We start from the raw sequence: 72,089 nt of genomic DNA, 5'->3' as shown, positions 1-72,089 counted from the left end.
ATTTGTGTTCCTTCTTTTCAGCACCCACTAGTTCATGATTACCTGTCCCCCTTTTGTCTTGTATTCTCTCTTCCTCTCTCTTTTTCTGTCAGTCTCCACATCCCCCGCTCCCTCTCTCTCTTTTTCCCTCTCTCCAGGCTCTCACCAGGGCCGTGACGCACAGACCTTTCACGGTCGTCACTAGTTACCAGGGCCACAAAGTCATAATTATGGCTAGACCACGCCTATTTCTACAATTTCTCTTCTTCAAATCTGATTTTAAACCTAACCTTACCCCTAACCATACTGCTAACCTTATGCCTAACCCTAACCTTAAATTAAGACCAAAAAGCTAATATTTGTTTTCATGAATTTTCACATTAGAGCCAATTTTGACTTTGTGGCTGTGGTAACTAGTGACAACCACCTATAAAAAAATGATATCTTTAAATGTATAACATACTACCTAAAAAAACAAAAACATAAACCTATTTATTTCTGCAACAACACAATCATTCATCAAAAATTGTAAGCACGCTAGTTACAGTGCCTCCTAAACATGACTGACATCGGGTAAAGAGGATAGGCTATCAGCTGATCATTGTGTTGATGATTGATGTAAATCTGATAGTTAACTAGCATTTTTTGTGATTCTCTTAAATAAAATAATAACTTCATAATATACTATAATATTCATACTCTTCTAACTCATGCTACGGTATATGGCTGGCTGGCTGGTGGCTTGTGTGGATATTTTAGTATATGGTGGTTAGCTAAAGTCRAGACTACCTGTGTTGCTGCTGCCCTGACACACATGTGCAACACCRGACTGATGAAGGGATGGAGTTGGGTCAGAGGGTCGTAGAGYGTCGTAGAGCCTGAATGCAGCTGCTCCTCTCTATGTCTTCTGCCTCTSTGCTGRYCGAAGGCTATGTAGGCCAAACCAAATATTGATGATGATGTAAATCAAATGTTATGCTGCTGTGGCAGTACTGTTGATATTTAAACTAGGTAGCTTGCTACACAGACTCGACCGGTGACTGCATCTCACGCCATGCATGTTTGGATACCAGGCACACGCAAGCTCTGTACAGGGCAGACCAATGGAAGGGATGGGGGGTGGTGAACTTGACAACTTTACGATGACTTGTGGGTTCAGAACAACAACAAAAAGGTGCTCGGGCACAGGTAGACCCCTATCTGTGCACATGGTTGGCTCAAGCCATGACAGAGAAGTGGGAGGTGTTCTCGCTCTCTGCTGAGCTGAAGGACCCAGTGGTCCTCCGTGCTCTCCTCTGTCCTCCCCATCCCTTCATCCCTGGATAGAACCTCTGTCCCAGCAGCCCCTTACACATTCTGGTCAGCTCCCTCCTAAACTTCACCCCCACAAAGCAGTACAGCAGCGGGTTCAAGGCACAGTGTGACAGCCCCATGCTCTCAGACACCAGGATCCCGATGTCCACCGTGCGGCCGAACTGGCAGCCTCCACTAATCACGCCCAGCTTCTTCAGGCTTTCGGCCAATTGGAAGGAGTTGTAGGGCGCCCAGCAGAGCACAAACATGGACACCAGGCAGACGATGAGGTGAAGGGACTTCCTCTTCTGGCGGCGCGAGGCGTTGCAAAGGGAGCGGAAGATACGGATGTAGCAGTAGAGCATGACCAGCAGGGGCAGCCCAAAACCCAGCACCAAGTTGACTAGCGGCATCCCCACCTCCCACTGCACTGAGGTGTGGGGGAACACCGTCTGGCACACCAGCAGGCCCTGATGATCCCCCGAGCCTCCCACTTCCACCTGTCTAAAGGCGATGTCCACCCCACTCAGGCCCAAGCACACTGTCCAGATCAGGGCGCAGGCAATCTGTGCATGGCAGGTGTTGCGTTTCCAGCCGGTACTGACGGCGTGGACGATGGCTAGGTAGCGGTCGAAGCTGATGCAGGCCAGGAACAGGATGCCGCTGTAGCGGTTCAGAGAGAACAGGGCTCCGGAAATCTTGCAGGCGGCCACGCCGAACACCCACTGGCGGGCCCACTGGACGGCAAACAGGGGCAGCGTGAGGGCCAGCAGGAGGTCGGACACGGCCAGGTGGAGCAGGAAGGTGTCGGTGAGGGAGAAGGAGCAGGTCCCACCTGTCTGAGAGGTGCGGTAGCGCATCAGCACACACAGGACCAGAATGTTACCCGCCAGCGCCAGCACAAACACCAGGCTGTAGACCACAGGGGAGTAGCTCCGGGTGAAGTCCATGATGCCATCATGTTTGCAGGGCACACCACTGGATTGGCTACTGCCTGTTTCAGATGAATAGTTGTAGCTGTCATACATCTGGAGACATAGGAGAGGAAAAGAGAGTGAGAGGAAGGAAAATTACCTAACTACAACAATGTTCTGGGTCCGTATGCATAAAGCATTCCCCCCTGCCCATATAATCTTTTTTATTATGATCTAAAAGGTAAAACTGATCCTGGATCAGCACTGCTACTCCGWGACGCTTTATGGATACAGGCCCTGGATTCTCCTCATAGGACAGAACGCATTTGTATCTCTGACTAAACTCAAGATGATGCAGTTCTAAATTCATCCAGATGTGTGAACCTGTTACAGATCTTAATTTGATCTATATAGTCACAGCAAAATAGTCCTGAAGCGACCTGATATGAACATTTAGTCCATAATGGTGCTTGATTGGTGGTTAGGCTATTAGCTGGACAAAAGTAGTCTACATGAAAAGTAATGTCAATATAACCGTGTGTTAGTGTACTTCAGTGAATTTATGTAAATTCCAAAGCTTATCTGCATTTCCTGTGGTGCAGGAAAATTCTCAGCAACAAAAGCATGATCAAATTAAGATCCTACACTAGTAGCTTCTATGATTTTGAACAATATTTTGAATGGCCTCAGACTCTCTAATCATTGTTTTAAAATTAAAGTATTCATGTACAGATTGTTTTTCATTGTCATATATTTTTTTATTCTGTTAATTTCTTGACTAACCATGTTGTTGTAAAATATAATTTCTTATTTGACTTATTTGGCTAATATTTTTTTTTGTCTGCTACTCCCAATTATTTCTTGCACCATCTATTGCTCTTGTAGTCATAAAGAACTACATTTATCAGTATGTAGCGTAAAAAGACCGTTACTCACATAGTAATCTGTGGTTGTATTGACGTGATCCATTGTTACCAACGAAACAGCGGAACACCTGAAACACCTTCACAGACTCAGGATACTCTTCTCGTAGTCTCACCCGCGTTCCTCTCTTCTTTTGCCACTCCGAACCAAATAAAAAGGAGAAGTTAGCAATTCAGGAACCGAATCCTCTCATATTTTAGGCCAAGCACATCTATTCAAAGACATCCGTGTCCAAAGGGGATTGTGACATATCGAAGGTAAAAAACGAAATGTATGTGGTTGACTCAACAGAGATAGACAGTGCATAACTAGAAAAACATTTCTCTGTCTATCTCTAGCTGTTATTCCTGGCTTATATTGGCGATATGTAGTACATTGCACATGTACAGTACACACAGTGCCTTCGGAAAGTATTCAGACCCCTTCACTTTTTAAACATTTTATTAAGTTACTGTAATGGCAGCCTTCCTTCTCTTCAAGAGAAGAGGAGGTGTAGCAGGGATCGGACCAACACGCAGCGTAGCCAGTGTTCAACATGTTWAATAAAACGAATAAACAGTGAACACTTAACACGATACAAAATAACAAATGTGGCAAACCGATACAGCCCTATCTGGTGCAGAGAAAACACAAAGACAGGAAACAACCACCCACAAACCCCAACACAAAACAAGCCACCTATATATGATTCCCAATCAGAGACAACACAAAACACCTGCCTCTGATTGGGAACCATATTAGGCCAAACACAGAAACAGACAAACTAGACACACAACATAGAATGCCCACCCAGCTCACGTCCTGACCAACACTAAAACAAGCAAAACACACAAGAACTATGGTCAGAACGTGACAGTTACAGCCTTGCTTTAAAATGGATTTTAAAAATCCTCAGCAATCTACACACAATACCCCATAATGACAAAGCAAAAACAGGTTTTTAGAAATGTTTGCAAATGTATACAAAATAACAAATAGAAATACCTTATTTGCATAAGTATTCAGACCCTTTTCTATGAGACTCGAAATTGAGCTCAGGTGCATCCTGTTTCCATTGATCATCCTTGAGATGTTTCTACAACTTGACTGGAGTCTACCTGTAGTAAATTCAATTGATTGGACATGATTTGGAAAGGCACACACCTGTCTATATAAGGTCCCACAGTTGACAGTGCATGTAAGAGCAAAATCCAAGCCATGAAGTCGAAGGAATTGTCCGTAGAGCTCGGAGACAGGATTGTATGTAGGCACAGATCTGGGAAAGGGTACCAAAACATTTCTGCAGCATTGAAGGTCCCCAAGAACACAGTGGCCTCCACCAAACTTCTTCCACCAAGACTCTTCCTAGAGCTGGCCGATCCGGCCAAACTGAGCATTTGGGGGAGAGGGCCTTGGTCAGGGAGGTGACCAAGAACCCGATGGTCACTCTGACAAGCTCCAGAGTTCCTCTGTAGAGATGGGAGAACCTTCCAGAAGGACAACCATCTCTGCAGCACTCCACCAATCAGGCCTTTATGGTAGTGGCCAGACGGAAGCCACTCTTAAGTAAAAGGTACATGACAGCCCGCTTGGAGTTTGCCAAATGGCATCAAAAGGAATAAGACCAAGAGAAAGAAGATTCTCTGGTCTGATGAAACCAAGATTGAACTCTTTGGCCTGAATACTATGTGTCACGTCTGGAGGAAACCTGTCACCATCCCTACGGTGAAGCATGGTGGTGGCAGATTCKTGCTGTGGGGATATTTTTCAGCGGCATGAACTGGGAGACTAGTCAGGATCGAGGGAAAGATGAATGGAGCAAAGTACAAGGAGATCCTTGATGAAAACCTGGTCCAGAGCTCTCAGGACCACAGACTGGGGAGAAGGTTCACCTTCCAACAGGACAACGACCCTAAGCAAATAGCCAAGACAATGCAGGAGTGGCTTCAGGACAAGTCTCTGAATTTCCTTGAGTGGCCCAGCCAGAGCCCAGATGTGAACCCGATCGAACATCTCTGGAGAGACCTGAAAATAGTTGTGCAGCGACGCTCCCCATCCAACCTGACAGAGCTTGAGAAGATCTGCAGATAAGAATGGAAGAAACTCCCCAAATATAGGTGTGCCAAGCTTGTAGCGTCATACCCAAGAAGACTCGAGGCTGTAATCACTGCCAAAGGTGCTTCAACAAAGTACTGAGTAAAGGGTCTGAATCCTTATGTGAAGGCGATATACTGTATATATATATAGTACCGAGATGAGATCCTCAGACCCCTTGTGAGACCATATGCTGACACATGCACATTTGTGGCCTGCTGGAGGTCATTTTGCAGGGCTCTGGCAGTGCTCCTCCTTGCACAAAGGCGGAGGTAGCGGTCCTGCTGCTGGGTTGTTGGCCCTCCACTACGCCTCCTCACCCGTCTCCTATGTACTGGCTGTCTCCTGGTAGCGCCTCCATGCTCTGGACACTACGCTGCACAGACACAGCAAACCTTCTTGCCACAGCTCGCATTGATGTGCCATCTCTGGATGAGCTGCACTACCTGAGCCACTCTGTGGTGGGTTGTAGACTCCTCTCATGCTACCACTAGAGTGAAAGCACCCCAGCATTCAAAGTGACCAAAACATCAGCCAGGAAGCATAGACATGAGAAGAGTGGTCTCGTGGTCACCGACTGCAATGACCACTCCTTTATTGGGGTGTCTTGCTAATTGCATATAATTTCCACCTGTTGTTATTCCATTTGCACACCAGCATGTGAAATGTATTGTCAATCAGTGTGCTTCCTAAGTGGACAGTTTATTTCACAGAAGTGTGATGTGACTTGGAGTTACATTGTGTTGTTTGTTTAAGTGTTCCCCTTTAATTTTTTGAGCAGTGTAATAGTTATATTAATACATTTGCTAAAATTTTAGAATAAGGCTGTAACGTAACAAATGTAGAAAAAGTAAAGGGGTCTGAATATTTTCCGTATCACTATATGTTTTATGTGCAGTGCAGTAGCCTACATTCGAAGAAAAAAACACACACAAACAATTGAGTAAACCCCCCGAAAGAAAGTATATCAAGTGTCTATGAGCGCTAGATGCAGAGACAGATAATACAATCCCTGACTGCTTGCCAGTCTAATTGAGTACAGAGAGACTGAATGTCTGATACACGTTCCCATATACATTGGGAAATGTTTTGAACTTGCCATCTGGGGAAGTCAAATCTGTGTTTTTCAGTAGTTGGGTTTTATACTGTCTGTACTGTGTGTTTCGACCCTGTTATTGTGACTAAACCAGACAAACATTTTGCATTGTTATGGATATGATCTGTTGAGACGGATTACAATCAGACGTGTTTGATGTCTGATATAGTGCTTTCTCTGAATCACTTTGATATTCATCATCCTATTTTATAAACCTTGTGGCCGTGCGATGCCAGTCTCCGTGACACAGTCTCCGAGTACATCATCGATCAGTCCTCTGATGCAGTCTCCGATACAGTCCTCCGATGCAGTCTCCAATACAGTCTCCGATACAGTCTCCGTTAGACAGTCTCCGATACAGTCTCCGATGGCAGTCTCCGTACAGTGTCTCTCCGATACAGTGTCTGCCGATACAGTCTCACGATGCACCATCAGTCTCCGATGCAGTCTGCGCGATGCAGTCTCTAAGCGTTCCTGTCCGATACAGTCTCCGATACAGTCTCCGATACAGTCCCTCGATGCAGTCCCTGATCGCAGTCTCGCGATACAGTCTCCGATGCAGGTCTCCGATACAGTCCTCCGATAGCAGTCTCCGATGCAGTCCTCCGGATTGCAGTCTCCGATGCATGCCTCCCTGATACAGTCTTCCTAGGATGCAGTCTCCGATACAGTCTCTGCGATGCAGGTCCTTGATCGTCTCGATACAGGTCCTCCGATGCAGTCCCGGTACACTCCGATACAGGTCTCCATGCACTCCCGATGCTGTCCGTCCGATACAGTCTTCCGGAATGCAGTCTCCGATGCGTCGGCCGATGACTAGTCTCGGGATGACAGTCTCCGATGCTGATCTTCCGATGTGCAGTTCTCCGGATACAGGTCTCCCGATGCCAGTCCGTCTGATGTCAGTTCTCCGGATACTGTTCTCCGACCTGCAAAGTTCTCCGATAGCAGTTTCGTTCGGGCGAGGATACAGTCTCCGATTGCAGTCTCGATGCTGTCTCCGATACAGTCCTCCGATGCAAGCATCTCCGATGCCCTGGATCCATCTCGGGATACGGTCTCCCGAGCTGCAGTCCTCCGACTACACAGTTCTCCGATACAGATCCTCCGATGCAGGTCTCCGATACAGTCCCGAGACCAGGGGGGGGCGAGAAGGGGGAGGGGGAGGCGCAAAGTTCAATCGTCATAGCAAGATATTCCCCTGGTGGAGAACAAGTTTGCCAAAAACCAGCGGCATACGTGCAACAAATAGCGTGTCCTACGCTAGACCAACACGCTTCACATGTTCTTTACAGCTAACTCTACTCTCGAGCATGCTGTTCGGCGTACGTCATCTACACTCACACTTGATCCGCCATCACGACGCGGCGTATAAGGACCTCTCACTGCTCTCGGTGTCGGAGTGTTGACGTGTTGGGGACCTGGACCCCTGAGGAGATTGAGCAGGTTTGATATCACTTGCAGTTAGGTGAGGAAGAAAATGTACCTCTGTTTCAGGTCACAGAGTTACCTCTGATGTGCTTTCACACTGTGTCACCCATGCAACGCCCCAAGGAACTGGAATAGATCAGCTACTTATACGATTTACTGGTTTACTCACTATTTCCCTTAAACATAGATACTGCATGTAAATATGTTATCTAGAATCTGGCCTTATTCAGATGGTGAGATCGTAAATAGTCATAAAGCAACTATTATCCAGGGGCAAGGAAATGTTAATTTTTTCTGTCCACAACCACACCATGTAGTGACCATCAGTGTGAAGAAAATGTCACACCTTATTTATTTATTTGACCACTGCTGGGGTATCAAAAGAACATGTCACCATGTGTAAGAACAACCTCTAACTGAGGGTAACGATCTCAATCCACATACATACTTTTTGTGCAATTCAGTTTATTCAGATGTGGATAGATGTCATGGGTGTTCAGGTAAATTACGTTAGGTGGTGGAGCTGTCAGGTTTTCTTTATTCACTTGCCTAAAGAATAAAGACGCTACAAGGTTTTTACTCTGGGTTGTGAGGTCAATATTACAAAGGGGGTGGGGTATGTAGAGGCACTAAACAGGAGCACAAATGGAAGAAGCAAATGTCTGAAAATACCTGCAATACCTTTGCTCTTAATCTTAATAAAAACTCATTACATAGCATACACAACATTAGACCTTGTTATTTTTAAAGCAGTGCAGAGACAGGGCTGAATTTGAGAGGGACATTATAGCATGTTGAGGTTGTTACTGTTTGGAGTGGTGGCTTATACTATTATTGTGCAACTTCCTAGCTGCTGTTTCATTCCGCTACACTCTGTGACTCACAGGGCTGTATGAGAGGTGTGATGTTAGTCAATGGAAAAAGGCAACAGATTGTTGGGCATTGAGAGTAAGACAATGTACAAAGTATGTTTTGGTAAACTATTCAAGGTATATGGGGAAATAACTTTCTTATTAAATGAATGGGTAATTAGTTGGTGTTATTAGTCATAAGTAAAGTTTTTAAAGGGGATTATGTAAATGTTGTTTGAAAATCTTTAAAGCTCTCAGACTGGGCGTTTCTTTTCTATCCAATTGAGGGAAACCTTTTTGTTCGATCTAATAGTGTATCAACATAGACTACTATTTGTTTAAGGAAACCAACCGGAAAGCAACTATATTGCACACACAAGAGTGTAAGATTTCACAATTTCATGGAGAAAGACGAAAAAGTCACTGCACACTTCCAGTCAAATGCAAATGTATTTTAATGACAGCTAAGCTTTCAGTCAGTCGACCTTCATCAGAGCATATCTCCACAAACAATAGTGAGACAGATAAGGCCACACAGAGAGCCTTTTAGCAAACATATATTTAGATTGAGTCAGAGGGAGAATGAAAGAGGCCACCGCATGCTCCTGCTCTAATTGTTTTCAGTGACACGCGACAAAAACTCACCTCAGAAAAGCCCTCACAGACGTTGCACAGCTGAGTTCTCATTTATCATCCTATTGAAAGGGTCGCATTAGTACTATGAGCCGTGCACAGGGCCGTGCAAAGACCTTTCAGGGGACAAGTGCTCAAAATGAAAAAAGGGCACCCCCTTATTTAAAASAAAAATCTACTTACATTTTTATTTTTAGAATATCAATCACTAATTGTAAGCAAGCTAGTTACAGTTATGGCAGAGGGAAGATATTTCGGGGTGGGGGTGTAGAATTTTTCTCCCCATGCTGCTGACGACTATTTTTGTCTGCTCATATAGGAGTAATAAAGGCCCAGTGTACTCATTTGGTGCGATTAAAAAAATAAATAATATATATATACAGTATATATATATATATATATTATTCTGATTAATCAAGGGGTGCTGTAGCACCCTCAGCACCCCTACTTCCAGCTGCTATGGTTACAGTGCCTTCTAAAGACATGATTGACATCGGGAAAAGAGGGTAGGCTATAAGCTGGTCATTGATGTTAATGATTGATTTGAATCTGCTAGTTAGATAAATCACAATCAGTAAAAAAATATTGAGCTATCTTCAATGCTCACTAACGTCATAATATAGCCTAATATTCATAATCTTCTAACTCATGGTATATGGCTGGCTGGCTAGTGGCTTGTGTGGATATTTTAGTAAATGGTGGTTAGCTAGAGTCTAGACTACCTTGTTCAGTGCTTAATTTTTTAATCGGGAGGTGCKGGAACAAAAAGTGAAGCGAGATGGGGGTGACCTGGGGTGCTCTGAGGTACCTTTATAATAAAAAATTGCATGCATGTCTTTGCATTTGCGTGTTGGCATGGTGTAACGGTCGTCGGATGAAGAAGGATCGGACCAAAGCGCAGTGTGGTAAGTGTTCATGATTATTTATTTAAACTGAACACTGAGACAAAATAACAAAATGGAACAACACGAAACAGTTCTGTCTGGTGCAGACACAAAATAGAAAACAACTGCCCACAAAWCACAGGTGTGAAAAAGCTTCCTAAGTATGATTCTCAATCAGAGACAACGATAGACAGCTGCCTCTGATTGAGAACCACACCRGGCCAAACACAAAGAAATACAAAACATAGAAAATGAACATAGAATGCCCACCCAAATCACACCCTGATCAAACCAAAATAGAGACATAAAAAGCTCTCTACGGTCAGGGCGTGACAGTAACTGGGTAAAGATGGGGGGCGGAGTCCAGAACCAGAGCCGCCACTGAGGGTAGATGCCCACCTGGACCCTTCCCTATAAGTTCAGGTTTGCGGTCGGGAGTCCGCACCTTTGGGGGGAGGTACTGTCACGCCCTGACCTTAGTTGTATATGTTTTCTGTATTATTTTGGTCAGGTCAGGGTGTGACGTGGGTGGGTATGCGTGTTTTGTGTTGTCTAGGMTTTTTTGTAGATCTATYGGGTTTTTGTAAGTCTAGGTTATTGTAGGTCTATGGCGGCCTGAATTGGTTCCCAATCAGAGGCAGCCGTTTATCGTTGTCTCTGATTMGGGATCCTATTTAGGTTGCCATTTTCCATTTAGGTTTTGTGGGTTATTGTCCATGTATAGTTGCATGTCAGCACTCGGTTGATTAGCTTCACGTTCATTTTGTTTAAGTGTTCTTCGTTTAATTAAAAGAAGAATGTATTCAAATCACGCTGCGCCTTGGTCTCCTCACTACGACGAACGTGACACATGGAGAAGTAGAGTAGAGGCGCTTACAGAAGTTGCACACATGGGGACTATTTTTAMTAGCCTAGGGCCCAGGAAAAATAGCCTTACATAAACGCACTTCATGCAATTCTAATTTAAATGACTGGAAATCTTTCCAAATCTTTTTTCATACCAAACAAATTATTGAAATGACAGGTTACTTTGACACTGACAAATCTGAGCTCAATAAAAACGACCTCACCTTGAATCCATTAATAGCCAGGGTTGGGTAGGTTACTTTCTAAATCTAATCCGTTACAATTACTACTTACCTGTCCAAAATTGTAATCAGTAACGTAACCTTTGACCTACCCCAAACTCAGTAACGTAATCTGATTATTAATCTAGTTACTTTTAGATGACTTTCCCCTTAAAGGAAAATTCCACCCKAAAACTATTATTTTGGTAATTGTTTCATTAGTGCATTGTTAACATAGTCCCAAAATGTTTTGCTTGTCAGCAATCAAGTTTTCAAGACACTTAACTTTCAAAATACAGAAATCATCTCCGTATGATGCATTTTGCATCATATGACTCAAAACGCAGCCACACATGACACAAAATGCAGCATCATATGATGCTAAATGCATCATGCGGGGATGATTTCTTTATTATTATTTAACTCTAAGCAATACTTTTTTATTTATTTAATTTGTTCAGCCTAAATGCAACATTTATAAGCATGTTGTTGAAGTGCTGTTGTTGATGTGTTGTTGAAATGCTGAGCGCTCCTGCCAGCCTGTAGCGTGTCACAAATGATTCTCAATTGATTTCTTAAAGGGCAGCTATAGCCTTGAAATAATAGTAATATAGCCTAAATAGTTCATTTTTMTTCCTTCTTAGACTACCTGGCTTGCTCCTGACTGATTTAGAGTTAGTATGTTGTTTAATATTCTGTTGAAATGTTGAATGTCAATTGAAAGTGACAGAATCACACTACTTCCCAAGCAAAGTAAATTTGTTCTCTCCTTGGCTATAGGCTGTAGCGCAGCCTCTGAATGTCATAGAGACAAACCAAAGATATCCTACATGCATCGGAGTCACGTCTTTCCGCAGCGTTGTACAGCTTGTTTCTAGCATAATTCATTGCAGACTAAAGTTTCATTATAGAATGTTGTAATATAATCAGGTCCATTTAATTTTACTCAAAACTTAAGCTAACAATAACTGTGTCTATGGTTTTAGCCATTTTTTTTTTTTGCCATTTATTTTAGCCATTTTTATTTTTAACAAAGCCATAATACCCTCAACATAGATCCCTTAATTCCATCCCTGGTTTTTAATTTAACACATCCTTGACTCTCTATGCCTAATCCTCCAGGCCGCTCGGTCCTCTCCTCCGCTCCGTGGCTCGACGACTCATTGCGAGCTCAACAGATCAGGCTCCGGGCAGCCGAGCGAAAATGGAGGAAAAACTCGCCTCCCTGCGGACCTGGCATCTTTCACTCCTCCTCTCTACATTTTTCCTCATTCTGTCTTGCTGATAAAAGACAGCTTTCTCTACGACTCTAAATATCCAAGCATCTGCCTCTAACCCTAGGAAGCTCTTTAGCCACCTTTCTTCGAATCCTCTTCCCCCCCCGACCCCCACCCCCCCCCCCGCCGCGCCTCCTCCTGAATCCTCCTCCCCTCCCCCTCCTCCCTCTCTGCAGATGACTTCGTCAACCATTTTGAAAAGAAGGTCGGCGACATCCGATCCTCGTTTGCTAAGTCAAACGACACGTGCTGTGTCCACACTGCCCTACCCTGTGCTCTGACCTCTTTCTCCCCCTCTCTCTCCAGATGAAATCTCGCGTCTTGTGACGGCCGCCGCCCAACAATGCCACCCGCTTGACCCTATCCCCTCCTCTGTTCTCCAGACCATTTCCGGAGACCTTCTCCCTTACCTCACCTCGCTCATCAACTCATCCCTGACCGCTGGCTACGTCCCTTCCGTCTTCAGAGAGCGAGAGTTGCACCCCTTCTGAAAAAAACCTACACTCGATCCCTCAGATGTCAACAACTACAGACCAGTATCCTTCTTTCTTTTCTCTCCAAAACTCTTGAACGTGCCGTCCTTGGCCAGCTCTCCCGCTATCTCTCTCAGAATGACCTTCTTGATCCAAATCAGTCAGGTTTCAAGACTAGTCATTCAACTGAGACATGCTCTTCTCTGTATCACGGAGGCGCTCCGCACTGCTAAAGCTAACTCCTCTCCTCTGCTCTCATCCTTCTAGACCTATCGGCTGCCTTCGATACTGTGAACCATCAGTCCTCCTCTCCACCCTCTCCGAGTTGGGATCTCCGGCGCGGCCCACGCTTGGATTGCGTCCTACCTGACAGGCGCTCCTACCAGGTGGCGTGGCGAGAATCTGTTCCTCACCACGTGCTCTCACACTGGTGTCCCCCAGGGCTCTGTTCTAGGCCTCTCTATTCTCGCTATACACCAAGTCACTTGGCTCTGTCATAGAACCTCACATGGTCTCTCCTATCATTGCTATGCAGACGACACACAATTAATCTTCTCCTTTTCCCCTTCTGATGACCAGGTGGCGAATCGCGATCTTGGCATGTCTGGCAGACATAATTCAGTGTGGATGACGGATCACCACCTCAAGCTGAACCTCGGCAAGACGGAGCTGCTCTTCTCCGGGGAGGCACTGCCCGTTCCATGATCTGCGATCACGGTTGACAACTCCATTGTGTCCTCCTCCAGAGCGCTAAGAACCTTGGCGTGATCCTGGACAACACCCTGGTCGTTCTCAACTAAAATCAAGGCGGTGGCCCGTTCCTGTAGGTTCATGCTCTACAACATCCGCAGATTACGCCCTCCACACAGGAAAGGCGCAGGTCCTAATCCAGGCATTGTCATCACTCCGTCTGGATTACTGCAACTCGCTGCTGCCTGGGCTCTGCCTGTGCCATTAAACCCTACAACTCATTCCAGAACGCCGCACAGCCGTCTGGTGTTCAACCTTCCCAAGTTCTCTCCGCACCCCTCCGCTCTCTCCACTGGCTTCCAGTTGAAGCTCGCATCCGCTACAAGACCATGGTGCTTGCCTACGGAGCTGTGAGGGGAACGGCACCTCAGTACCTCCAGGCTCTGATCAGGCCCTACACCCAAACAAGGGCACTGCGTTCATCCACCTCTGGCCTGCTCGCCTCCCTACCACTGAGGAAGTACAGTTCCCGCTCAGCCCAGTCAAAACTGTTCGCTGCTCTGGTCCCCCAATGGTGGAACAAACTCCCTCACGACGCCAGGACAGCGGAGTCAATCACCACCTTCCGGAGACACCTGAAACCCCACCTCTTTAAGGAATACCTAGGATAGGATAAAGTAATCCTTCTCACCCCCCCCCCTTAAAAGATTTAGATGCACTATTGTAAAGTGGCTGTTCCACTGGATGTCATAAGGTGAATGCACCAATTTGTAAGTCGCTCTGGATAAGAGCGTCTGCTAAATGACTTAAATGTAAATGTAAATGTATAAATCCTTTAAAAATCTGTATTATTAATCAAATCAAATCAAATCAAAATGTATTTGTCACATGCACCGACTAAAACAGGTGCATACCTTACCGTGAAATGCTTACTTACAAACCCTTAATCAACAATGCAGTTTTAAGAAAAATAGAGTTAAGATCATATTTACTAAATAAACTAAAGTAACACAATTAAACAACAATAATGAGGCTACAGTATATACAGGGGGTACAGGTACCGAGTCAATGTGCTACAATATTTTCTTTAGGAATGTAGTGAAGTAAATATAAATAGTGAAGTACAGATAACTAAAAAAACTACTTAAGCAGTACTTTAAAGTATTTTTACTTAAGTACTTTACACCACTGAATATCTCTGATAAAAATGTAAATTATGGGCAATGTTTTTATTCAAATCAATTATAGCAGTAGCAAGCTTACCGCTGGTCCTCCTCATCTTCACCCTCTCTCTCAGTAGGCCTAATCCACACACAGATACAGAATGTTTTGGACAAATACAAAATTATTTTCAGAAGAAGCCTTTGACTCGCCTCCTGAAGTGCCACCGTACACAGCACAGTCATTGGTTAGGCAGCACAAAAGGGTTCACATCAGCAAGAGCAGMGCAGGCCGGGGCTCATGATTGGGAACGCCTATCCATTGCAATGTGTAATGCAGTATAGCCTAGTTTTATATACACTATCCCAGTAGCGCATAAACTCGGGAAGGAAGTASATTTTCTTAGAAATACAACTTTTCCCAGTGCTTCTCCGAGCATCCTCTTCGTATAGTCTAGGCCTAAAGTGTATAGAATAGGCTATGGATCATTTTATTGAGACCACACTAGGCGCACTTGATATTGCTTGCCCAGCAGAGAATCAGGGATGAGGGGAATCATCGGGCAGACATCAAGATACAATAATAAGCAACTCATTCTCAAACCCTGAGCAATATGACATTTAAATGACAAATTACATGACCCTCCCCTGGACTAAATACCAATATACTAAACTCTCACCCATACTGAAATTMAAAAAGTATGACCCTCCCCAATTTTCCTCCGGTAACAATTGTGTCAATTTAGACCGCTCCCTTAGTGCAGAATTGAAACCTTATTTGGTGTTACGAGTTCTGTTTACTGCAGAATTGGAACCCTTTATTTTAGTGTCGTTGTCAAGTGTCAATGTGCAGCGGTTAGGACGGAGTCAGGCGCAGGACACAGAACTGAGTAAAAMACGTACTTTATTCGAAAAGAAACAACACAATTCCCACGCAGGGAAAACACACCAGCTCACAGAAGTCTTGAACACTAAACAAAGAACAAACACGCACAAAACCATGTGGGAACTAGAGGGTTAAATAGGGAATAAATTATAACGTAATGGGAACCAGGTGTGTACAATCAAGACAAAACAAATGGAAAAATAAACATAGATCGGTGGCAGCTAGAAAGCCGGTGACGACGACCGCCGAACGCCGCTCGAACAAGGAGAGGCACCAACTTCGGCGGAAGTCGTGACAGTCGTTTCCTCTTGAAAACCCCTGAACACTATCAGAGTTTGAAGAGTTAGAAAATGTTATTAAAGTGTCACTCCACAAAGATACATCAATTGACTCTACAAAATACACATATTGCGGACCGCTCAAAGAGTTCTGGGACAAACCAGAAGTACAGTACTAACTTCAACATGATAAAAGAGAAATGCCATACAACATTTTATCTGGAATGACAAAAAGTCTCATTAAACTCTATTCACAATATTTCTATACATAAATGAACTGCCTCCAGCCTGCCTAACTTTAATACTCAAAATTATATTTAAAAAAAGTTTCCCTAGACATGTTTTTGAAGTAAAATAAAAAAGGCTGTCATTTTCAGTATCTGCACCTGTATAAATTTGAAAGTGCAGTTACACTTTGGGTACAGTAGCCAAAATATGTCATATGAAAATTATAATGCTGCAATAGCATACACAAAATCACGCAGAGCAAGTACAGCTTTGTTTTCCTCCACCAAGTAGAAACGTGTTGAAGAATGGACTGAGCCAATACTCGCAACATAGGGAGTTAGAGGTCCAGTGGTGACATCAGATGTTATTCAAATGAATAAAATATGTTATAAAATTGAATGAAAAATTATGTAGCATACGCCAATACATTAAATACCGTAAATAGTCACTTAATGAAAACTCCCAAGGAGATAGGGAAGCATCAGGAGTGCAGCTATAAAATTATTTCACAAACAGTGTGCTGTCTTCCCCAAGGACATGGGGAAGCATCAGGAAGCCAGCAATTGTATGGTGGCCTGTTACCATCCAACTTGTGTCGTTATGTCTTCATCCAAGACAATGTTCATTCTCTCCACAATGTCTTTGAGGACTGCTTGCTTTGAATTGTTCCTTAGCTGTTGGTTGCACTCCGTTCTTCCTATTTTGGCTCTACCCATATCCAATAACTTCACCGCCGAAGTGCCAGCATGTCTGTGAAAGTATCTGGGAGTACGTGTTGAGTTAGTGAGTAGCTCAAAGTCTTGAACAAAAAGGGGTGTTCCTCTGGTATTTCATCTTTATTTTCACATGTTAAGTAACTCTCTCCATTGTCTGAATGTTTCCTCAAGAATACTTTCTAGCTTGTTCAAATCCCTCTCAAATCAAATCAAATCAAATTTGATTGGTCACATARACATGGTTAGCAGATGTTAATGCGAGTGTAGCGAAATGCTTGTGCTTTTGGTWSTGACCATGCAGTAATATCTAACAAGTAATCTAACAATTTCACAACAACTACCTATGAATAAGAATATGTACACATAAATATATGGATGAGCGATGGCCAAACGGCATAGGCAAGATGCAGTAGATGGTATAGAGTACAGTATATACATATGAGATGAGTAATGTAGGGTATGTAAACATTATATAAAGTGGCATTGTTTAAAGTGACTAGTGATACATTTATTACATTCAATTTTTTATTATTAAGTGGCTAGAGATTTGAGTCAGTATGTTGGCAGCAGCCACTCAATGTTAGTGATGGCTGTTTAACAGTCTGATGGTCTTGAGATGGAAGCTGTTTTTCAGTCTCTCGGGCCCAGCTTTGATGCACCTGTACTGACCTCGCCTTCTGGATGATAGCGGGGTGAACAGGCAGTGGCTTGGGTGGTTGTTGTCCATGATGATCTTTTTGGCCTTCCTGTGACATTGGGTGGTGTAGGTGTCCTGGAGGGCAGGAAGTTTGGCCCCGGTGATGCGTTGTGCAGACCTCACTACTCTCTGGAGAGCCTTACGGTTGTGGGCGGAGCAGTTGCTGAACCAGGCGGTGATACAGTCCGACAGGATGCTCTCGATTGTGCATCTGTAAAAGTTTGTGAGTGTTTTTGGTGACAATCCAAATTTCTTCAGCCTCCTGAGGTTGAAGAGGCGCTGTTGCGCCTTCTTCACCACACTATCTGTGTGGGTGGACCGTTTCAGTTTGTCAGTGATGTGTACGCCGAGGAACTTAAAACTTTCCACCTCTTCCACTACTGTCCCGTCGATGTGGATAGGGGGGTGCTCCCTCTGCTGTTTCCTGAATCATCTCCTTTGTTTCATCTCCTTTGTTTTGTCCACAATCATCTCCTTTGTTTTGTTGACGTTGAGCGTGAGGTTATTTTCCTGACACCACACTCCGAGGGCCCTCACCTCCTCCCTGTAGGCTGTCTCGTCGTTGTTGGTAATCAAGCCTACCACTGTCGCCTGCAAACTTGATGATTYAGTTGGAGGCGTGCATGGCCACTCAGTCATGGGTGAACAGGGAGTACAGGAGAGGGCTGAGAACGCACCCTTGTGGGGCCCCAGTGTTGAGGATCAGCGGGGTGGAGATGTTGTTTCCTACCCTCACCACCTGGGGGCGTCCCGTCAGAAAGTCCAGGACCCAGTTGCACAGGGTGGGATCGAGACCCAGGGTGTCGAGCTTAATGACGAATTTGGAGGGTACTATGGTGTTAAATGCTGAGCTGTAGTTGATGAACAGCATTTTTACATAAGTATTCCTCTTCTCCAGATGGGTAAGGGCAGTGTGCAGTGTGATTGCGATTGCGTCGTCTGTGGACCTATTGAAGCGGTAAGCAAATTGGAGTGGGTCTAGGGTGTCAGGTAGGGTGGCGATGATATGATCTTTGACTAGTCTCTCAAAGCACTTCATGATGACGGAAGTGAGTGCTTCGGGGCGATAGTCGTTTAGCTCAGTTACCTTAGCGTTCATGGGAACAGGAACAATGGTGGCACTCTTGAAGCATGTGGGAACAGCAGACTGTGATAGGGATTGATTGAATATGTCCGTAAAGACACCAGCCAGCTGGTCTGCGCATGCTCTGAGGACGCGGCTAGGGATGCCGTCTGGGTCGGCAGCCTTGCAAGGGTTAACACGTTTAAATGTTTTACTCACGTTGGCTGCGATGAAGGAGAGCACGCAGGTTTTGGTAGCGGGCCATGTCTGTTGCACTGTATTGTCCTCAAAGCGAGCAAAGAAGCTGTTTAGTTTGTCTGGGAGCAAGATATCAGGGTCCGCAACGGGGCTGGTTTTCTTCGTGTAGTCCGTGATTGACTGTAGACCTTGCCACATACCTCTCGTGTCTGAGCCGTRGAATTGCGACTCTACTTTGTCTCTATACTGACGCTTAGCTTGTTTGATTGCCTTGCGGAGGGAATAGCTACACTGTATTCGGTCATGTTTCTGGTCGCCTTGCCCTGATTAAAAGCAGTGGTTCGCGCTTTCAGTTTTGCACGAATGCTGCCATCAATCCACGGTTTCTGGTTGGGGAAGGTTTTAATAGTTGCCGTGGGTACAACATCACCGATGCACTTGCTAATAAACTCGCTCACCGAATCAGCGTATACATCAATGTTGTTGTTCGACGCTATCCGGAACATATCCCAGTCCACGTGATCGAAGCAATCTTGAAGCATGGAATAAGATTGGTCGGACCAGCGATGAACAGACCTGAGCACAGGCGTTTCCTGTTTTAGTTTCTGTCTATAGGTTGGGAGCAACAAAATGGAGTCGTGATCAGATTTGCAGAAAGAAGGGTGAGGGAGGGCTTTGTATGCGTCGCGGAAGTTGATTGTAAGGAATTCTAGGTCAGGTGAACGAAAGGACTTGAGGTCCTGTATGTTGTTATGATCACARCACGACTCGTTAATCATAAGGCATACACCCCCGCCCTTCTTCTTACCAGAGAGATGTTTGTTTCTGTCGGCGCGATGTGTGAAGAAACCAGGTGGCTGTACCAACTCTGATAACGTATCCCGAGTGAGCCATGTTTCCGTGAAGCAGAGAATGTTGCAATCTCTGATGTCTCTCTGGAAGGCAACCCTTGCTCGGATTTCGTCTACCTTGTTGTCAAGAGACTGGACTTTGGCAAGTAGTATACTCAGGAGCAGTGGGCGATGTGCCCATCTAAGGAGCCTGACCAGAAGACCGCTCTGTCTGCCCCTTCTTCAGCYCCGTTGTTTTGGGTCGCCTGCTGGGATCCGATCCATTGTCCTGGGTGGTGGACCAAACAGAGGATCCGCTTCGGGAAAATTATATTCCTGGTCATAATGTTGGTAAGTTGACGTTGCTCTTATATCCAATAGTTCCTCCCTGCTGTATGTAATAAGACTTAAGATTTCCTGGGGTAACAGTGTAAGAAATAATACATAAAAAAACAAAATACTGCATAGTTTCCTAAGAACGCGAAGCGAGGCGGCCATCTCTGTTGGCGCCCTCTATCTTCCTAATTTCTTCTTTCATTAGTGATACTTCATCTGATGGGACCTGGCATGGCGGTGACTCCAAGTTCACACTGGTTGGAGAGTCAGTCCCCCCTTTGCTTTTGTTGTCTGGGACTCTCCCTCACCCCCTGCTGCTCTTCTCCTAAAATGTGGGACTATGCCTCACCGTCTGTTCAATCCAATTGATTGGACATGATTTGYAAAGACACACACCTGTTTATATAATGTCCCACATTTGACAGTGCATGTAAGAGCAAAAACCAAGCCATGAGGTCGAAGGAGTTGTCTGTTGAGCTCCGAGACAGGATTGTGTCGCGGCACAGATCTGGGGAAGGGTACCAAAACATTTCTTCAGCATTGAAGGTCCCCAAGAACACAGTGGCCTCCACCAAACTTCTTCCATTCTTAAATTAAAGACGTTTGGAACCACCAAGGCTCTTCCTAGAGCTGGCCGCCTGGCCAAACTGAGCAATCAGGGGAGAAGGGCCTTGGTCAGGGAGGTGACCAAGAACCCAATGGTGACTCTGATAGAGCTCTAGAGTTCCTCTGTGGAGATGGGAGAACCTTCTCTGCAGCACTCCACCAATCAGGCGTGAATGTGTGAGTGGCCAGACGGAAGCCATTCCTCAGTAAAAGACAGACCCAAACCCAAACCCAGACCTTGAACCCAAACTCCGCTTGGAGTTTAACAAAAGGCACCTAAAGACTCTCAGACCATGATAAACAAGATTCTCTCGTCTGATGAAACCACGATTGAACTCTTTGGCCTGAATGCCAAGCGTCATGTCTGAAGGAAACCTGGCACCATCCCTACGGTGAAGAATGGTGATGGCAGCATCATGCTGTGGTGTTGTTTGTCAGCGGCAGGGACTGGGAGACTAGTCAGGATCGAGGCAAAGATGAACGGAATAAAGTACAGAGAGATCCTTGTTGAAAACCTGCTCTTGAGCGCTCAGGACCTCAAACTGGGGTGAAGGTTCACCTTCCAACAGGACAACGACCCTAAGCAAACAGCCAAGACAACGCAGGACTGGCTTCGGGACAAGTTTCTGAATGTTCTTGAGTGGCCCAGCCAGAGCCCGGACTTGAACCCGATTGAAAATCTCTGGAGAGACCTGAAAATAGCTGTGCAGCATAGRTCTCCATCTAACCTGACAGAGTTTGAGAGGATCTCAGAAAGGATCTCTCTGCTTCTACATCTGCATTGCTTGCTGTTTGGTGTTTTAGGCTGGGTTTCTGTATAGCACTTTGTGACATCGGCTGATGTAAAAAGGGCTTTATAAATACATTTGATTGATTGATCTACAGAGAAGAATGGGAGAAACTCCCCAAATACAGGTGTGCCAAGCTTGTAGCGTCATACCCAAGAAGACTCGAGTCTGTAATTGCTGCCAAAGGTGCTTCAACAACGTACTGAGTATAGGGTCTGAATATGTAAAAGTAATATTTGTTTTTTAATTTTTAATACATTTGCCAACATTTCTCAAAAACGTTTTTTGCTTTGTCATTATGTCATTGTGTGTAGATTGATGAGGAAAAAAACAATTGAATCAATATTAGAATAAGGCTGTAACAAAATGTGGAAAAAGTAAAGGGATCTGAATACTTTCTGAAGGCATTGCATCTCATGCTGTCTGGTCAAAAATAATATGACATTGTGGCTGCCCGTAGCATTGAATGCGATGGAAGCCACCGAGCATTTGGCCACCCTTGATTTWAAAAAAGTATAAAATAATAGCCAATCAGCATTGAGCTAAACTGAGTGAGCACCAAAAAAAAAAGTGTCAAGAGTAGCCAGTTTGGATTAGGCTTCAAACCAATCATATTAAAAGCAAAACGTCATTGACAGAAAAAACTTGAATTGTTGCATCTCCTTTTGTCGTTGTTCTCTGGTGGCTAGCTAGCTAGCTAAAATGGTCCCTTTTCTAAATTAGACATGGATGGAGATTTGGACTTGTGGTTTTACTCCATTCTCCATACTGGCCAATGATTATAACGCTGATTCTGATCCAACCGTAAATTCATACATTGTGCCCCTGGCCTGAGAGGATGGAAGTTCAACATGTAGGCTAGCTAGATGTACTAGGATAATGTTGACTAGCTGGCTCATTGTTGATCATGAAAGGAAGTTAGGCTAGCGATCAAGCATTTTAGCTAGGTAGCCTAAGACAACAAAAACTAAAAGCGTGTACTGTATGACAAAGTCATAGACCGTTTCGTCAACATGAAAGAGAGGAGGATGGCATTGGCGTGTCTCTACCAGTAGGATAAGTCAACATGTTTTTTCTACTTGCACCCCCCCCATCTTTTAGTTGTCACTGTATTAGACTAAGCATACTGTAGGTGATTTGATGATGTTGAAATGTTGAAGTTAATATGGCGCTGGAATAATGTAGGCAGCTCCTTTGCGACTTGCGGTAACTCTCTGAGGGWTTTAAATCAATAGTTGTTTAGCAGTCTGAAAATGTCAGAAACATTAACTTGCTTGACCATGCTGTAGGTCATGTAACGGTTTGTTAAATGCAATATGCTTTGTGGACTTCACCGACAGATGTTGCTCTCCGGTTTTGTGATGAAACAATGGTGTGGTTTAACTTATTCTGCCACTGTGRCTCCTTATTGTCTCGGCCTTAGGCCTATATATCACAGTGGAAAGGCATATGAACTAGCGGGTTATAGGGCAAACAAACACACAGGTTGTGATATAGATTTTTTTCTAGCTTGGCTTCCCCAGTGGTTTTATCCACACACTGCTTTTGATGGCACTGCTCATGCTAAACTGCCTTTTGGCCACTAGAGGCCTCTATCCTCCTCTTTGGCTTAGCTCATAGACTTCAATAGAACCAGAAATAAKATGAGGGAGTGGCATGTCTCACTTCCTCATCATAATTGCGCCCTTCTCTACACATTTGGGGTGGATAATAGCATTGAAGTTAGAAAGATGGTCCAGTAGCCAAAAGGTGTATGGTTTGCATCCTGGTGCATAAAAATGGTTGTGTCCTTGAGCAAGGCACATAATCCCAATTTCAGTTAATAATGGCTGTGACCCCACTCTGTAGGAGCAGGATATGCAATAAACCACATTTCTAAATTCACATATCACCTATATTTTTGATTGTAACATAGTTTATAATCTCACAATGGGCCTGCCAACTGTAGCCTATATAGTAATTACATTTACATTACATTTAAGTCATTTAGCAGACGCTCTTAGACTACAATTGGAAAATGTTTTAGTTCCCAGTGTCCTTAAAGTGTTAACATATTTGTGAAAACTGTGGGAAAATATAACAGCTCTGTATCTAAATCTTTTTAGATTTTTTTTGTGTAGAATATTTATAAAAAAATCAGTAAACAATCAATAGTTAGCTGTAAACTATTTGTATTTCACCATTTGATTATATGAGTGACACAGTATGCCAAAGCATTCTTTTTGTTTTGATGCTGATTTTTACATACACAGAAACACAAAAAGTGTTGTCACAACTACACTCTTAAAAGCACCAACACTCAGGTRGAAGAACCACTWTGGGTGATTCAGAGTAGTTCAATTCATTTTCTAAAACGCTTTCTCTGTATCCTAACACTTACCATTCAAACAACCTCCAAACACCAGAGCTCAGCTTAGGTAAACTACTTTACGGTGTTTTAAGTATTTCTGTTTTTACAATGTAGGCCTATGACATGTTTTTACATAAAAATAAAAAAATCAGCACAATTTACTCTAGATTAAGCAATAAAAGCCCCACTCGMGGTCTTCTTAAATTAAAGTTATTTTTGACAGTATGGAGCACAACATCAGGAACTTGTTTTCCAAAGGCTGGGATCRGCACTAGGCAGCTGCTGTAAGAGCAGTTGCATTTTTCACTGACTGTCACTGGTCGCAAAAACATTGTTTGAAACAAAACAATTCTTGATAGTCAGCTTAAACTTCTTKAATTCAACCATTATTGTGTTAAAATACACATATAGTCTAAATTTGTGAAAAGCCATCCACAACAACCACAATCTGTAAAGTGCAAAAAGCTAAATGAGAGCAGAAGTGTGATTCACATCAATGCGCTATGTAGATATCAATAAGCAATATCCGTATCGCCCGTGGCTACACCACTGCTGTCGTCTTTACCTCCAAGCGTTTATTCAAGTTGGATCATCTTTGGACACCAACAGCAGTCACACCATTGGAAGACATACAATAGCTTGGACTGTAGCCTGCAAGCCTATTCCTGCTCTTTTCCCGCAATCCATCAAACCCATTTGGTGTGTCATCATAGTGGTCTCCAACTTGTGGTCAGACTCGCTCAGGCTGAACAAATTTAAACTTGTGCCTTTTTCCAATGCTGATTTTAATGTCATTGAGAAAACAGAAAGGTGTCAAAAGAACATTTTGCAAACATCCTTTCTGAATTTAAAAGGCATCCTAGAAGTAGGCCTAATCGATTGACAAAGTCATGAACATTTTGATAATTTGAATAAACCCCCTTTGGGCTGTGATAAAAAATATGCCTCCTGGTCAAAATGACCTCAGTGGGTAGTATGAGATTTAATTGTGAAGATGATTGTTTTCTTGACAGCTACCACACAAATGTCAATAGCCAGGGAGACCCCATATAGTTTTTGTCATTCTCACTCAGATATCATATTAACATGGCATAAGTCATGGCAAAATYTGTAGAATTGAAAGGAAATTCTCTTTAAAACAGCAAATATGTCTCTCCACCCCATGACAAAATGGGTAGAATTGCATGAAATTACCTTTAAAACAGATTTTTTTTCTCTGTTCCATGGGAAAATTGCATGAATTTTGCTACAAAATGTCAAAACAATTATCTTCGCCCCATGGCAAAATGTGTAGAATTGCAGTAAATAAACTTTCAAACTTACATTTGTCTATCAACCATCAAGAGGGGGACCCCTAAAACGTTTTTGCCACGATGTGGGTGGCCCCCCAACCAAATCTCCCTTAAAAGGCCCCCCAAAATGCCCTGTCAGTAGTGATGCTGCCCTGATAATTTGTTCAATTTCTGATTTTGGATGGGGCCGTTTGGGTCTGTTAATGGCAATCGCTCATTAGATGCATTAGATGTACAGAACTGCTGGTCTTGATTATCATCACCCAGTCTATGTATTTTTTAAGAGAGTGTACACAACACAAACCTTGGCTTGTACATGCATCATTAAAACACACAAACACGTTCTGCGTTGTTCGTGTGTTCGTAGTTCGTTCTGCGTTGTGTACTTTTAATTAGGACACTGCCACAACTGGAGGTCTGCTGGTTGGATTATTTTTATTTGCCCTGCACACGAAGAGACAACACACAATATTTTAGCCCTTGGCGCAGCCACAGGTCTCAGGCACCTTGCTAGCCGAAGGTCAGGCAAAAGAGAGCGCCAAAAAGAAATAACAGGTGCTGCGTGCACACATTCAGTGCACAACAGCACACCATACAATACCAGTAAAATGATATAGAACATAATTCAGACAAAATAAAAGACATACCTGCACATGAAGAGACAACACACAATATTTTAGCCCTTGGCGCAGTCACAGCTCTCAGGCACCTGCGCAAGCACATGGACACTCACTCAAACACTGTCCCAAGTACTCACAAGTTACAATAGATACCCTAGTTAGTGAGCTCGGTGAAACTTGTTAACATAAATCTTTATATTGTCCACATTGTAACAAACTTATGGTTGCATAACAGCTTATTGTGTAACATTACCACGGTTTTATATTGAACAGTTTCGGAGCCAAGGACAACATACCTTGCTAGCCCAAGGTCAGGCAAAAGAGAACAATAAGGGGGTACGGAAAAACAGATAACCCGCGATGGGCCAAACCAAAATATACAAAACTTTTACAATCACGTGTATGTACAATATTGATATAAAAAAGTGTTTGTACACCAAAAAATAACATTAGCTATGCAGCTGTAAGGACATTTTTAAAAACACACTGAATTATTATTATTATTATCAAATTGTTGACATCCCCTCTTGACCTGGCCTATTTGAATTGGTCCTTGTGTGCCACCTGTTGCATAATCTAGGGGAACAACATCACACTGCTACACACACCTGAGTGGCAGAAGTAAACTCAGCAAAAAAAGAAACGTCCATTTTTCAGGACCCTGTCTTTCAAAGATAATTCGTAAAAAAATCAAAATAACTTCACAGATCTTCATTGTAAAGGGTTTAAACACTGTTTTCCATGCTTGTTCAATGAACCATAAACAATTAATGAACATGCACCTGTGGAACGGTCGTTAAGAAGCTTACAGACGGTAGGCAATTAAGGTCACAATTATGAAAACTTAAGACACTAAAGAGGCCTTTCTACTGACTCTGAAAAACACCAAAAGAAAGATGCTCAGGGTCCCTGCTCATCTGCGTGAACTGCCTTGGGCATGCAGCAAGGAGGCATGATGACTGCAGATGTGGCCACGGCAATTAATTGCAATGTCCGTACTGTGAGATGCCTAAGACCGCGCAACAGGGAGACAGGACGGACAGCTGATCATCCTCTCAGTGGCAGACCACGTGTAGCAACACCTGCACAGGATCGGTACATCCGAACATCACACCTGCGGGACAGGTACAGGATGGCAACAACAACTGCCCGAGTTACACCAGGAACGCACAATCCCTCCATCAGTACGACTGTCTGCAATAGGCTGAGAGAGGGTGGACTGAGGGCTTGTAGGCCTGTTGTAAGGCAAGTCCTCACCAGACATCACCGGCAACAACGTCGCCTATGGGCACAAACCCACCGTCGCTGGACCAGACAGGACTGGCAAAAAGTGCTCTTTACTGACGAGTCGCGGTTTTGTCTCACCAGGGGTGATGGTCGGATTCGTGTTAATCGTCGAAGGAATGAGCGTTACACCGAGGCCTGTACTCTGGAGCGGGATCGATTTGGAGGTGGAGGGTCCGTCATGGTCTGGGGCGGTGTGTCACAGCATCATCGGACTGAGCTTGTTGTCATTGCAGGCAATCTCAACGCTGTGCGTTACAGGGAAGACATCCTCCTCCTGTGGTACCCTTCCTGCAGGCTCATCCTGACATGACCATCCAGCTTGACAATGCAACCACCCATACTGCTCGTTCTGTGCGTGATTTCCAGCGAAGATCCCGGATCTCAATCCCATTGAGCACGTCTGGGGCCTGTTGGATCGGAGGGTGAGGGCTAGGGCCATTCCCCCAGAAATGTCCAGGAACTTGCAGGTGCCTTGGTGGAAGAGTGGGGTAACATCTCACAGCAAGAACTGTCAAATCTGGTGCTTTCCATGAGGAGGAGATGCACTGCAGTATTTAATGCATTCTGTGGCCACACCAGATACTGACTGTTACTTTTGATTTTGACCGCTCTTTGTACAGGGACACATTATTCCATTTATGTTAGTCACATGTCTGTGGAACTTGTTCAGTTTTTGTCTCAGTTGTTGAATCTTGTTATGTTCATACAAATATTTACACGTTAAGTTTGCTGAAAATAAATGCAATTGACAGTGAGAGGACGTTTCTGTTTTTGCTGAGTTTACAACTCATTTGAAGAAAACAAAATAACACATTTATTTTCCCACTGCAAACACTTCCTGGAATCTAAAGTGATGGCAATGTGCTTTTAAAGGACAAGATTCTCCTTGGATAGAGTTCAGACTAGATGTAGAACATTACTCACCTTTTCCCAGTGGTGGGCCGTCAGGGCCTGCAAGGCCTTCTCTGCTGGCCTAAACATCATCAGAATATAAATTTTTTTTAAATATTATTTTCCCACAAATATGTATTAAATTATTCCCAGAGTAAGAGTTATACTCTTCCTTTCATAGCTTTCCTCTTGGTTGCACTGCTTCCAGCCCCAGGTTGAGATTTGGAGGGCTGGTCTTTATGTTAGATCTTTTATCCAATCATATTCAGCCATCATGTTGTGCCAGGGGTCTAAAATCTGCCCTCAGGCCTTCAGAATCAACAGTGCGGGCGCTTGTAGCTTATAGTGAATGGAAATGAAAATTTAGTGTCAACCAATCAGCTTTAGAGTTGGCTATTGTACGCCTGCTTAGCTGGCTCCAGTGTTACACAGGAGCCAGCTAGCAGGCGTAGTGCGTGCACGTCTTTTGATTGGATTACCAATATTGAGAGGCAGGTCCTATGGGAAGGTCTATGCAGATCTAGGAAACTGAATTTGATAAACGAATTAATTTGCGTACTACTAAGCTGTTTTTTCAACCCACAATGGCGGAAGGAGGGAGAAGATATCGATTTGGTCGAGGATATAATTATAACGCCATTCTCAAGACGAACATTTTCAAGAAAAGTTAGACATTGTAAGGAGAGGTCGGCCGACGCCACAAAGCCTGTCACAGGCGGAAAGCCACTTTCAAAGTTTCAACTACGAGCGCTGTCAATGGCTCACAGGCTCCGAGAAGCACTGCAAACTGTACTGCTGGGAATGCCTATTATTTGCAAGTGATCGATTTGGTGTTTGGAGCCACACTGGCTTTGTAAACTTGAGTTGTCTAACCAAGGCAGCAACGAGACACCAAAGTACGGCTGGGCACTTACAAGCAATTGTGCTTTTGAAAACTTTTTGGGGACACCGGAGTGGATCTACAGTTCAAAGAACAAGCGCGCAGGGCAACGGAGCTGCACAATGAAAAGGTGAAGGGAAATATTGAAAAGACTCATTGATTGTGTCATGTTTTTGGGTAAACACTGTTTACCCAAAAATGTCAATTTGTCAATTTCAAGGTGACGCAAGCCTGGTTATACTGCGTTTCTGTCTAAATGTATAGTGTCTAGAGCCATGGCATCATAATGATGGTAATAAGAGGTGGATTAATTTGGGTGGACTGTGTAGTACCTCACTGAGGCCCAGGCCCCAGGCCCACGGCACGCCACTGCCTTTTCCCTTTCTGCTGTACACCTTCAGAAAACATGGCAGGCTAAAAAATAAAACATTGTATCAGTAGTAATTGTCCTTCACATTGCCCAAATCACAGTTGGCTATAGCTTCAGGAATTGCACTGAGGACCCAACCTCAAACCACACAAAATGTATTTGCATACATCACCAGGCAAATAGGTGACCTGCCACCCTATGCCACAACACATTATAATATCCATAAGCCTGATAAAGCCTTTGTTCACCTTCCTAAACCTCAGGACACTTCAGACTGACAATAACCAGCTGGAGACCATAGACAACCAGGCATTCCAAAATCTGAGCCAACTGAAGAGCCTAAACATGTCACTAAATAATAACTCACTGATTTGCTCCCTCCACTTATTTCTCCCCGCACTACAATCATATTACGGCAGAACTACCTGAACAACTTCTCTGTGGTGGCAGAATCTGTGACTCACTTACAGAAGCTGACAAAACTAGACCTGTGCAATAACTATCTAACATCTCTCCATCATTCTAACCATACAGACCTACCAGAGTCCCTCACCACCCTCTATCTCTGTAAAAACAAACTGTCATTTTATTATGTGAATGGGGCTTCCTCAGCCTATAATATCAAATCAAATGTATTTATATAGCCCTTCTTACATCAGCTGATATCTCAAAGTGCTGTACAGAAACCCAGCCTAAAACCCCAAACAATGCAGGTGTAGAAGCACGGATCTCTCCTACAATGACCAGCTCCCTTCAAGGGCTTTCCAAGGTGTGGACTTGCGGAAGCTAAACTACATGTGTTTGCGTTCAACCAATGTCACAGTGCCAGAACTTTTGAATGTCAGAAATGTTAGAGCTGGAAACATAAGACTTCTCTGGTATGAGGTTGAAGACTGACAATCTGCTCATGGAGTTATGCAGCCTTTTGAGTAAAAAGGTCACATTTTTAAAAAGCTGCGTCTGGAAACCAATGGGATATCGTCATTGCGGAAGAACACACTTTCCAACTGTCCACCAATCCGAGGTTTATTGGACCTTTTCTTCAACAAGTTGAGGAAGGTAAGATGCCTCCAGGATCAAATCAAGAACTTCACAGCAGAGAAAAAGCACCTCACCTCCCTAATGTCCTGCAACAGACAGAACCTCTTTCCCAAATCAAACAGATCTGAGCTACCGTTACAATCGCATACTCAATGTCAAATCTTTTGCTTTCCACCACACACCAAATGCGAAGACCCTACAACTCGCAGCAGACACTTTTGACAATCTGACCGACTCTCCTCTCCTCGGACAACTCCTGTGCCGGGGTGATGCAGCTGCAGCCGGGCGTCTTCAAAAACCTGCGGAAGTTGAACAAGCTCAGTGCAAGGAACATGGGCATCCAGTCCTTCTCAAAGGAGGTTTTCGGGAATCTGGCAGAGCTGCAGATCTTGCTTCTCAACCAAAACGTAATGCAATCCTTAGATGTGAATGTGCTGGAGGCTCTCCCTAAACTGRGCTACCTGGACCTGCGCAACATTCCTCTTAGTTGCACCTGCATCAACAGTGACCTGCAGAACTGGACGTTGACTAACCAGAGAGTCCAGTTAGTCTTACTATACAGTTTACAGTGCCAAGATAAAAAACTCAAAAAAAGCTTCTACAACTTTGACACCAATGTTTGGTACCTGGACCTGGGAGAGTACCTTTTTGCCACCACAACCACTGTGTTTTTACTGCTGACTATAATCCCACTTCTCTACACCAAGCTGTATTGGAAACTGAAGTATAGCTATTATGTGTTCCGCTCCTGGTTCGGCCAACACTGCCACAGGCTGAGGGAGAAAGAGGAGCACTGCAAATACGATGCTTTCATCTCCTATAACTCGGCGGACGAGCCCTGGGTACTTGACCAGCTACTTCCCAACTTGCAGGGCAAAGGAGCCTCTTTCAGGCTGTGCCTGCACCACRGTGACTTTGAGCTGGGCCACAACATCGTGGACAACATAGTCTCCGCCGTGTACAGCAGCCGCAAGGCCATCTGCGTGGTTAGTAGGCACTTCCTGTGCAGCGAGTGGTGCTCCCTGGAGATCCAGCTGGCCAGCTACAGGCTCTTCCATGAGCTCCGGGATGTGCTCCTGCTCATCTTCCTGGAACCCATCCCTGAAAGGCAGCTGTCGGCTTACCGCRGTATGAGAAAGGTCATGTTGAAGAAGACCTACCTGCAGTGGCCGGGGTCAGACTGCACAGACCCGGTCAAGGCTCAGGAACTGTTTTGGAACCATCTGAGGAGGGCACTGAGGAGCGGGAGCAGCAGGTTTGAAGAGGAGGATGAGGGGAGGGAGGAATACTTCAATCAGCCACCGACGGATGATGATAACTATTACTTAATGCCTTAAGGAAAGGGTTATAGGACACATTTTGGCCCTAAGCAGCAGTCTGATTGCTGGATATTAAACAAAGGGCAATGTAGTAAAAGTACAGAAATTATGCACACACACAGACACATACAAAGACAGAGAGAGGAACTGAATCCCTTGTAAATGTGCCCTCCGTGCCATGATTTCTACTTGCTTGAAATCCAGCATCGTCTATGCTTTGATTGAGTGCTATAATAAGCTTCATTCATTTGGGGGGGGGGGGCTTTTGTAACTTGCTCATGAAAAAAAAAAACGAATTTAATCTTGTTCTGTACTAATAAATATTGTAATATTGTTTGTACATTTAAAAGATGCAAAGGAAAATGGAAATAAGATGATCAGACATACCCTGACAAATCATGTAGCAAAGTTAATTTTAATATTCTTTAAGTATACATCTTGTTCGTAAATATCACTGTCTCAAATCAGCAATACACCGACAGARGAAACCTATTACTTAATGATAGGGTTAGAAGACACGCTTTGCCTGTTTCCAGGATATTAAACAAAGTTCAATGTAGTAAAAGAACACATAGAAACAGAGAGAGGAACTGAATCTCTTATAAAAGTGCCCTCCGTGCGATGACTCTGTCCGGTACCCTCTGTATATAGCCTTGCTATTGTTATTTTACTGCTGCTCTTTAATTATTTTTTACTTTTATTTTAAATGTTTTTTTCTTCTTAAAACTGCATTGTTGGGTAAGGGCTTGTAAATAAACATTTCACTGTAAGGTTAGAGGACACGCTTTGCCCTGGCAGCAGCCTGTTTCCAGGATATTAAACAAAGTTCAATGTAGTAAAAGTACTGAAATTATGCACACCTGTTGTATTCGGCGCATGTGACAAATAAAATTGTATTTGATGTTCTACTTTCTTGAAATCCAGCATTGTTTATGCTTTGATTGACTACTATAAGCTAAAGCCATCATTTGTTTGCTTTCGTAATTTGCTCTCATGGAAAAAACGAATTTAATCCTGTTGTGATCAGTACTTAATAATATTGTAATGCTGTATGTACATTTAAAAGATGCAAAATGGAAATGGTAAATAAGATGATCAGACGTACCTTGACAAATCATGTTGCAAAGTGAATTTAAATATTCTATAAGTATACTTCCTGTTGTAAAATATCACTGTCTCAATCAGTAGTACACAAACTAAAACAAGTAAATTAATGATCTATTATTAGATTTTAATATAAGATACAGTGAGTGACTATGTACAGTATTTTACTCACAGGTTCATTTTATTCAGTCCATCTTACAGGGGAGCTTCATCAGCGTGTCTTCTAACCCTATCATTAAGTAATAGGTTTCATCTGTCGGTGTATTGCTGATTTGAGACAGTGATATTTACGAACAAGATGTATACTTAAAGAATATTAAAATTAACTTTGCTACATGATTTGTCAGGGTATGTCTGATCATCTTATTTCCATTTTCCTTTGCATCTTTTAAATGTACAAACAATAATACAATATTATTTAGTACAGAACAAGATTAAATTCGTTTTTTTTTCTTCCCATGAGCAAGTTACAAAAGCCCCCCCCCCCCAAATGAATGAAGCTTATTATAGCACTCAATCAAAGCACTCAATTGTATACTCCTCGTGTCCTCGCTCCTTCTCAAAACCAATTGGAGAAAAAGGTCAGAGGGAAGGGACCTCTGGCTTTCTCATCCAATGGGTTTTGAGAAGGAGACAAGGCGAGGAATATGCAATTGGGATCTACCCATGGACAGCAGACAATCCTCTGCATAATGCATTCATGCTGATTCATGTCTTTGATAATCTGTGCTAAAGCATTCTGCTTGTCAAAAATAATAAAGTATACTTTATGTAGGCCCACTGGCCACAAAAAAAACATGGATATTTTGTACTGCCATAGTTGACTTGTCCACTGTAGCTGTCTGTAAACAACATACTGCATAAGTTCTGTAATGCATTTTCTCTTACAGTGGTTCTGTATGTTTTTGCATGCACATGTTTCAATTAGAAGTATTCATGCAATAAAAAATACATTCTGCTGCTGTTACCTTTCTACAGCAAATTGTGTTTTTACTGTCCAGGCTGTAAGTAGTTTTAGAGTACGTGAAATGTATGAAAGAACATATTTTAAAAATAGTAATGTTTTCTCACACATTTAACTTATATCTGTAATAATACAAACAACATTTCCTGGATGGCACTTTGTCGTTTTGCCCATCATATGATGGTATTCAATAACAATAAATAAATCAAGTCAGTTGTAATTGTAAACAATTAGACCTGATGGTATGCATTTGGAAAATACTCAACAACATAGCATTGTGCATGTCTACTACACAGAGGATCAGTACAGTCTCATCCGGGGGAAAGACCAGCATTCAGGGCTGGGGAAAGCAGGTAGGGACACAGGGGGCAGAGGAGGGGACAGGCCACTCTCCAGCATGTGGGAGGGGGGATAGTAGGCCATGTCAGGAAGGTGGGACCTGGAGATTACAGGGCTGGTTGGGGGGCGGCGGTTGAAGCGATAGAAAGGGTGGAGCTGATGACTTTCTAGTGGATAGTGGGTAGGAGCAGAAAAGGATGAGGAAGAACCACCAAAATGGCTTCTTTCAATGTCGTATGGATCTTGCTGCTGTGGCAAGTGTCTGTCTCTGTGTCCCTCTGGTGGCCCTGTGGGATACTGCAGGAAACACTGCATACTCCTCTCATGATAGAAAGGCCCACTGCTCCTCTCTCTCACTGTTTCTGTCTGGTTTAGAAAACTCAAATCTGGGTCATACCTCCAGTTCTCAAAGTGATCCACCCTGGTTGACTCTCTCATGCTTCCCCTGTCGAATACGTCATCCCAGGGCTGAGGCAGACCGGATTGAGCTGCCCAAGGTGAGGCAGCAGGGGGGTCAAAGACGTGGTGGCGAGAGGGGGAACCAGAGGGCTGGAGGTCCATGAGGAAGTGCGAGGAGGAAGCGGGCCTAAGTAGTTCTCCGATCAGTTCCCCAACCTGCTCCACACTGGGGTTGGGGTTCCATGCAGCAGCCTAAAGAGAAGCAAGTGTGGCAGCAATTGGTTTGTTATCATACAGTATAACTAAGTATTGTAAAGAAGACTGTCATTTAGAACATTCTGTGACAATTTCACTAACAAAATGTACTGTAGCATTATAGTAGCACGTTCTATTGCAAATTTGTTTAGGAAATCCTATCACAAGAAACCTACAATTACCAATTATATATTAGATGTAAATTCACAATTTTTATTTACTATTACGCTATATGGCTGATGATGAKTGAGTTCAATGTCTTATGCTCGTACCGTGTCCAGGCTGTTCTGCGACCCAATGAGGGGCTGAGGAGGGGTCATTCTGTTGGGGCATAGCTGCTTCCTCCTCCTCCTCTTGTTGGGGGCTGACCTCTGGGAGTCCAGGCACGGATGTTCCACCATGCTGTCTCCAAAACCACTATCCAATGGAGCTGTGATAGGAAGACATAGTTGAAAAATCATTCAACTTAACTACACCACTGAAGATATTTTCAAAGTCCCCACTGTGGTGTACAATACTATCGATATCCAAATGCAGTTAGGCTACAATAAAACATTTGACAAATAATACAGATAGGCCAACATTTCAATCAATATGATCTGATTAGTTACAGTATGATTATATGATCAAGAGTACAGAGGATTCCATTTCTTATTGCGGTCCTCAACCCAACACTCACAACCACAAGCACATTATATACCGTACCTGCAGGCCAGCCTCCATATGCATCTATGCCGGCCAGGATTGTGCTCTGCCCCAGGCCGGCCCTGGTTGTGGTGGGTCCTGTACCGAAGCTGAGACGTCGCTGCACGTTGAGTAGGTTCTCCTGCAGCTGGAGCCCGTGCCTCTCCCGTAGGGCCTGCAGCAGCACCTCCCTACTTTCCGCAACCAGGTTTCTCCTGCGGAGCAGTGGCAGCTGCAGAGACCTGCACAGACGCGCAGCTACCACACTGACAGGGTTGGTGACAGTTTGCTGCATCTGATTGTCTGAGCTCTCACTGCTTCCACCTCTTGCTGGGAAGGAAGACACTGTGATGTTTGGACTAGGCCTGAATGGCTGTGTGTGTGGGAGAATATGGTTTTTGGGGGTCTGCTCCATGGTAAGGACAACAGGCTTAACCTCAGCCCTTGCGTCAGGTGGTCTCTCATTTTCATTCTTTCCACTGGGTGACAACAGTGTTTCACAGACTACAGGCCTGGGCCCCTTGCTCTTGTTTCGTACCACACGTGAGGGACTCTCTGTGGATGATAGGGTAACTATGCCGCCCTCTGATGATGTCAGACCGCTGTGATGTGTCTGTCCTGGTGTGATACCAGACTCCTGGCTTTTAGAGTGACTGGCTACATTCTTCTCCAGACAAACCTGAATAGATGTGAATTTTCTTCTGAAATCCTCTTGTGTATCCCCATGAGAACACTTAAAAAGTCTGCTTTCTGAATTAGACCTATACTCATCACGCTTGTTGGCCTTAGTACTACTCTTTGCTACTACTCTTTCTACTCTCCCTTTATCTGGATCCTCCTCAACATGGTCAGGAACAGCAACTTCACCCACATCTGAATCAGGCCCAGGAGAGGAGAAAGGAAGGGAAGATGAGGGTGGAAGGGGAGGACGAGTAGCAGTAGATTTGCCTCGCCCCCCGCGCTGCCCAAGCTTCTCCAACTTCCTCTGCTCACTCAGCAGGCGCTCAATGTCGATGGACTTCACCTCATGGTTGAACAGGCCATGGTGGCCGATGAGACGGTTGTTTGTGATGATGCTGGGCTCTTGCCCAGCGGGGAAGACGCGGGCTAATGGGGCATCTCTCCGTGGAGGAGGGCGAGAGCTGCTTTGGCAGCAACCATGACAGTGGTCCTTCTCTTTGCTGCTTTGGTGCTGGTGGGATCTGCTATTAGATCCTCCTCTGCTTACCTGGCTCCTCTGCTTGCGTGTTTTCAGTCGTTTAGTCTTGTTCGTCTGGCTGTTTTGTGCTTCTGTGTTCTTGGTATGGCTTGAAGAGCAGCAGTGTGGAGTGGATCTGTTGGTTGGGCTACAGGTTTTATCTGTAGACTTGAAGTGCTTGCTAAAAACATGCAGGACATTCTGCTTCTCTGTTAAGGCTCTGCCATGTAGATGGCTCATCATGAGGTGGAATGCTAGGTGCACAGAAAAGACTGAATAATAAAATTAAAATAAAGATGGCTGTTGGGTCACATGCAGAAGTATTATTTGAAACAGAACACTTTTGATCATTAACACAAATTAATGAAACATGGAACAATAGCTAACGTTGTCAGAAAAATAACTCCATCTAGCAAACCTAGTAGCTAGATATGGCCAACATTATCAAGCTAGCAAGACAAAACAGTTCACAATAACAAAAAGTATTCAATCAGCACACATGAACAAAATAATGTTGTTGATTAGCTAGCGAGTTTACGTTAGCTAACGTTAGTAAACAGCAGTCACTCACCAGCAATTTTTTTCTGGATAAATTAGGCACACGTGCAGGAAATCAAGGCGAAATTTAAAAAATACAAGAAAGATACCCTGATACAGTGTTGCATGTACCAGTGATATTATGTAACGTAAACTAGCAAGATACAGAAAACGTGTAATCTACAATTTCGCAAACTATCCAAAAATGGAAGTTGAGGTAAACACATTATAGTTTTGAAAATGTTTGGTTGCCCAGCAACGTTCCGTACTAGCCGCCAATATCACATTGAAAAGGTGACGTGCTAATCAATGTAGCTGCGCGTGTTTGTGTAGGGTATATTGAACAATATCACCAAACTGAGTAAACAGCACATTTTAATTTGCATAATTTCCTCATGTGGCACATGCAGTTTTAGCTGGCTGGTGTGAACTAACTGTAATATACAGAGTAACGTAATAGATAACTAAACTTTCCTAACAAACAATCTTTCCATTTACGTCACGTTCAATGAAACAACCATAGACGTTTGTGAAATTTGCGAGACGTAAAACGAACATGATTTGATTAATGACATGATGCGGGAGAGTTCGGCGATAATCGCAGTCTTTTGTAAAGTTATATGTTTGAATGAAGAAGTTGAGAAGCTCTCATGGTCTGTCAGTTAGTTGGTCCCGTGTATCTCAGTTGGTAGCGCATAGCGCTTACAACGCCAAGGTTGTTGGTTCGATTCCCAGGGGGGGGAAAAGTATGAAAATGTAAGCACTCTATTGCTCTGGATAATAGCGTCTGCTAAATGACTAAAATGTCAAATTTGCGCGACGGCGGCGCGCCTTTCCCTAGTGAACAAACACTGGACGATTCCAAAACTAGAAATGAGGAGGTAGGCTACAGTTTATCCGCAACTATAATTCCCTTTGGTAGTCACTTTGATAGCCTTAATTTAGTGAAAATACGTGTTTTTATGAAAGTATTCATACACATTACTACTTGTATGCGTATACATATCACTAGACTGGGGGAAAAAAACAATATTTTACTGAAGTAGCTCACCTATGAGTGGTCAGTGGTACATTCTATAGTGACTTGAAATTTTACTTTCAGGAACTATCAGGCAGCCCGAACCACAATTACGGTATTGTAAAACGCTAATACCTGTTAGCTATTCAGCAACCTCCCCTATTAATATGAAAAAGTCTGTACGTTGATGCACCACATTGCCAATGCATCATTGGTTCGTAGCACTTTATGCTAACCTTATGATTAGCTAGCTAGCTACTGTATAGCTAGCTGACTAGTCCTGTAGCCTGGCTTGACATATGACTAACGAATCCTCGTGTTTTTGGTGTATTTGTGCTAAAGTATTAGTTACTGCAGTCGTTATTATTAATAGGCCCCATAATATGTGCCAGTGCACGCCCATTTGTGAATAGGGTTACACATTTCACTAGGAATTGTTTTGCACTACTCTACTGTAGTGACAAAGCTAGCTACCCGTTGTTAGTTGCTTTTTGATTCACACACAGTAAGCATCCAACCATCTGCTCAAATCTACCAAGCCTTGATTTTCACTTGGTTTCTTTCTGACACTAGACAGACAAAGTGATGAGCTCAGGAGACTCCAACCCCGCTGCCACACCCACTCCTTGTGTGGACATCCAGGGAGATGGCCGATGGATGTCTTTGGTGTGTATCCTGCTGCCATTTCAGAATAACAGTAACATATTGTCAATATCCTCTCGTGTCCTGATTCAGAGGGGTTGAGTTAAATGCGGAAGACACATTTCGGTTGAATGCATTCAGTTGTGCAACTGACTAGGTATCCCCTTTCCCTTTCCTCTCTCCTTCTGTCTACAGCATAACCACTTTGTGTCTAACAGCAAGGACAAGGAACCAGATGTCCTGTTTGTAGGAGACTCTCTTGTCCAGCTCTTGCACCAGTTTGAGGTAATCTCTCTATCCCGACAGCTGTAATGGGACTACGAACATTGGTATCATTTGTTGGTTCGGACTTTAGCTAACATAATTTGCCACATTTTAATATTTTCTGATTACAAGTCTTGTCATTTCAGAAGAAGACATGTTAGCTGCTAGGTTATGCAAGTTGACATACTGGTATTGTGTTCATTTGTTTTTGTCAGGTGTGGCGAGAGCTGTTCTCCCCTCTCCATGCTCTCAACTTTGGGGTGGGTGGTGACGAAACACAGCATGTCTTGTGGAGATTGAGCAATGGAGAGTTGGCCCACATCAGCCCAAAGGTATGTATATACACAGGCAACACGTTAGTACATTACATTAGAGTTGATCATACACTATACACTGCACAGACCCATGGTCCCAAGCCTGTTCCTGTGCCAAAAATCACTTTCAGTATCAATCATTGAAAATGCTTTTAAATGAAGTGGTATGAATGAAACTGCCCACCAAGTTGATGTTTGTGCCTCTGCCTCCACCAGGTTGTGGTGCTGTGGGTGGGCACCCATAATCACGGTCACACTGCAGAACAGATCTGTGGAGGCATTATGGCCATAGTCCAACTCATCAAGGACAAGCTGCCGAAGGCTTACACTCTCGTACTGGTGGGTTTTTCTTCTTTTCTACCACATGTGACTTAAACCATTGTAATGGGAAATGTTTGATTAATCATTTTCCTGTATGTGATTCACTGTTACTAAGTACTGATATTCCTTCCTTTGACCTGTTTAACTGCCAGAATCAAATGTCTGCCAGTGTTGAATGTTATGGTTAAAGTTTGCTGCCAGACTTTGCAGAGGACACTCTGATAATGTATCTGTGACACTGTGTAGCAGCTGATGTTGTGACTTCCTACAAGCCTCTCGGGCTGGTGTTTACTCAACACTCGGTGCTGTGGGATTAATACATAAGTGCCCTCTCAGAGAAGCCCGTTAGACATTTCTCTTGGCTTCTGCTCTGGAGATGTTCTCCCTGAATTCTTGTAATAAACTGAAATAATTTAAATTAATGTGATTGACTGCGCTCCCTTTTGTTCACTTGGAAAATCCCCTTCACAACCATTAACCTTTATGATAACCCAAACCTAAATTATGAACTGCATACTTTATGGACTCCATTATCATTGCTAACTATATTGGCACGTTTGTCCTTTCTAGCATGGCAACAATGTGACTAACATGCACAGGAGGTTGGTGGGACCTTAATTGGGGAGAATGGGCTTGTGGTAATGTCTGGCGCTGAATCAGTGGAATGGTGTCAAACACATGGTTTCCATGTGTTTGATGCCATTCCATTTGCTCTATTCCGAACGTTATGAACCGTTCTCCCCTCAGCAGCCTCCTGTGCTATCATGTATGTTTCCAACCACAGGGAGTGCTACCCAGGGGTAAGATGCCCAACCCCCTGCGGGAGAGGAACGCCCAGGTCAACAAGCTGGTCAAGGAGGCCGTGTCCTCTCTCCCCCATGCCTRCCTCCTCAACGTGGACCCTGGCTTTGTGCACTCGGATGGCAGCATCTCCCACCAGGACCTGTATGACTTCCTCCACCTCACCCCTCAGGGCTACCAGGCTGTGTGCCAGCCGCTACACGCCCACCTCAAGGGCCTGCTGGAGAAACAGGCTGAAAACTGAAGACCAACTGATGGAGAACTGATGGCCAATGACCCAATGACCCCCTCACTACATCAGAGGTAAAAACCCTGGTACTGGAGAGCCACAAGAGTACAGGCTTTTAGCACATTCACTGCTTTTAGGACACTTTTTAGTATTTAAGTACAGACATTTGTTCCAACCCATGATTCAAATAATGATCTAGTCCTTGATTAGTTGAATCACATTGAATGTTTTGAATGCTGGGCTGGAAGAAAAGCCTGAACTTAAAAGGCTTTCCAGAACCAGGGTTSGTAACCACTGCACAACTCTATTCTGTGGGACCGTACTGTAACTTACCACCAAAATGGCTGAGTAGAGGACCGCTAAGCACTAATAGGATCAAACATCTGTGTTAGTAGTCAGGTTTGACCACTTATCACCATTTGAGATTTGATTGAGCTGATTTGAGAGATTGTCCTTCTCTTCAGTTTCATTCTGTATTATGGATATGGTCCACAATATGTTCAGGATCTGTCTTTTCTGGCTGATAGATACTTTATAAGAGCTTCCCCACAGAAGGGTTAGGAGAATCAGAAAACCTACCATACTAAAGGTTTGTTTTGTTTCCTCTCAAAATATCAACATTTCTTGTCTTTTTCTCCTCATGTAGCTTAACCTACAGTCCTATTGATCTGATTGGTTACTGATCTGATTGATTACTAATAATATAATTTCCATTTCCCTTTAATGGTGTCCCATATGTGTTTAGAAACAGAGACCATTTAAGGTGATGATGCAACAAGGCGTCACTTGGCCAGTTGGATGTACTGTTAAAGCATTACTTGTTTCCGGTATCTGTTTACCGCCGTTGCTTTTTGTGACTTGTGAAGATTTAGGCTGAATATGTCTTATTTTGGCTGCACAAATATGGAGAATGAAGGGGAAAGGTATGGTGTATTTTGAGTGAATGATGAGGGCATTTCAAAGTAGCGCTGAGACTGGTGGGTATTTAGCTTGGATATGACATGATACTGAGTCAGTGTGTATGGATGTGTTGTAGCTAGCTTATACTTGTCTTGCACTCTTTATTCAAAGGTAGTCACCCCACGAGACCCAAGACTCCCTATAAAAGGCTGCTTTGACTGTTTGTATGTACTGCATATGTAGGCCTACCAGCCTCCGTACTTGACCATGGTTGTGTTGTTGAGTGTTGATTGTGTCAAAATGCAGTGCATTAAAACTAATGAAAGCTTACAGTATGTGTGGACATTGCTTTGTTTGCAGCTTCAAACCACTGAAGTGTGTCTGCATGATGGCTCTGCAAAGAAACGTTTTTAAACCAAAATAATAACATCAATGACCTTTAGCTGTATCAAGGCAAAATATCCAGTGTGTATGTTCCAGTGTGTGTTTGATTGCTTAATGTTCTCAAAACAATGGGTGCAGCGAAAGTACACATGGAACACAACAATGGAGAGATGTATTGGGATGACCAAACAGTTTTATACCTGCATGTGATGTTGTGAGCACATCCAAGATACTGTACCTGTATGTGTTGAGTTATGCCTGAGCAGAGAACCACAAGAGAGCTGTCTAGTGACACACAGTACTGTGATGAGACGTTGGACCCACTCCTTTGTATGGTTAGTTGGCAGTGTCAGTTGTCGAGAAGTGTTTGTTTACTAGTTCCACCTTACAGCTTCTAACATGCCCGGAAATGGAAGCTCAAGAGACCAAGTGTAAATATCTGTTTTTAAGTTGGTCTTCAGAGATATCATCGACATGGGGATGAATGATCCAGCCAATCCAGCGTAGCGGTGTGGAGTCCAATACCATGACTGATTAATGGAATCCAGCAAGCGCCATATATATACGGGTATATACGGGTTCGCTGTATCACTGCGCAGGGTAAAACGGAGAACTCTGGAATGTGCGCAAACAACAGTTATTATACTATGACAGCCATCCGTTGGCCTATCACAGTAGAGGCTGAGCGTGGTTTAAACTGCTCAGCCTATCGCTGGCACTCAGACTTGTCCCAGTCCCTTGTTGCTCGCAGGTGTCCGCATCTGGTCTTTGGGTAGATTGGATCTGTCTTGTTCCGCTACCCAGATGCTACACTCAAACAGTTCCTTATATGGTATTGTCCAGTGTTCTACCCTCCCTGGTTGGCCTGGAGATATGCACCCCTCCCCTCTCCAGATTGACCACAGCTTTTGTAGCAAGTCACTCTGTTGCTCAGTCTTTACACACACACATCTGCATTGTTTGTGTGTGTGTGTGTAACAAAACAATATTCATCTTCATACAATATGGTAGCAGGCTATAGTGCATAAACATAAATCCTAACACCTATCAGATCAATGATGCTTTTATTTCCTCATTGCTTTGCGAGAGGAATARTTGATCATTGTCTTAATGTTTGCCAAGGAAACACAATCACAGTGTCTGGCTGACAGTTTCAAGTGGCCTTCAAGTCTTCAGGTGAACATTCTATTTAATGAACGTTATTTGTTAGTTTGTTCTGAGAGAAAGTATATTTATTGAACATAAGCCATGAAGGCAGAAGAGTGTTTTGCCATCACAGGTCAGTATCATGAAGAACTCTCATCCACCTGTCAGGCTGACTTCACTCATGTGTCACTCGGTGTTCCAAGATGGTTTAGCAGTTCAGACGTCATTTTGTCCTCGTATTGTCGTGTCCTGTATATATATATTTACACCTTTCTTCGCATATCTTTTATATATTTTATTATCCAAGAACTCAACTACAAAAGCTTTCCTGCAACCCGCCTCACCAATTACAAAAAAAAAAAGTATTATTTACCTCAAATCTGAAAATCCACAGTGGAAGCTAGCCAGAGGCTAATCAGAAGCTAGCCAGAAAGCTAATCAGAAGCTAGCCAGAAAGCTAACCAGAAGCCAGCCGGAAGCTAGCCAGAAGCTAATCTGAAGCTGCCCAGAAGTTAGCCGGTTTGCTGGCTAGCGTTGGTGTCTTACAGCTGCCCACGTTTTGTGGTCATCAGCTATTCCTTTAGCTCATAATCTACCGGCACTTTTGTGCAACGCGACTCGGACCGGAGCATACCGGCCTTTTTTTCTCAGTGTCCCGGATTTCAGCCGCAGGCTCTGGACATTTGCACCTTGATTTCGCAGCTTGCTAGCTGCAAACCGTGTGACTATTGGCTTACGTCGATCCCGGAGCAAACTTAAATTATTCCGGAGCTAGCCAGCTGAGGAGTTCCATCAGCCATTCCTGGGCTACAGTCACCTATCCGGACCCGTTTTTTTTTGCTGCAGAGCGGAGCCCCACCGGGCCTTCACGACTGACTGCCGACGTTATCTGCCCGAGGGAGTTACCAACTGGCACCTCCGTCGCGACGGAGCTCACTGGGGCCGCTAATCGTTAGCTGTCTTATCGGCTGCTATCTGAATAAGTATATTGGACAATTTTTTTTTCTTGGGTCACTATATCTATTTTGCCAATTGGATTGATCTCCCTCTACCACACGGAACCCCACTAATCTACCGACGGAAACGCAAGAGGTGTCTAAAAATAGACCGCCATCCTATGCTATCTTGCTACCGATAGCCATCTACCGGCCAGCTGTCTGGATCGCCGTGACCCCAACCAACCTCTACTCACTGGACCCTTATTGATCACTCGATTAAGCATGCCTCTCCTTAATGTACACTGCTCAAAAAAAATAAGGGAACACTTAAACAACACAATGTAACTCCAAGTCAATCACACTTCTATGAAATCAAACTGTCCACTTAGGAAGCAACACTGATTGACAAAAATTTCACATGCTGTTGTGCAAATGGAATAGACAAAAAGTGGAAATTATAGGCAATTAGCAAGACACCCCCAAAAAAGGAGTGATTCTGCAGGTGGTGACCACAGACCACTTTTCAGTTCCTATTGTTCCTGGCTATGGTTTTGTCACTTTTGAATGCTGGCGGTGCTCTCACTCCAGTGGTAGCATGAGACGGAGTCTACAACCCACACAAGTGGCTCAGGTAGTGCAGTTCATCCAGGATGGCACATCAATGCGAGCTGTGGCAAAAAGGGTTGCTGTGTCTGTCAGCGTAGTGTCCAGAGCATGGAGGCGCTACAGGAGACAGGCCAGTACATCAGGAGACGTGGAGGAGGCCGTAGAGGGCAACAACCCAGCAGCAGGACCGCTACTCCGCCTTTGTGCAAGGAGGTGCACTGCCAGAGCCCTGCAAAATGACCTCCAGCAGGCTGTGCTCTGGACACTCGTGCTGCTAGGCGACCTAAATTGGAACATGCTTAACACCCCAGCCATCCTACAATCTAAGCTTGATGCCCTCAATCTCACACAAATTATCAATGAACCTACCAGGTACCACCCAATTCCGTAAACACGGGTACCCTCATAAGATATCATCCTAACCAACTTGCCCTCCAAATACACCTCTGCTGTTTTCAACCAAGATCTCAGCGATCACTGCCTCATTGCCTGCATCCGTGAGGGTCAGCGGTCAAACGACCTCCACTCATCACTGTCAAACGCTCCCTGAAACACTTCAGCGAGCAGGCCTTTCTAATCGACCTGCCGAGGTATCCTGGAAGGATATTGATCTCATCCCGTCAGTAGAGGATGCCTGGATATTTTAAAAAAATGCCTTCCTCACCATCTTGAATAAGCATGCCCCATTCAAGAAATTTAAAACCAGGAACAGATATAGCCCTTGGTTCTCTCCTGACCTGACTGCCCTTAACCAACAGAAAAACATCCTATGGCGTTCTGCATTAGCATCGAACAGCCCCGTGATATGCAACTTTCAGGGAAGCTAGAAACCAATATACACAGGCAGTTAGAAAAGCCAAGGCTAGCTTTTTCAAGCAGAAATTTGCTTCCTGCAACACAAATTCAAAAAATTCTGGACACTGTTAAGTCCATGGAGAATAAGAACACCTCCCCCAGCTTCCAACTGGACTGAAGATAGGAAACACTGTCACCACGACAAATCCACTATAATTGAGAATTTCAATAAGCATTTTCTCACGGCTGGCCATGCTTCCACCTGGCTACCCCTACCCTGGTCAACAGCACTGCCCTCCCCTCTGCTACTCGCCCAAGCCTTCCCCATTTCTATTCTCCCAAATACAGTCAGCTGATGTTCTGAAAGAGCTGCAAAATATGGACCCTTACAAATCAGCCGGGCTAGATAATCTGGACCCTTTCTTTCTAAAACTATCTGCTGAAATTGTTGCCACCCTATTACTAGCCTTTTCAACCTCTCTTTCGTGTCGTCTGAGATCCCAAAGATTGGAAAGCAGCTGCGGTTATCCCCCTCTTCAAAAGGGCACACTCTTGACCCAAACAGCTACAGACCTATATCTATCCACCCTGCCTTTCTAAGGTCTTCGAAAGCCAAGTCAACAAACAGATTACCGACCATTTCGAACCCACCATACCTTCTCCGCTATGCAACTGTTTCAGAGCTGGTCATGGGTGCACCTCAGCCACGCTCAAGGTCATAAACGAATATCTTAACCGCCATCGATAGGAAACAATACTGTGCAGCCGTATTCATTGACCTGGCGTAGGCTTTTGACCTGTCAATCACCACATCCTCATCGGCAGACTCGACAGCCTTGGTTTCTCTAATGATTGCCTCGCCTGGTCACCAACTACTTCTCTGATCGAGTTCAGTGTGTCAAATCGGAGGGTCTGTTGTCCGGGCCTCTGGCAGTCTCTATGGGGTGCCACAGGGTTCAATTCTTGGACCGACTCTCTTCTCTGTATACATCAATGATGTCGCTCTTGCTGCTGGTGATTCTCTGATCCACCTCTACGCAGATGACACTATTCTGTATACTTCTGGCCCTTCTTTTGACACGTGCTAACAACCCTCCAGGCGAGCTTCAATGCCATACAACTCTCCTTCCGTGGCCTCCAATTGCTCTTAAATACAAGTAAAACTAAATGCATGCTCTTCAACCGATCGCTGCCTGCACCTGCCCGCCTGTCCAACATCACTACTCTGACGGCTCTGACTTAGAATATGTGGACAACTACAAATACCTAGGTGTCTGGTTAGACTGTAAACTCTCCTTCCAGACTCACATCAAACATCTCCAATCCAAAGTTAAATCTAGAATTGCTTCCTATTCCGCAACAAAGCATCCTTCACTCATGCTGCCAAACATACCCTTGTAAAACTGACCATCCTACCAATCCTCGACTTCAGTGATGTCATTTACAAAATAGCCTCCAAAACCCTACTCAATAAATTGGATGCAGTCTATCACAGTGCCATCCGTTTTATCACCAGCCCCATACACTACCCACCACTGCGACCTGGACGCTCTCGTTGGCTGGCCCTCGCTTCATACTCGTCGCCAAACCCACTGGCTCCAGGTCATCTACAAGACCCTGTAGGTAAAGTCCCCCCTTATCTCAGCTCGTGGTCACCATAGCAGCACCTACCTGTAGCACGCGCCCAGCAGGTATATCCTCTGGTCACCCCCAAACCAATTCTTCCTTTGGCCGCCTCTCCTTCCAGGTCTCTGCTGCCAATGACTGGAACGAACTACAAAAATCTCTGAAACTGGAAACACTTATCTCCCTCACTAGCTTTAAGCACCAGCTGTCAGAGCAGCTCATAGATTACTGCACCTGTACATAGCCCATCTATATTAGCCCAAACAACTACCTCTTTACCTACTGTATTCATTATTTATTTTGCTCCTTTGCACCCCATTATTTCTATCTCTACTTTGCACTTTCTTCCACTGCAAACCAACCATTCAGTGTTTTTTTTTTATTTTTTATTTTACTTGCTATATTGGATTTACTTCGCCACCATGGCCTTTTTATAATTTATTTATTTTATATATATATTTTGTTTGCCTTTCACCTCCCTTACCTCACTTGCTCACATTGTATATAGACTTATTTTTCACTGTATTATTGACTATGTTTGTTTACTCCATGTGTAACCATGTGTTGTTGTATGTGTCGAACTGCTTTGCTTTATCTTGGCCAGGTCGCAATTGTAAATGAGAACGTGTTCTCAATTTGCCTACCTGGTTAAATAAAGGTGAAATAAAAATAAAATAAATAAATAAAACTCATCAATAACACTGAGGTGTTGTTTTGGCCAACGTCCACTTTTTCCAAAACGCTTGGCGGATATAACAGAATCCACAAGGCAGGTGTAGGTAGGGGCACATGCTTCATAGAACATGGCCCATTTTATCTCAGATTGAGACACACGTCTATATAAAGGGCTGAAGTAACTGCAGAGTTTAGTTGTTCATTCAGTAGTAGCTGCAGAGGTGTGTTTGCACATTCACAAGGATATTGTGGCCAGAGGAATGGGAATAAAGATGCTTTTGCTGTTCTGTGTATTGGCATTCACTGGCCAAGGGCAAGGTAATGTATTGAACATTCTGTTTGATTTACTGTTGAATGTATTTGGCTTTATAATGTACAGTGAGTTATAGCAGGTTACACTTATTACAGCTGCTACTGGTGTGCATCATATGAGGTGTCTGTGAAAGAACTACATTTAGCTCTTAACTCATATGGAGACTGATAGACATCTGCATTTGATTGTTTCTTTCTGATGTTTTGAGCGTTTCATGAAGCGTTGCAGACAGAGAGATCCATCTTATAGTAGTTGCATACAGACATCCATCATACAGAAATATCCATCATACAGACACGTCCATCATACAGAAATATCCGCCGTACAGACATATAGGATAGATGGCGCCGGAAGAAATGGAAGCCGTTTTACGGGTGACCAACCAATTGTGCTATTATGTGTTTTTTTTCACGTTATTTGTAACTTATTTTGTACGTAATGGTTCTACCACAGTATCTTATGGCAAAAAAAGCTTTTGGATATCAGGACAGCGACCACTCATCTCGGATTATACAAAGATTTTTTCTTCAACAAGCAGGACGCACAGGATGTACTTCAGACACCTAACAAGGCCGAAATCCCCMTCATTGGCAAGAGAAAGAGACGCAGGTATAGAGGACACAGAGCGGAGTGCCTCGAAAGGATCCACCGACGGCGAGTGGGAAATCTGCCCTTACCATGAATATCACTTGCCAGCGTACAATCATTGGACAATAAATTAGACGAGGTACGATCACGAATTTCCAACCAACGGGACATCAAAAACGAATATCTTATGTTTCATCGAATCGTGTCTGAATGACGACATGGAAAACATTCAGCTAATGGGATATATACGCTGCACATGCTAGACAGAACAACACACTCCGGTAAGACGAGGGGGGGCGGTCTGTGTATATTTGGAAACAACAGCTGGTGCACAAAATCTAAGGAAGTCTAGATTTTAATCGCCTGAAGTAGAGTATCTCTTGATAAGCTGTAGACCACTCTATTTACCTAGAGAGTTTTCATAAATTTTTGTCGTGGCTGTTTATTTACCACCACAGACTGACGCTTGCACTAAGACCGCACTGAGTCAGCTGTATAAGCAAACAGGAAACCGCTCAACCAGAGGCTGGGGCAACCAGATGGAAAAAAATTCTAGATTACCATTACTCCACACACAGAGACGTGTACAAAGCTCTCCCTCGCCCTCCATTTGGCAAATCTGACCATAATTCTATCCTTCTGATTCCTGCTTACAAGCAAAAATTAAAGCAGGAAGCACCAGTGACTCGGTGTATAAAAAAGTGGTCAGATGAAGCAGATGCTAAACTACAGGACTGTTTTACTAGCACAGACTGGAATATGTTCCAGGATTCTTCAGATGGCATTGAGGAGTACACCACATCAGTCACTGGCTTTAACAATAAGTGCATCGAGGACGTCGTCCCCACAGTGACTGTACGTACATACCTCAACCAGAAGCCATGGATTACAGGCAACATTCACACTGAGCTAAAGGTTAGAGCTGCCGCTTTCAAGGTGCGGGACTCTAACACGGAAGCTTATAAGAAATCCTGCTATGCCCTCAGACGAACCAAACAGTCAAAGCACCAATACAGAACTAAGATTGAGTTGTACTACATCAGCTCAGATGCTTGTCGGATGTGGCAGAGCCTGCAAACTATTACAGATTACAAAGGGAAGCACAGCCACGAGCTGCCCAGTGACACGAGCCTACCAGACAAGCTAAATCACTTCTATGCTTGCTTCGAGGCAAGCAACACTGAGGCATGCATGAGAGCATCAGCTGTTCCGGACGACTGTGTGATCACGCTCTCCGTAGCCGACATGAGTAAGACCTTTAAACAGGTCAACATTCCCAAGGCCGCTGGGCCAGACGGATTACGAGGACGTGTGCTCCGGGCATGTGCTGACCAACTGGCAGGTGTCTTCACTGACATTTTCAACATGTCCCTGATTGAGTCTGTAATACCAACATGCTTCAAGCAGACCACCATAGTCCCTGTGCCCAAGAGCACTAAGGTAACCTGCCTAAATGACTACAGACCCGTAGCACTCACGTCCATAGCCATGAAGTGCTTTGAAAGGCTGGTAATGGCTCACATTAACACCATTATCACAGAAACGCTAGACCCACTCCAATTTGCATACCGCTCAAACAGATCCAAAGATGATGAAATCTCTATTGCACTCCACACTGCCCTTTCCCACCAGGACAAAAGGAACACCTACGTGAGAATGCTATTCACTGACTACAGCTCAGCGTTCAACACCATAGTGCCCTCAAAGCTCATCCCTAAGCTAAGGATCCTGGGACTAAACACCTCCCTCTGCAACTAGATCCTGGATTTCCTGACGGGCCGCACCCAGGTGGTGAGGGTAGGTAGCAACACATCTGCCACGCTGATCCTCAACATTGGAGCCCCTCAGGGGTGCATGCTCAGTCCCCATCTCTACTCCCTGTTCACCCACGACTGCATAGTTGGGCACAACTCCAACTCAATCATCAAGTTTGCAGATGACACAACAGTAGTAGGCTTGATTACCAACAACGACGAGACAGCCTACAGGGAGGAGGTTAGGGCTCTGGGAGTGTGGTGCCAGGAAAATAACTTCTCACTCAACATCAACAAAACAAAGGAGATGATCGTGCACTTCAGGAAACAGCAGAGGGAGCACCCCTCAAATCGACTTTACCACGGTAGAGAAGGTGAAAAGTTTCAAGATCCTCGGCGTACATATCATTGACAAACTGAAATGGTCCACCCACACAGACAGTGTGGTTCTGAGGAAGGCGCAACAGCGCCTCTTCAACCTCAGGAGGCTGAAGAAATTTGGATTGTCACCTAAAACCCTCACAAACTTTTACAGATGCACAATTGAGAGCATCCTGTCGGACTGTATCACTAACTGTTACCGCAACTGCACCGCCCACAACCGCAGGGCTCTCCAGAGGGTGGTGCGGTCTGCACAACGCATCATCAGTGGCAAACTACCTGCCCTCCAGGACACCTACACTACCTGTCAGGAAGGCCAAAAAGATCATCAAGGACAGCAACCACCCGAGCCACTGCCTGTTCACCCCGCTATCATCCAGAAGGCGAGGTCAGTACAAGTGCATCAAAGCTGGGACCGAGAGACTGAAAAACAGCTTCTTACTTAAGGCCATCAGACTGTTAAATAGCCATCACTAGCACAGAGGCTGCTGCCTATATACACAGACTTGAAATCACTGGCCACTTTAATAAATGTAACACTACTCACTTTAATAGTTTACATATCTTGCATTACTCATCTCATATGTGTATACTGTATTCTAAGCTATTCTACTGTATCTTAGTCTATGCCGCGCTGACATTGCTCGTCCATATATTTATATATTCTTAATTCCATCCCTTTACTTAGATTTGTGTGTATTGGGTATATGTTGTGAAATTGTTAGATATTACTTGTTACATATTACTGCACTGTCGGAGCTACCCACACCCTGTTTTGCCCGAGTACCTTTTTCCCACTGTATTTTTTGTTGACACACAGGGGTGTTTTCATGTTGAAGACCCACAGGGCCTTCAGGATATTACTTGTCTAATCTAACTAATCTAATAGTGAGCTAGGTTGATGTCTCTGATTCACCTATCACAGTGAGGGTGGAGGTGGCTGTGAGCTGAGGGCTGGTGCTCTGGACCACATAGACCCCTGAGTCGACCACTGTGATGGAGGTCAGGGTCAGAGTCCCCGTGCTGATGTCCACCGAGGCCCTGCTGTTGTGGCTCGGAAACACAGCCTGCTGGCCTCCTGACCAGGTCAGGATCTGAGCGTCCCCCACAGCCCAGCTGCTGCTCTGCAACTGAGTGACCAGAGACAGCGTCAAGGTCACCGTGTTGCCCCCACAGCCCGGGTTCTCATATGGAAGCACCTTCTCAGTGCTGGAGCTCAGCACACCTGGAGAAGAGTGGAAAGATGGGTCTTTAGCATCCAGTGGTCAACAATCCTGGTCCTGGAACACAACAGGGTGTACCCACTTTTGTTTCTCTTCCAGCTAAACAGTTGCTGATTAAGACATACATTAGTTGAATTCACAGTTTTAGTTGTTTTTGAAGTGATATTATCACAATCAAATATGAACTTGAGGTCACTAGTCTTTAACATGCAATATTTTGGGGACATTTGTTAGAGCCTACCTGGTAAATACAACTTTGTAATTTATTAGGAAATTATATAATATATATAATATATAATATAATATATATAATACAAATACAATAAACAGGTACTACAAATACAATAAACAGTTTTCACAAACTATCTAGTCTAAAAATGTATCCCCTTTAGTACAAGTTGTAATGACTAAATTCACATTTTGCTTTCAATGTCTCTATTTTACACTAATTTCTCTGTGAATTCACAGTATATGAAACTGAAACGTATCTCCCTGAGTTACTTGTATTATTGAAAAATAAGACATGTTACCTTGTATCAAAGCCAGTAGAAGAACATGTGGGACTCTTCCTCTTGTCTCCCCCATTGTGTTTAGGTGGTCTATGAGTGCTCCTACACTTTTATATTAGTATATATCTTTATATGCCAGTGTCCATCATATAGTACTTGTTCTTGTCAAACTACAACAGAGGTCTAATATTTAGTCGTTTTTTTCCCTGCAAACATTTTCCTTGGTGGCATTGTGTGAATGACCAATTAGGGTAATCTGATTGACAAATGATGACAGAGAATATGTGTGATCTCTGAGTTGCCTATCCCCCTTCATCCCTCCTGTCTGTCTCCTTCACACTTTGATACAGTAGGTAGCCTTATTGTGGCAATGGCATTGTAGTAAAGAATCATTACAAATATTTTCACCGATCAATTAGACACAAAATATATATATAAATAGGATTACTTCTATACTATTTAATTCTGTGTAGTTTAAGTCTATATTTTTCTGACGACAGGCTTTATGAGTCTAGGCGAACAGGGCTACAGTCTCTTAGCAAAACATCATCGACAACAACTGTGTTAAATGTTATATAAGTGTAGTCAGCAAGTACAGACTAGAATGGCTGCATTCAAGTTATCATATACAGTGGGGCAAAAAGTATTTAGGTCCAGCCACCAATTGTGCAAGTTCTGCCACCTACTAAAAGATGAGAGAGGCCTGTATTTTCATCAATAGTACACTCAACTATGACAGACAAAATGAGAAGAAAAACAATCAGAAATCAACTATTGAGGATTTTTTAATGACATTTATTTTGTGGTGGAAAATAAAGTATTTGGTCAATAACAAAGTTTTCTCATACGTTTGTTATTACCCTTTGTTTGGCATGGACAGAGTCCAAACGTTTTCTGTAAGTCTTGCAACAAGTTTTTTCACACACTGTTGCTGGTATTTTGGCCCATTCCTCCATGCAGATCTCCTCTAGAAGCAGTGATGTTTGGGGCTGTTGCTGGCAACACGGATTTCAACCCCTCCAAAGATTTTCTATGGGGTTGAAGATCTGGAGACTGGCTTAGGCCACTCCAGGACTTGAAATGCTTCTTACAAGCGCACTCCTTCGTTGCCCGGGCGTGTGTTTTGAACATGGCCCCCATTCATATCTCCTTTACACGGATCCAAGTCGTGCTGTCCCTTTGCGAAAAACAGCCCAAAGCATGATGTTTCCACCCCCATGCTTCACAGTAGGTATGTGTTCTTTGGATGCAACTCAGCATTCTTTGTCCCAAACACGACGAAGTGAGTTCTTACCAAAAAAGTTCTATTTTGTTTCATCTGACCATATGACATTCTCCCAATCTTCTTCTGGATCATCCAAATCTCTCTAGCAACTTCAGACGGCCTGGAATTTACTGTAAGCAGGGGGACACGTCTGCACGTGCAGGATTTGAGTCCCTGCGCGGCCGTAGTGTTATGATGGAGGCTGTTACTTCTGGTCCCAGCTCTCTGCAGGTCATTCACTAGGTCCCCCCGTGTTCTGGATTGCTGCTCACGCGTTCTTGTGATCTTATTGACCCCACAGGTGAGATCTTTGCGTGAGCCCACGATCGAGGGGAGATTATCAGTGTTATGAGTCTTCCAATCTAAACTGCTGCCCACATGAATTTCTCAAACAAGCTGACTAACCTATGCAGATTCATCTCTCCACCTGGTGCAGGTCTATACAATTTTTGTTTTCGGTGCCTTGACAGCTTTGAGTCTTGGCCAGTGGAGTTGAGTGTGACTTGTTTAGTTGTGACAGGTGTTTTTATAGTAACAAGTTCAACAGGTTCCATTAATACAAGCGTTAACAGTGGCGGGACAGAGGAGCCTCTTAAAGAAGGAATTTACAGGGTCTGTGAGAGCCAGAAATCTTGCTTGTTTGTAGGTGACCAAATACTTATTTTCCACCATAATTTGCAAATAAATTCATTAAAAATCCTACAATGTGATTTTCTGATATTTTTTTCTCATTTTGTCTTTCATAGTTGAAGTGTACCTATGATGAAAATTACAGGCCTCTCTCATCTTTTTAAGTGAGGGAACTTGCACAATTGGTGGCTGACTAAATACTTTTTTGCCCCACTGTATATCGTGTCTGTGATATTGTAACGTAATACTTTAGCATTGACATTCCCATTTCACAATTTCCCAAATATTGAGAAATCTCCCTCTGTTATTCCTGGCAGTGTTTGTGTAACAAGGCAAAAACATATTCCCTTCACATCTCCCAGGTCAACACCTGTAGAATTGTGTAATCTGTGGGGACAGGTCCCTATCAGGGAACACTTGAGCACAGCTATGTGTCTATGCCAGATCAGGTTTGATTGATGAACAGTGGAGGATAATGTGTTTTTTTGTAACCTTTATTTAACCAGGCAAGTCAGTTAAGAACAAATTCTTATTTACAATGACGGCCTACCCGACCAAACCCGGACGACGCTGGGCCAATTGTGCACCACCCTATGGGACTCCCAATCACGGCCGGATGTAATAGAGCCTGGATTCGAACCAGGGACTTTAGTGACACCTCTTGCACTGAGATTCAGTGCCATAGACCTCTGCCTGTTGTTATCTAACTGTCCAACCGAGGAGCATGAATAGAGGAGAAAACTGGTCATGCGAAAGACATTCAGCTATTCTATGAAACCAACATAAGTACCCACATGCTGTATTACAAAGCTCTCAGGTTGAGGGTAAGAGGTCATTTTAATCAACATAAAGCCCTGAGGGAGAGAACAGGCACCATATGATAACACCATCACACCATGAGAGCTGAGTTGAACAGTGGGACATTGTACTAATCTCTATTCAGAGCCTAAATGTGCTTCCTGCTCGTGTAACAAGTGTTGTATTTCATGTCATATAATTAAATCTGAACAGTTCCCATGCCTGATAGTAGTGTACATTCCTTTTGTTGGTGTCTGTGCCCTTTTTAATGTCGCACACTTCCTTATCCTTCTGTGTTCCCCCTCATAAACATCCCCTGCCCCCTTACCTCTTCCCTGTCTACACTGTCTACTCTACACTGTCATGGAAGAGGAAGGTTACAGTGAAATTATCTCATGGAAATCATAACCAAACCTTCTTAATATGGAGTTAAACCCCCTCGACCTCTGAATGCTCTGCTATGAAAAGCCAACAAACATTTACTCGTGAGGTACTGACCTGTTGCACCCTCTACAACCAATGTGAATATTATTTGAACATGTTGGTCATTTATGAACGTTTGAATGTCTTGAAAAACAATCTGACCTTATTGCAATGTACTCTTATAATCTCCACCCGGCACAGCCAGAAGATGACTGGTCACCCTTCAGAGCTTGGTTCCTCTCTAGTTTTCTTCCTAGGTTCCTGCATTTCTAGGCAGTTTTTCCTAGGCACTGTTCTTCTACATCTGCATCAAAATAAAATAAAATAAAATGTTATTTGTCACATACACATGGTTAGCAGATGTTAATGCGAGTGTAGCGAAATGCTTTTGCTTCTAGTTCCGACAATGCAGTAATAACCAACGAGTATGTTAGTGGTGGCTGTTTAACAGTCTGATGGCCTTGAGATAGAAGCTGTATTTCAGTCTCTCGGGTCCCTGCTTTGATGCATCTGTACTGACTTCGCCTTCTGGATGATAGCGGGGTGAACAGGCAGTGGCTCGGGTGGTTGTTGTCCTTGATGATCTTTACGGCCTTCCTGTGACATCGGGTGGTGTAGGTGTCTTGGAGGGCAGGTAGTTTGCCCCCGGTGATGCGTTGTTAAGACCTCACTACCCTCTGGAGAGCCTTACGGTTGTGGGCGGAGCAGTTGCCATACCAGGTGGTGATACAGCCCGACAGGATGCTCTCGATTGTGCATCTGTAAAAGTTTGTGAGTGCTTTTGGTGACAAGACAAATTTCTTTAGCCTGCTGAGGTTGAAGAGGCGCTGCTGCGCCTTCTTCACCACGCTGTCTGTGTGGGTGTACCAATTCAGTTTGTCTGAGATGTGTACGCCGAGGAACTTAAAACTTACTATCCTCTCCACTACTGTCCCGTCGATGTGGATAGGGGGGTGCTCCCTCTGCTGTTTCCTGAAGTCCACGATCATCTCCTTTATTTTGTTGACGTTGAGTGTGAGGTTATATTCCTGACACCACACTCCGAGGGCCCTCATCTCCTCCCTCTAGGCCGTCTCGTCGTTGTTGGTAATCAAGCCTACCACTGTAGTGTCGTCTGCAAACTTGATGATTGAGTTGGAGGCGTGCATGGCCATCAATCGTGCTGAACAGGAGTAACAGGAGAGGCTCAGAACGCACCCTTGTGGGCCCCCAGTGTTGAGATCACGGGAAGTGGAGATTTGTTACCTACCCTCACAACCTGGGCGGCCCGTCAGGAAGTCCTTACCCAGGCACAGGGCGGTCGAGACCCAGGTAAGCAATTGGAGTGGGTCTAGGGTTGTTCCCCAAGGGGTAGGTGAGTGATATGTTGCCTTGACTAGTCTTCAAGCACTTCATGATGACGAATGTAGTGTACGGCGGTAGTCGTTTAGCTCAGTTACCTTAGGCTTTCATGGGAACAGGAACGAATGGTGGCCCTCTTGAAGCATGTGGGGACGCAGACTGGGAGCCTGCTTAAGGCTAAGGGCCTGATTTGCAAGGTTACTGTTAACCTTAAAAGCGTTACATGGGCTGCTCACCATATCTTACCGGTTGTCTGCCGTTACCATACCTATACGTACGCTACGCGTCACAAGACGCAAGTTCCTCCTAATTGTCCTAGAATTTCTAAGCAAACAGCTGGAGCAGGCTTTCTCCTATAGATCTCCATTTTTATGAATGGTCTGCCTACCCCATTGTGAGAGACGCAGCGACTCGGTCTCAACCTTTAAGTCTTACTGAAGGACTTATCGTCTTCAGTAGGTCAATATAATTGAGGATGTGTCTTGCCCAGTAAAAGAGTGTGAAGGTGAACGGAAAGCTCTGGAAGCAACAACCACCCTTGGCTGTCTCTGCCTGGCCGTTCCCTCTCTCTCCACTGGGATTCTTCTGCCTCTAACCCTATTACAGGGGCTGGCAGTCACTGGTTACTGGTGCTTCTATTCATGCCGTCCCTAGGAGGGGTGCGTCACTTGAGTGGGTTGAGTTTACTGACGTGATCTTCCTATCTGGTTGCGCCCCCCCTTGGTTTGTGCTGTGGTGGAGATCTTTGTGGGCTATACTCGGCCTTGTCTCAGGATTGTAAGTTGGTGGTTGAAGAATATCCCTCTAGTGGTGCGGGGGCTGTGCTTTGGCCAAATGGTTGGGGTTATATCCTTCCTGATTTGGCCCTGTCCGGGGTATCATCGGATGGGGCCACAGTGTCTCCTGACCCTCCTGTCTCAGCCTCCAGTATTTATGCTGCAATATAGTTTAGTGTCGGGGGCTAGGTCAGTTGTTATATCTGGAGTACTTCTCCTGTCTTATCCGGTGTCCTGTGTGAATTTAAGTATGCTCTCCTAATTCTCTCCTTCTCTCTTTCTTTCTTTCTCTCTCTCGGAGGAACTGAGCCCTAGGACCAGCGTCAGGACTAACCGGGAATGATGATTCCTTGCTGTCCAGTCACCTTGCTTGCTGCGTTTCCAGTTTCAACTGTTCTGCACCGCGGCTATGGAACCCTGACCTGTCCACCGGATGTGCTACCTTGTCCCAGCCGACTGTGTTTCAACTCTCTAGAGACCGCAGGAGCGTAGAGATACTCTTAATGATCGCGCTATGAAAAGCCAACTGACATTTTACTCCTGATATATTTACCATGCGCTGTCATTTATGAACATTTGAACATCTTGCCAGTGGTCTGTTATAATCTCCACCCGGCACAGCCAGAAGAGGACTGGCCACCCCTCATAGCCTGGTTCCTCTCTAGGTTTCTTCCTAGGTTTTGGCCTTTCTAGAGGTTTCTTCCTAGGTTTTGGCCTTTCTAGGGAGTTTTTCCTAGCCACCGTGCTTCTACACCTGCATTGCTTGCTGTTTGGGGTTTTAGGCTGGGTTTCTGTACAGCACTTCAAGATATTAGCTGATGTACGAAGGGCTATATAAAATAAACTTGATTGATTGATTGACTGGGATAAGGTTTGATTGAATATGTCCGTAAACACACCAGCCAGCTGGTCTCCGCATGCTCTGAGGACGCGGCTGGGGATGCCGTCTGGGCCTGCAGCCTTGCGAGGGTTAACACGTTTAAATGTTTTACTCACGTCGGCTGAAGTGAAGGAGAGTCCACAGGTTTTGGTAGCGTGCCGTGTCAGTGGCACTCTATTGTCCTCAAAGCGGGCAAAAAAAGTTTAGTCTGTCTGGGAGCAAGACATCCTGGTCCGTGACGGGGCTGGTTTTCTTTTTGTAATCCYTGATTGACTGTAGACCCTGCCACATACCTCTTGTGTCTGCGCCGTTGAATTGCGACTCTACTTTGTCTCTATACTGACGCTTAGCTTGTTTGATTGCCTTGCGGAGGGAATAGCTACAATGTTTCTATTTGGTCATGTTTCCGGTCACCTTGCCCTGATTAAAAGCAGTGGTTCGCGCTTTCAGTTTCGCGCGAATGCTGCCATCAATCCACGGTTTCTGGTTTGGGAATGTTTTAACCGTTGCTGTGGGTACGACATCGCCGATGCACTTGCTAATAAACTTGCTCACCGAATCAGCGTATTCGTCAATGTTGTTGTTTGACGCAATGCGGAACATATCCCAGTCCATGTGATTGAAGCAATCTTGAAGTGTGGAATCAGATTGGTCGGACCAGCGTTGAACAGACCTGAGCGCGGGAGCTTCCTGTTTTAGTTTCTGTCTATAAGTTGGAAGCAACAAAATGGAGTCGTGGTCAGCTTTTCCGAAGGGAGGGCGGGGGAGGGCCTTATATGCATCACGGAAGTTAGAATATCAATGATCCAGGGTTTTACCAGCTCTGGTTGCACAATTGATATGCTGATAGAATTTAGGGAGTCTTGTTTTCAGATTGGCCTTGTTAAAATCCCCATCTACAATGAATGCAGCCTCAGGATATGTGGTTTCCAGTTTACATAGAGTCAAATGAAGTTCGTTCAGGGCCATCGATGTGTCTGCTTGGGGGGGAATATATGAGGCTGTGATTATAATCGAAGAGAATTCTCTTGGTAGATAATGCGGTCGACATTTGATTGTGAGGATTTCTAAGTCAGGTGAACAGAAGGACTTGAGTTCCTGTATGTTGTTATGATCCCACCACGTCTCGTTAATCATAAGGCATACCCCCCCCATTCGTTTGCTCTTAGATTAAGGATCCCTATTGTTCCTGTTGATGTGCCCTTCCCTGTACATTCCTTAGATAGTCGTCCTTTAGGGTCGGGTCTGATTAGGGAGGTCACAGCTCAACTATGTATGATAACGCAGGAGGGTCATGAGGAGAGAATTAGTCTCTTCCTGATCGATTCTCCTGCGTTTCCTGTGGTGTTGGGGTTTCCCTGGTTGGCCCATCATGACCCCACTATTTCGTGGCAACAGAAGACTCTCAAGGGATGGTCACGTCAGTGTTCAGGGAGGTGTATAGGTGTTTCCATAGGTGCAACTACGGTGGAGAGTCCAAACCAGGTCTCCACCATGCACATCCCCCTGAATATGCTGATTTGGCTCTCGCCTTCTGTAAAAAGAAGGCGACTCAACTACCACCCCATCGACGGAGGGATTGTGCGATAAATCTCCTGGTAGACACAGCACTTCCCAGGAGTCACGTGTAGCCTCTGTCACAGGAGGAGAAGGCGGCTATGGAAACATATGTCACCGAATCTCTGGGACAGGGATACATTCGGCCTTCCACTTCACCAGCCTCCTCGAGTTTCTTTTTTGTGAAGAAGAAGGATGGAGGTTTACGCCCGTGCATTGACTATAGAGGTTTAAATCAGATCACGGTGAAGTATAGTTACCCTCTGCCTCTCATAGCCAGTGTGACTGAGTCATTGCATGGGGCGCGCTTCTTCACCAAATTGGATCTCAGGAGTGCTTACAACCTGGTGCGTATCCAGGAGGGGGATGAGTGGAAGACGGCATTTAGTACCACCTCTGGGCACTATGAGTACCTCGTCATGCCGTACGGGTTGATGAATGCTCCATCCGTCTTCCAATCCTTTTTAGACGAGATTTTCAGGGACCTGCACGGCCAGGGTGTAGTAGTGTATTTAGATGACATTCTAATATACTCCACTACACGCACCGAGCATGTGTCTCTGGTGCGCAAGATGCTTGGTCGACTGCTGGAGCATGACCTGTACGTTAAGGCTGAGAAATGTCTGTTCTTCCAACAGTCCATCTCCTTCCTAGGGTACCGCCTGTTTGAGTCAGGGGTGGAGATGGCGAATGACCGCATTTCAGCCGTGCGTATTTGGCCGACTCCAACCACGGTAAGGAGGTGCAGCGGTTCTTAGGGTTTGCCAACTACTACCGGAGATTTATCCGGGGCTTTGGTCAGGTAGCGGCTCCCATTACCTCTTTGCTGAAGGGGGGACCGGTGCGACTGCAGTGGTCAGCTGGGGCGGACAGGGCCTTTGGTCACCTGAAGGCTCTGTTTACCTCGGCTCCTGTGTTGGCTCATCCTGATCCCTCCTTAGTGTTCATAGTAGAGGTGTACGCGTCCGAGTCTGGGATAGGAGCTGTGCTGTCTCAGCGCTCGGGTATGCCACCAAAACTCCGCTCCTGTGCGTTCTTTTCGAAGAAGCTCAGCCCGGCGGAGTGAAACTATGATGTGGGTGACTGGGAGTTGTTGGCTGTTGTCGGGGCTCTGAAAGCGTGGAGGCATTGGCTTGAGGGGGCTAAACACCCTTTTCTCATTTGGACTGACCACCGCATTCTGGAGTACATCCGGGCAGCGAGGAGAATGAATCCTCGCCAGGCAAGGTGGGCCATGTTTTTCACCCGTTTTGTGTTCATTCTATCCTACAGACCAGGTTCCCAGAACGCTAAGGCAGACGCACTGTCTCGGATGTATGACACAGAGGAGTGGTCCACGGATCCCACTCCCATACTTCCAGCATCTTGCCTGGTTGCACCTGTGGTATGGGAGGTTGACGCGGACATCGAGCGGGCATTACGTGCGGAACCCACTCCCACCCAGTGTCCAGTTGGACGTAAGTACGTTCCGTCTGATGTTCGTGATCGATTGATCTGTTGGGCTCATACGTCACCTTCCTCTGGTCATCCTGGCATCGATCGGACAGTGCGCTGTCTTAGTGGGAAGTACTGGTGGCCGTGAGGGTTTATGTTTCCTCCTGCTCGGTGTGCGCCCAGTGCAAGGCACCTAGACACCTGCCCAGAGGGAAATTACAACCCCTACCCATTCATCAACGGCCGTGGTCACACCTATCMGTGGATTTCGTGACGGATCTTCCTCAGTCACAAGGAAACACCACGTTTCTGGTAGTTTTGGATCGGTTTTCTAAGTCCTGCCATCTCATTCCTTTGCCCGGTCTCCCTACGGCCCTACAGACTGCGGAGGCCCTGTTTACACACGTCTTCCGGCACTACGGAGTGCCTGAGGATATAGTGTCTGATCGGGGTTCCCAGTTCACATCAAGGGTCTGGAGGGCGTTCATGGAATGTCTGGGGGTCTCGGTCAGCCTGACCTCAGGGTTTCACCTCGAAAGTAATGGGCAGGTGGAGAGAGTTAACCAGGATGTGGGTAGATTTCTGCGGTCTTATTACCAGGACCGGCCGGGGAAGTGGTCGGCTTTCATCCCCTGGGCAGAGATGGCCCAAAACTCTCTCCGCCACTCCTCCACTAACCTGTCTCCATTTCAGTGTGTACTAGGTTATTAGCCGGTTCTGGCACCGTGGCATCAGAGCCAGATCGAGGCACCTGCGGTGGATGAATGCTTTCGGCGCTCGGAGGAAACTTGGGACGCTGCCCATGTACGCCTGCAACAGGCCATCAGGCGACAGAAGGCGAAACCCGAAACCTGCCCCTTCACCTGCCCTGCCGGGAGCTGGGTCCGCGGTTTGTGGGGCCATTTAAAGTCCTGAGGAGACTGAACGAGGTATGTTATAGGTTACAGCTTCCCCCTGATTATCGTATTAACCCCTCGTTCCATGTGTCTCTCCTCAGGCCGGTGGTGGCTGGTCCGCTCCAGCAGTCTGAGGTGTGGGAGGTTCCTCCGCCCCCTCTGGACATCGAGGGGGCCCCGGCGTATCCTGTGCGAGTCATCATGGATTCAAGGCGTCGGGCGAGGGGCCTTCAGTACCTCGTGGAGTGGGAGGGGTACGGTCCGGAGGAGAGATGCTGGGTGCCGGTGGAGGACATCCTGGACCCTTCCTTACTGCAGGAATTTCATCGTCTCCACCCAGATTGCCCTGCGCCTCGTCCTCCGGATCGTCCCCGGGGCCGGTGTCGGCGCGCGGATGGAGCTATATCCACAGTAAAACGATATCCACAGTAAAATGAGTCCTATATCGACAAAACCTGAAAGGCCGCTCAGCAAGGAAGAAGCCACTGCTCCAAAACCGCCATAAAAAAGCCAGACTACAGTTTGTAACTGCACATGGGGACAAAGATCTTACTTTTTGGAGAAATGTTCTCTGGTCTGATGAAACAAAAATAGAACTGTTTGGCCATAATGACCATTGTTATGTTTGGAGGAAAAAGGGGGCGGCTTGCAAGCCGAAGAACACCATCCCAACTGTGAAGCACGGGGGTGGCAGCATCATGTTGTGGGGGTGTTTTGCTGCAGGAGGGACTGGTGCACTTCACAAAATAGATGGCATCTTGAGGATAGAACATTTTGTTGATATATTGAAGCAACATCTCAAGACATTAGTCCAGACAGTTTAAGTTTGGTCGCAAATGGGTCTTCCAAAGGGACAATGACCCCAAGCATACTTCCAAAGTTGTGGCAAAATGGCTTAAGGACAACAAAGTCAAGGTATTGGAGTGGCCATCACAAAGCCCTGACCTCAATCCCATAAACATTTGTGGGCAGAACTGAAAAAGCATGTGTGAGCAAAGAGGCCTACAAACCTGACTCAGTTACACCAGCTCTGTCAGGAGGAATGGGACAAAATTCACCCAACTTATTGTGGGAAGCTTGTGGAAGGCTACCTGAAATGTATGACCCAAGTTAAAAATTTAAAGGCAATGCTACCAAAATACTAATGGAGTGTATGTAAACTTCTGACCCACTGGGAATGTGATGAAAGATATAAAAGCTGAAATAAATCATTCTCTCAACTATTATTCTGACTTTCACATTCTTAAAATGAAGTGGTGATCCTAACTGACCTAAACAGTGAATTTTTACATGGATTAATATCAGGAATTGTGGAAAACTGAGTTTAACCTTTCTCCGCGCGGGTTCCGCTAGCGGAACACCCACAACATTCCGCTGCCTTCGCAGAGCGCAAAATTCAAAAAATATTTTTTTGAAATATTTAACTTCCACACATTAACAAGTCCAATACAGCAAATGAAAGATACATCTTGTGAATCCAGCCAAATGTCCGATTTTTAAAATGTTTTACAGCGAAAACACAATATATATTTAGCAAACACACAACGCTATTTATCCACCGATAGGTAGCTTTCAAAAAACCGACAAATATAGATATAATTAGTCACTAACCAAGAAACAACTTCATCAGATGACAGTCTTATAGCATGTTACACAATACATTTATGTTTTGTTCGAAAAATTTGCATATTTGAGGTATAAATCATAGTTTTACATTGCAGCTACAATCACAAATAGCACCGAAGCAGCCAGAAATATTACAGAGAGCAACGTGAAATACTAAATACTATAATACTATTTATCTTTCAAAGAAATACTACAACATTTATGAAAAATACATGGTGTACAGCAAATGAAAGATAAACATCTTGTGAATCCAGACAATATTTCAGATTTTTTAAGTGTTTTACAGCGAAAACACAATATAGAAATATATTAGCTTACACAATAGCCAAACACACAACCACATTTATTCACCGCAAAGATAGCTTTAGCAAAAACCAGCAATAATATAAAATAAATCATTAACCTTTGGACAACTTCATCAGATGACAGTCTTATAACATCATGTGACACAAAACATTTATGTTTTGTTCGAAAATGTGCATATTTAGAGCTGAAAACCGTGGTTATATGTTGTGAAAATGTAGCAACTTTTTCCCAGAATGTCCGGATTATTTCTGACACTCACCTAATCTGACCAAATAACTCATCATAAACTTTACATAAAATACTTGTTGTATGGCAAATGAAGATACACTGGTTCTTAATGCAACCGCTGTGTTAGATTTTTTTAAATAACTTTAGTACGACATATTGCGAGACAGCGCCCGCTAAAGGGCGGAGAATAGGACTAAACATTTCACACAAAAATACGAAATAAATCATAAATTGTTCTTACTTTTGCTGAGCTTTCCATCAGAATCTTGTACAAGGAGTCCTTGGTCTAGAATAAATCGTTGTTTGGTTTTAGAATGTCCTTTTCTCCTGTCGAATTAGCAACCTTAGCTAGCRAAGTGGCGCGAATATGTCCATCTTCTCTCGGCGCAAACAACGGAAAACTCCAAAAGTCCCGATAAACGTTGAATAATCTGATAAAATTCGGTTGAAAAAACATTCTTTACGATGATATTATCACATGTATCAAATAAAATCAGAGCCGGAGATATTAGCCGTGTATACCGAAAGCTTTTCAGAAGGCAATCTGGGGTTCCTTCTCGCGCCTTCGAAGACAATTAAATTTCCAGACCTGTCACTCCAAAAGCTCTTGTTCGACCTCAGATCAAGCTAGACACCCCATTTCACCTCCCACTGCCTGTTGACATCTAGTGGAAGGCGTATGAAGTGCATGTATATCAGATTTTTCACTTCCTGTCTGGAAGTTTGCTGCTAAATGAGTTCTGTTTTACTCACAGATATAATTCAAACAGTTTTAGAAACTTGAGAGTGTTTTCTATCCAATAGTAATAATAATATGCATATTGTACGATCTAGAATAGAGTACAAGGCCGTTTCATTTGGGCACGATTTTTCCCCAAAGTGAAAATAGCACCCCCTACACACTAACAGGTTTAAATGTATTTGACTAAGGTGTATGTAAACTTCCAACTTCAACTGTATATGTAAAAGCACCGATAATAAATGTTTATGGTCCCTGAAATATTATTGTTATGGCATCCTACCATTATATTGGGATATTCATGCATTTGATGTATTTATAATTWAAAAAATCTGGTGTCATTGGGCTAGCATGTGTATTCATGTCCTCTTTCCTTGTTAATTTATACTTTACAGAGGAGTTAGTGTACTGTATATGGGCAGCACAGCATTTGTTTACAAAACAGTAGGAACACCTGCTCCTTCCATGACATTGACGGACTAGGTGAATCCAGTTGGAAGCTATGAACCCTCATTGATGTCACTTGTTAAATCCACTTCAATCAGTGTAGATGAAGGAGAGGAGAAAGGTTAAATAAGGATTTTTAAGCCTTGAGACAACTGAGACATGGATTGTGTATGTGTGCCATTCAGAGGGTGAATGGGCAAGACAAAACATTTAAGTGCCTTTGAACGGGGCATGGTAGTAGGTGCTAAGAGTGTGTCATGAACTGCAATGCTGTTTGCTTTTTCACACTCAACAGTTGACTTTTCATAGCAGAGCATTCAGAGGTCGAGGGGGTTTAACTCCATATTAAGAAGGTTTGGTTATGATTTCCATGAGATAATTTCACTGTAACCTTCCTCTTCCATGACAGTGTAGAGTAGACAGTGTAGACAGGGAAGAGGTAAGGGGGCAGGGGATGTTTATGAGGGGGAACACAGAAGGATAAGGAAGTGTGCGACATTAAAAAGGGCACAGACACCAACAAAAGGAATGTACATTAATATCAGGCATGGGAACTGTTCAGATTTTGTGTAATTATATGACATGAAATACAACACTTGTTACACGAGCAGGAAGCACATTTAGGCTCTGAATAGAGATTAGTACAATGTCCCACTGTTCAACTCAGCTCTCATGGTGTGATGGTGTTATCATATGGTGCCTGTTCTCTCCCTCAGGGCTTTATGTTGATTAAAATGACCTCTTACCCTCAATCTGAGAGCTTTGTAATACAGCATGTGGGTACTTATGTTGGTTTCATAGAATAGCTGAATGTCTTTTGCATGACCAGTTTTCTCCTCTATTCATGCTCCTCGGTTGGACAGTTAGATAACAACAGGCAGAGGTCTATGGCACTGAATCTCAGTGCAAGAGGTGTCACTAAAGTCCCTGGTTCGAATCCAGGCTTTATTACATCCGGCCGTGATTGGGAGTCCCATAGGGTGGTGCACAATTGGCCCAGCGTCGTCCGGGTTTGGTCGGGTAGGCCGTCATTGTAAATAAGAATTTGTTCTTAACTGACTTGCCTGGTTAAATAAAGGTTACAAAAAAACACATTATCCTCCACTGTTCATCAATCAAACCTGATCTGGCATAGACACATAGTTGTGCTCAAGTGTTCCCTGATAGGGACCTGTCCCCACAGATTACACAATTCTACAGGTGTTGACCTGGGAGATGTGAAGGGAATGTGTTTTTGCCTTGTTACACAKACACTGKCAGGAATAACAGAGGGAGATTTCTCAATATTTGGGAAATTGTGAAATGGGAATGTCAATGCTAAAGTATTACGTTACAATATCACAGACACGATATATATGATACTTGATGTACAGTATGTACCGTTCTATTCTGTACTTGCTGACTACATTATAAACATTTAACACATTTTGTTGTCATGGTGTTTTGTAAGAGACTGTAGCCCTGTTCCTAACCAGTAAAGCTGTCGTRAGAAAATATAGACTTAAACTACACAGAATTAAATAGTATAGAAGTAATCCTATTTATATATATATTTTGTGTCTAATTGATCGGTGAAAATATTTGTAATGATTCTTTACTACGATGCCATTGCCACAATAAGGCTACCTACTGTATCAAAGTGTGAAGGAGACAGACAGGAGGGATGAAGGGGGATTGGCAACTCAGAGATCACACATATTCTCTGTCATCATTTGTCAATCAGATTACCCTAATTGGTCATTCACACCATGAAACCAAGGAAAATGTTTGCAGGGAAAAAAACGATTAAATATTAGACCTCTGTTGTAGTTTGACAAGAACAAGTACTATATGATGGACACTGGCATATAAAGATATATACTAATATAAAAGAGTAGGAGCACTCATAGACCACCTAAACACAATGGGGGAGACAAGAGGAAGAGTCCCACATGTTCTTCTACTGGCTTTGATACAAGGTAACATGTCTTATTTTTCAATAATACAAGTAACTCAGGGAGATACATTTCAGTTTCATATGTATGCCAGCATGAGTGTACGATGCTGTGTTGTGAAATAAGAGGCTGATTCTAGATTTAATTTTGGATTGGAGATGTTTAATGTGAGTCTGGAAGGAGAGTTTACAGTCTAACCAGACACCTAGGTATTTGTAGTTGTCCATACATGTAGTTGTCACATATTCATATTCAGAACCGTCCAGAGTAGTGATGCTGGACGGGCAGGCAGGTGCAGGCAGCGATCGGTTGAAGAGCATGCATTTAGTTTTACTTGCATTTAAGAGCAGTTGGAGGCCACGGAAGGAGAGTTGTATGGCATTGAAGCTCATCTGGAGGTTAGTTAACACAGTGTCCAACGAAGGGCCAGAAGTATACAGAATGGTGTCATCTGCGTAGAGGTGGATCAAAGATTCACCAGCAGCGAGAGCAACATCATTGATGTATACAGAGAAGAGAGTCGGCCCGAGAATTGAACCCTGTGGCACCCCCATAGAGACTGCCAGAGGTCCGGACAACAGGACCTCCAATTTGACATACTGAACTCTATCGGAGAAGTGGTTGGTGAACCAAGCAAGGCAATCATTTGAGAAACCAAGGCTGTTGAGTCTGCCAATAAGAATGTTGTGATTGATGGAGTCGAAAGCCTTAGCCAGGTCGATGAATACGGCTGCACAGTAATGTCTCTTATCAATGGCAGTTATAATATCGTTTAGGACCTTGAGCGTGGCTGAGGTGCACCCATGACCAGCTCTGAAACCAGATTTCATAACGGAGAAGGTATGGTGAGATTCGAAATGGTCGGAAATCTGTTTGTTAACTTGCCTTTCAAAGACCTTAGAAAGGCAGGGTAGAATAGATATAGGTCTGTAGCAGTTTAGGTCTAGAGTGTTTCCCCTTTGAAGAGGGTGATGACCGTGGCAGCTTTCCAATCTATGGGAATCTCAGATGATACGAAAGAGAGGTTGAACAGGCTCGTATTAGGGGTTGCAATAATTTCGGCAGATCATTTTAGAAAGAGAGATTGTCTAGCCCGGCTGATTTGTAGGGGTCCAGATTTTGCAGCTCTTTCAGAACATCAGCTATCTGGATTTGGGTGAGGAGGAGTGGGGGAGGTTTGGGCGAGTTGCTGTGGGGAGCGCAGGGCTGTTGAACGGGGTAGAGGTAGCCAGGTGGAAAGCATGGCCAGCCGTTGAAAAATGTTTATTGAAATTCTCAATTATTGTGGATTTACCGGTAGAGACAGTGTTTCCTAGCCTCAGTGCAGTGAGCAGCTGGGAGGAGGTGCTCTTATTCTCCATGGACTTTACAGTGTCCCAGAACTTTTTTGAGTTTGTGCTACAGGATGCAAATTTCTGTTTGAAAAAGCTATCCTTAGCTTTCCTAACTGCCTGTGTATATTGGTTCCTAATTCCCCTAAAACGTTACATATCACAGGGGCTATTCGATGCTAATGCAGAATGCCACAGGATGTTTTTGTGCTGGTCAAGGGCAGTCAGGTCTGAAGTGAACCAAGGGCTATATCTATTCCTAGTTCTACATTTTTTGAACGGAGCATGCTTATTTAAGATGGTGAGGAAGGCACTTTTAAAGAATAACCAGGCATCCTCTACTGACGGGATGAGGTCAATGTCAATCCAGGATACACCGGCTAGGTCAATTAGAAAGGCCTGTTCACAGAAGTGTTTTAGGGAGCATTTGACAGTGATGAGTGGTGGTCGTTTGACCGCAGACCCATTACGGATGCAGGCAATGAGGCAGTGATCGCTGAGATCTTGGTTGAAAATAGCAGAGGTGTATTTGGAGGGCGAGTTAGTTAGGATGATATCTATGAGGGTGCCCGTGTTTACGGCTTTGGGGTTGTACCTGGTAGGTTCAATGATAATTTGCATGAGATTGAGGGCATCAAGCTTAGATTGTAGGATGGCCGGGGTGTTAATAAGCATGCCCCAGTTTAGGTCACCTAGCAGTACAAGCTCAGAAGATAGATGGGGGGCAATCAATTCACATATGGTGTCCAGGGCACAGCTGGGGGCAGAGGGAGGTCTATAGCAAGCGGCAACGGTGAGAGACTTGTTTCTGGAAAGGTGAATTTTTAGAAGTAGAAGCTCGAATTGTTTTGGTACAGACCTGGATAGAAAGACAGAACTATGCAGGCTATCTCTGCAGTAGATTGCAACACCGCCCCCTTTGGCAGTTCTATCTTGGCGGAAAATGTTATAGTTAGGGATAGTTAGGGATGTAATAATATCACTTCAAAATTACTAGAAACTGTGAATTAAACTGATGTAGGTCTTAATCAGCAACTGATTAGCTGGAAGAGAAACAAAAGTGAGTACACCCTGTTGTGTTCCAGGACCAGGATTGTTGACCACTGGAGGCTAAAGACCCATCTTTCCACTCTTCTCCAGGTGTGCTGAGCTCCAGCACTGTGAAGATGCTTCCCTCTGAGAACCCAGGCTGTGGTGTCAACACGGTGACCCTGCCACTGTCTTCGGCTACGCAGCTGCAGAGTGGGGGCTGTAGGTGGCGCTCAGATCCTGACCTGGTCGGGGCGCCAGCAGGCCGTGTTCCTGAGCCATAACGGCAGGGCCTCGGTGGACATCTGTCTCGGGACACTGACCTCCATCACGGTGGTCTACTCGGGTCTATGTGGTCCAGAGCACCAGCCCTCAGCTCACAGCCACCTCCACCCTCACTGTGATAGGTGAATCAGAGACATCAGCCCAGTTCACTATTAGATTAGTTAGATTAGACAAGTAATATCCTGAAGGCCCTGTGGGTCTATACTGTAACTGCTGTTAAGATAGCCTAGCTTCCACCATGACTTGAAGTGTAATACAACAATTCTGCCTGTCTGATATGGCATAGAGATACAGGTTTCGTTTGAGTCTGGACCTGTGTGTGTCCTTGTGTCTGTTTGTACTTCATCTACACCATCATCTAAATCCAGCTGTTTGTATTGAGTATGGTTGTTTGAAGGTCAGCCATATTCAAATGGCTTGTATCGGTAGAATTCCACCATTGCTTTAGACACGTTTTAATCGAAACTGGTTGTCTTTATCCTTTTCCAGAATTGTGTTCCCTCTGGTTTATGTTAATTGTTTTCTCTCTCTCTCTCTCTCTCTCTCTCTCTCTCTCTCTCTCTCTCTCTCTCTCTCTCTCTCTCTCTCTCTCTCTTTGTCCATTATTTATTACATGTTTTATTCCCCGTACCTGCTTCGCCTCTCCAGCGTCATTCCATGTGACACTCCCTGAATATCCCTTCAAGCGACTGGTTCTTCTCTACCACCAGGCCCCATTGGGTATCTACTACATTTCCATAGTAGATACACTATATATACAAAAGTATGTGGACACCCATTCAAATTAGTGGATTCGGCTATTTCAGCCGCACCCATTGCTGATAGGTGTTTGAAATCGAGCACACAGCCATGCAATCTCCATAGACATAGGCCTCCTTGTTCACACACACTTTTTCAGTTCTGCCCACAAATGTTCTATAGGATTGAGGTCAGGACTTTGTGATGCCACTCCAATACCTTGACTTTGTTGTCCTTAAGCCATTTTGCCACAACTTTGGAGGTATGCTTGGGGTCATTGTCCATTTGGAAGACCCATTTGCGACCAAGCTTTAACTTCCTGACTGATGTCTTGAGATGTTGCTTCAATATATCCACATATTTTCCACCCTCATGATGCCATCTATTTTGTGAAATGCACCAGTCCCTCCTGCAGCAAAGCACCCCCACAACATGTTTCTCTTATACACATCTAGATGTGTATAAGAGACAGCATCAGACCAGAGGATATTTCTCCAAAAAGTACGATCTTTGTCCCCATGTGCAGTTACAAAATCGTAATCTGGCTTTTTTATGCCGGTTTTGGAGCAGTGGCTTCTTCCTTGCTGAGCGGCCTTTCAAGTTTTGTCGATATAGGACTCGTTTTACTGTGGATATAGATACTTTTGTACCTGTTTCCTCCAGCATCTTCACAAGGTCTTTTGCTGTTGTTTTGGGATTGATTTGTACTTTTCGCACCAAAGTACGTTCATCTCTAGGAGACAGAACGCGTCTCCTCCCTGAGTGGTATGACGGCTGTGTGGTCCCATGGTGTTTATACTTGCGTACTATTGTTTGTACAGATGAACGTGGTACCTTCAGGCGTTTGGAAATTGCTCCCAAGGATGAACCAGACCTGTGGAGGTCTACAAGTTTTCTTCTGAAGTCTTTTCTGATTTCTTTTGATTTTCCCATGATGTCAAGCAAATAGGCACTGAGTTTGAAGGTAGGTCTTGAAATACATCCACAGGTACACCTCCAATTGACTCAAATGATGTCAATTAGCCTATCGGAAGCTTCTAAAGCCATGACATCATTTTCAGCTGTTTAACGGCACAGTCAACTTAGTGTATGTAAACTT

The 72,089-nt window shown here is 44.3% G+C and overlaps 4 protein-coding genes and 1 pseudogene across 6 annotated transcripts; 3 read left to right on the top strand and 2 right to left on the bottom strand.

Annotated features, from left to right (window-relative positions):
* Positions 1–1,112: 1,112 nt before the first annotated feature.
* cxcr3.2 (chemokine (C-X-C motif) receptor 3, tandem duplicate 2) lies at positions 1,113–3,241 on the bottom strand. Its single transcript, XM_023980448.2, has 2 exons — positions 3,123–3,241; positions 1,113–2,300 (listed from the first exon to the last, which is right to left on the bottom strand). Exons 1-2 carry the CDS (start codon positions 3,153–3,155, stop codon positions 1,197–1,199), a joined length of 1,137 nt encoding a protein of 378 aa, XP_023836216.1. The 5' UTR covers positions 3,156–3,241; the 3' UTR covers positions 1,113–1,196.
* A 23,329-nt stretch (positions 3,242–26,570) lies between these two features.
* Positions 26,571–30,367, top strand: LOC139022531 (toll-like receptor 13; annotated as a pseudogene).
* Positions 30,345–31,448, top strand: LOC111958598 (toll-like receptor 13). Its single transcript, XM_070437347.1, has one exon. The coding sequence runs from the start codon at positions 30,372–30,374 to the stop codon at positions 31,437–31,439; it is 1,068 nt and encodes a 355-aa protein (XP_070293448.1). The 5' UTR covers positions 30,345–30,371; the 3' UTR covers positions 31,440–31,448.
* Positions 31,449–31,711: 263 nt separating this feature from the next.
* prr19 (proline rich 19) lies at positions 31,712–36,947 on the bottom strand. Its single transcript, XM_023980397.3, has 3 exons — positions 35,188–36,947; positions 34,755–34,912; positions 31,712–34,479 (listed from the first exon to the last, which is right to left on the bottom strand). The coding sequence occupies exons 1-3, from the start codon at positions 36,605–36,607 to the stop codon at positions 33,790–33,792; spliced, it is 2,268 nt and encodes a 755-aa protein (XP_023836165.1). The 5' UTR covers positions 36,608–36,947; the 3' UTR covers positions 31,712–33,789.
* A 72-nt stretch (positions 36,948–37,019) lies between these two features.
* Positions 37,020–41,653, top strand: pafah1b3 (platelet-activating factor acetylhydrolase, isoform Ib, gamma subunit). Of its 3 annotated transcripts, none has more exons than XM_023980399.3 (6): positions 37,020–37,118; positions 38,493–38,585; positions 38,757–38,846; positions 39,041–39,157; positions 39,356–39,478; positions 40,245–41,653. In XM_023980399.3, the coding sequence occupies exons 1-6, from the start codon at positions 37,107–37,109 to the stop codon at positions 40,503–40,505; spliced, it is 696 nt and encodes a 231-aa protein (XP_023836167.1). In that variant the 5' UTR covers positions 37,020–37,106; the 3' UTR covers positions 40,506–41,653. The 3 variants fall into 3 exon arrangements, with proteins under 3 accessions (XP_023836167.1, XP_023836168.1, XP_023836166.1); XM_023980400.3 differs by lacking the exon at positions 37,020–37,118 and adding an exon at positions 37,938–38,034; XM_023980398.3 differs by lacking the exon at positions 37,020–37,118 and adding an exon at positions 38,041–38,133.
* The last annotated feature ends 30,436 nt before the right edge of the window (positions 41,654–72,089 follow it).

The sequence above is a fragment of the Salvelinus sp. IW2-2015 genome, linkage group LG35 (genome assembly GCF_002910315.2).
Source record: "Salvelinus sp. IW2-2015 linkage group LG35, ASM291031v2, whole genome shotgun sequence".
NCBI lineage: Eukaryota > Metazoa > Chordata > Actinopteri > Salmoniformes > Salmonidae > Salvelinus > Salvelinus sp. IW2-2015.
The sequence above is the reverse complement of the archived record's forward strand: the minus strand, read 5'-3'. Positions and strand labels throughout refer to the sequence as shown.

What these genes read in the sequence shown, in the direction of transcription:
- cxcr3.2 (XM_023980448.2), bottom strand. Translation starts at nt 3,155, where the DNA reads ATGGATCACGTCAATACAACCACAGATTACTAT. An exon ending in ATACAACCACAGATTACTAT is followed by an intron (nt 2,301 to 3,122) that starts GTGAGTAACGGT and finishes CTATGTCTCCAG; the next exon opens with ATGTATGACAGCTACAACTA.
- prr19 (XM_023980397.3), bottom strand. Translation starts at nt 36,607, where the DNA reads ATGATGAGCCATCTACATGGCAGAGCCTTAACAGAGAAGCAGAATGTC. An exon ending in ATATGGAGGCTGGCCTGCAG is followed by an intron (nt 34,913 to 35,187) that starts GTACGGTATATA and finishes TTCCTATCACAG; the next exon opens with CTCCATTGGATAGTGGTTTT. An exon ending in CGCAGAACAGCCTGGACACG is followed by an intron (nt 34,480 to 34,754) that starts GTACGAGCATAA and finishes GCTTCTCTTTAG; the next exon opens with GCTGCTGCATGGAACCCCAA.